The sequence below is a fragment of the Ictidomys tridecemlineatus genome, chromosome 6 (genome assembly GCF_052094955.1).
Source record: "Ictidomys tridecemlineatus isolate mIctTri1 chromosome 6, mIctTri1.hap1, whole genome shotgun sequence".
NCBI lineage: Eukaryota > Metazoa > Chordata > Mammalia > Rodentia > Sciuridae > Ictidomys > Ictidomys tridecemlineatus.
The window spans coordinates 9,355,748-9,413,406 of NC_135482.1; the positions used below are offsets into that span (position 1 = coordinate 9,355,748).

Here is a 57,659-nt window from a genome sequence, read left to right on the forward strand (position 1 = left end):
GGTGGTCCCGAGCCGGACTGAGGCGCGGTGGAGGGCAGTGAGGGCCGCCTGGGTAGGTGGCGGGATGGGGAGGGAGAGGAAGGGCTCAGGTCTGTCTCCACGTGGGGCTGCCAGCTGCAATCTCCTCTCTGAATGGTGGGGGATGCTCCTCGTCCCCTAAGAGGTCCTGAGGCAGGTTAGCCCTAAGCCTGGGAGACTTGGTGGCCTGGGGACCCTGACTACTCTCAGATTCCCAGCACAGGGATGAGACAAGAGGGCGGCAGCATGGACTTCACTCAATGCCGTTAGAGGCCCAGGGGGCTTTCTTTCCTGTACCCCCTCTAAGAAGCAGGGAACAGGGCTGGGGACGTGGCTCAAGTGTTCCTGAGTTCAATCCCTGGTACCCGCCCCCCCCCCAAAAAGAAGGGACACATACCACCCCACTCCTCCGTGCACCTCACAGGCTGGAGCTGCCTTCCTGCCATCTCTGAGCCAATCCCGGGTGCTCCGCGAGCGCACGCCTGTCCTCTCCTCCAGGGCACACTAGGGATATGCTCAGGATTGTTCCTGCGGCTCCTTCTGCTTAGAATCCCTCCTTGACTTTCCCATTTGGAAAGCTGCTTCCAAGAGCAACTGCCGGCCGAGCAGGGCTCTCGAGCTCCCACAGGCCTCTGGGATCCAACCCAACGTGTGTTTCTATGGCTCAGAAATGGGGCCTCTTCCCAGCCCAGTGTGACCATGGCCATGGCCAGCCGATGCCCACCTTGCTCAGAGCTTTCATGAGCTCTAGGCCAATCCTCCGTGCAGGAACGGGGAAAAGCAAAGTGAGGCTCCAAGAGGATGACCCGCCCGGGTCACGGCCAGCGGCAGCCTCAGCTCCTGCCCTCTGCCAGGCCTGGGTGCAGGGCCTTCCCCCAGAGCGTGCCAGACTTGGGTGCTGGTTCCCCAGGGACCGTGTTGGAGAGCAGACGGCTCCAGCAGGTCAGGGCGGGGCCTGCAGGACACTCAGATGTCACATCCTCCCCTCGTGGAAGAACTGGCTTCTCAACTCCACCCTGGAAGCCACACGCCACCACTCACACGAGGGTGGGGCGCTCTGGGGCGCCGGTGAAGAAGCCACTTGAAGAAACCCCACTCTCCATTCCCCCCGCCTGGCCACCCAGGGAACCGGAGTTGCTGGAACGTTTTATTAAGTTAAGGAGGTTCACAGAGCAGGAGAGAAGCGCCTCATGGGTGGCGCCAGCGTTTCCATGCCCAGCACCCCTTGGAGGAGGAGGTGGGCCGTGGGGCAGCTGCTGGCTTCCTCGGTCCCTCTGTCCAGAGTCCCGGGTGTGGGTCCACCCAGGGCAGGAAGTAGTTAGTGGGAGGTAGGCAGGAGGAGGGTGCTGGCTCGCGCCTCTCCTCACCAGGGCCACCTGCCTGGCTGCTGCCTGGGCCTCCTCTGTGACCCCGGGCAGGGCCACAGCCGACGCCCCAGCAGGGGACTAGACACAGGGGACTCAGTGCCGGGGCACACACCACCAGGAATTGCTTTTTAAAAAGTATAAAGTGTTCTGCAAGAAAAAAACTATATAAAAATCTCTTCACATATAAAATCCTGAAGAAGGTGCCAGGTAAGACCCAGTGCAGGGCGCGCTCAGATCCGCAGGGTGTGCACGTGTGTGTATGTGTGTGTGTGTGTGTGTGTGTATGTGTGTGTGTGTACACGTGCATGCGCGGCCGACAGGTGGCGAGAAAGCTTGGCTTCTGACTCCATCCATCAGGGAAAGAGGGCTATTGGTCCCTTGGGCTGGAGGGTCTGCAGCTGGACTGGACCAGGAGGACCTGGAGGGCAAGGGCGGGGTGCTGAGGACCAGAAGCCCCAGCCGCAGGCCCACCTGGGGTCGGTCCTTCCACCCCCTCCCTTCCTGACGGCTGCGCCAGACCCCGGCTTCCAGAACAGCCAGTGGCCCCTCCCGTGTGCCTTGGGAGGCCTGCGCGGCCTGGGAGGAAGAGGACATCAGGCAGGCGGGCCCTGGGAGGGGAGTGAGGAGAACCCCTGGTGTGCGGGGACCCCCGTGTGCACAATGCACCCCTGAGGTCTGGCCTGCGGCTCTGGGGAGGGGCAGAGCGCCTGAAAGTGGCACTCCTGCATCCCCACTAGCCCCGTGTGGCCCAATCAGGCACAGAGTGGCCCTGGAGAAACGTACGCACACAAGTTCAGTGCAGCCCGTGGCCTGATTCTGAGCTCCCAGGGACAACCCTGTGTGGCCAGGGGGTGACCGTTCACAGAGGGGGAAGGTGGCCCGGCAGCAGCAGGGGCGGGTGCAGCTCCCTCCCCCAGGCCTGGGCCCACGGCTGCCTGCCACAGAGCCCACCGCTCACTCTACTGCGCCAGGCTGTTGCGCGTGGACTCCTTCTCCTGCAGGGCGGCCATGGCCAGGCGCAGGTGCTCCTTCAGCTGCTCAATCTCCCGCTCTGACCGCGTCTTGATGTGGTTCAGCTCCACGTATACGTCCTGGTACTTTCCCGAGGTGAAGCGCTTGTCCTGGGGGAGCGGGTGGCTATGAGGGCCTGAAGTCCCCTGGGCCTGACCTGGGCACATGCCCACCTTGCTGCTGACCACAGCGCCAGGTGGCCAGGCCCTCTGCAGCTTGGTACTTTGGCCCCTTTAGGGCCCCTCCTGGGCCACCCCCTCCCAGCTCTACCTGAGACACAGGTTTACTGTCATCTCATCCCATTGGGGTGGGCACTGAGGCTTAAAGAGGTGACGTTCTGCCCAAGACCACAGGGCAGTGAGCGGAGGGACCAGGACCAGGTCAGCCTGGCCAGTGCCGGGGCCGGCTCTTCAAGTGTGGTGAGCCCCATGCTGCTCACACACGCCCAGAGCCACCAACACGTCCACTTCTGGTCCCAAACTGGCAGAGTGTGTTGGGGCAGGACATAGTAGCCAAGGGTGGGCCAGCCAGGCCACAGACGCAGACCTGGCGGGCACCCCAGCACCCCAGCACCTAGCCACATGGCCTGGGCCTCACTAGAGTGCACACTCCTCAGGGGTAGGATCTTGGTCTGCTTGTTTGATGTCAGGACCCAGCATGGTGCCTAGCACACAGCAGGCGCTGAATAAATGAAAGCAAGTGTGGGCCTCGTCCAGTCACTTCCCTTTCCTGGCCTCAGTCTCTCCGTCTGTAACTGGGATAATGACACCTTTGTGGGACACACAGAAGAGGAGGATCTAGAGGGTACCTGGCACCCAGTGTCTCCCAAGCACCCCTGTGCCCCCGCCCCAGGGGCCGGTGCCCACCTTCTGCATCCCCTGGAGCTCGTCCCGCAGACACTGCACCTCCTTCTTCAGGTACTGGAGCTCATTCTCCTTCACTCGCAGCAGCACCTGGGGACGGGGCAGCGGGGTGAGCCAGGGCCGGAGTCCAGAGCACCCAGGCCCACAGGGCACCCAGAGGGCCTCTCGCTGCCTCGGAGCCTGCTCCACATCCGGGGTGGACTCTCCTGAGTCCCTCCCGCCCGCCCGCCCTGTCCACAACAAGTGCAAGGGAATCTCATACCTGCAGCCCCAACCCCGCACCAGGCCTTCCTTGTTGGGGGCAAGGAGGTCAAAAGGAGGCTGTGTTGTGGACTTACGGTCAACCAGAGCTAGGTGACCATGGTGGGCTACCCCCAAGGCCCAGGGGCAGGGCTGCTAACTTGACCAGGGGGCTGCAATCCCAGCCGCCCAGGAGGCTTGAAAGCTGTTTTTTTTGTGTGTGTGTGTGCTGGGGGTTGAACCCAGGGCCTTGCGCCTGCGCAGCCAGCTCTCTACCAACCGAGCTCTAGCCCAGCCCAGCTTAAAGGCTCTGACTGAGTCGGCCTGCCTGGTTCAAGCCCTGCTCCTGCAGGGAGGAGTAGGGGACCCCAGGAAAGTGCCCTGCTGCGGGGGGCCTGGTGTATGTGAGTTACTATTACAAAACGGGGTGACCCTGGATCTCACGCAGTTTCCCACTCTACGTTGTCTAGTAAGGGAGGCGCTGGCCCATCCTACAGAGGAGCCATTGTGGCTCAGGAAAGCAGCGGGACAGGACTGGATGGGCGGCCCGACCCTGGAGGCTGGGTCCCCAGCTGCAGGTGACTCCCTCTGTCACAGGGAGCTCTCTGCACGGCCCTGGCGGGGGGCCACGTGCCTGGCGTCGGGGAGCCCCTCACCTCCAGCTCACAGGAGCTCCGCTCGGGGCGCCCGCAGCTGTTGCCGGTGCCCTGGGAGGCGATGAAGCTGCGCAGCCGGTCGATCTCCTCCGACAGGCGGGTGTGCAGCTCCTGGAGGGGGGCGCGGTCAGGCGGGTGCTGCCCCGCCCCGCCCCTGCAGCCCCGCCCCCTGCAGCCCCGCCCCCGGGCCAGGCCCACCTGGTTGTGGCGCAGCAGCTCCTGGCCCTCCTGCTGGCAGCGGCGCAGGGTGTCCTCGCGCTCCTCGGCCTGCCGCGTCAGCGCCCCGATCTCCAGGCACTTCTGCGAGTAGCGCTCCGACAGCACCTGCAGCTCCCGCTTCAGAGCCTCCACGTCCGACCTGCGGGGAGGGAGGGCGGCCAGCTGCAGGCGACCAGAACTCCTGGTCCCTCCCGCTTGCCCTCGGCCCACTGGGGCATGGGGGCCGGTGACAGCCTTTCTGGGCTGCAGGGTGGTGGCGAAAGCCTCTAGAGTCCCCCAATTCCAGAACTGTGCTCTGTGGCGGGGAGGTGACACTGCCCAGACCTGGGGACACTAAAGGGGCAAGGAGGAGGGAGGTGGTCAAGACCAGCTCAGACAAGCCAGAAGAGCTGTCACGGGCACTGGCCTGGGCTGGCTGTGGCCCTGCTGTCCCTGTTCCTGTGTGAGAGTGGGCAGGAGCCTCCACGGGGCACACTTGTGTCTTCTGCCAAGCGGGCAGTAGGGCCGTGGCTCCGAGGCAGACCCTGCCCACGGGCTCCAGGGCTGTTCCCTCTTACTGGTGCTGCTTCCGGAGGCCGTCTGGGCCCTGCTGCAGGCTGCGCGTCTTGCTCAGCTCGCGGCTCAGCTCCTCCTGGTAGGCCTTCTTCATGGCTTCGATGGCTAGGACAGGGCAGAGGGGAGGAGAGGTTGGAGAGGGGAGGCACCAACCCCAGCCTCCTCTCAGCCTCCACTGCGCCCTGAGTGGCTTTGGGCAAGTGCTCAACCTCTCTGAGCCTGTCACGGAAGACGAATCCTGTCTGATGGACTCTCGTAGGGAGACCACAACGTCTAACCACTGGTGCCTCCTGTTAGTAACTGTGGGGTTGGACCTGACATGGTGGACTATCCCTGCAGAGCCCCGAGGGCCCTCGAGCAAGACCCGTCTGCCTCGCCCAGGCTCAAGGAACAGAGCTGGAGCTGGACAGTCTGCACAAACCTGTGTGACTTTGTGCAGGTGACTTAACCTCTCTGTGCCTCATTTGGAAAGTAGGGAATCAGCTGCGACTCCACTCCAGGGTCCCTGGAGGATGTGCGTAGAGCGTTTAGAGCAAGGCCCTGCACAGAGCGGACGTTAGCTGGCTGTTTTTCTCAGACCATGAGCTCCCAAGGCCCGAGTACTTTTCCACACCACACAGGGTTGTTGTGAGGTTTAAACAAGTCGCCATCTGTAATTTTACCCACAATTCCCAAATCCAAAAGCTCTGAGCACAGAAATGAAAGTTTCCTATCATTCTTCTGATGGAGGTCCCCAATGGGAAGGGACGTGAGGCTGTTCATGGTCTTTGCTTTGTCACACAAATGCCACTCCATCCATCTCACTGCAGAGCTCTAGTGCTGGATCACAGGGGGCACCTGGATCCTGCTGGGTGAGGGTGGCAATGGCGCCCGCACAGGGTGACCTCCCCAAACACAAGCCCCCGAGCCCAAGGCCCAGCACGAGGGACCGTGGGCTGCACATGAAGCACCGTGTCCAGAGCTGGCGGCTGCAGCTCTGCATCATATGGCCTCTTTTATGGCTCCTACGTTCTGCCCTGGGTGCCAGGCCACAAGCCCATGGGGTGCCAGGCCACAAGCCCCCGGGTGCCAGCACACACCGCAGTGTGCAGTGGAGGGGGAGGAGGTGTCGCCACCTTGGGCAGTTGCTGCTTCTGGCTTGAAGGCCCGGGGGACTCAGAGCGTGACTGCAGCAGAGTGCTCGGGCTCAACCCTGGCTCTGCCGCCTCCAGCTCTGCCTTCTGGGACAAGTCGGCAGCCTCTCTGAGGCCCAGCTTCTTCACCTGGGAAACGGGCTGCTCTGGGGAGCAGTGAGGACTAAGGACATCTCCTGGCCAACACAGAGTGGGCACACCTATAAGGACAGGGCCTGTGACTTGAGGTGGACGCCAGGGGCTACAGGCCCTGAGGGAAAGCAGTCCCAATCCCCGGGCAGTTACTTCCCGTCTCAGTCTCGCCTTTCAAAGGAGGGCCAGAAACCAGTTCTGCCGCCGCCACCGCCGCCGCCTCCCAAGCCCGACACCGAAACCCTGCCTCTTAAGAGCCTCCCCAGTTCCTTCGGGAGGCTCAGTGCTGAGGCCGAGCCTGGCGCGTCCTCACCTGAGGCCGTGGCCGCCGTCTCCTCGGCCAGCAGCCACTCCTTCTCCTGCTGCAGCCGCTGCAGCTCGCGCTCATGGTGCCGCTGCAGCTGCTCCATCACCTGCTGGTGCGAGGACTCCATCTCCGCCAGGCTGCGCTCGCAGGCCTCCTGTGGGCCAGAGGCCAGGAGGTCACCGGTTGCGCCACTACCCAGGCCAGCAGCCCTTCCAGGCAAGAAGCCTCCAGCAGGCTCCTCGGCAGGACCTGGACCTGCCCACCAGCTGCACCTGCCACCCGGCCACCCTCCTCACCCAGAAGCCTCAATCGCCACTCTCTGGCCTCAAACCCTGCAGGCTCCAGTCCCTGTCCCGCAGCTGGCCTTGTGGCCCATCCCTCCCAGCAACCCGCTATGAGAACACAACCCTGGGCACGTCCATACTCTGAGCTTTAGCTCATGCTGTTCCCACTGCCCGGAATGCCCTGTCCTCTGTCCTCTCCCTAGGGAACGTGCCTGGCCTGCGGCCCAGTCAAGATGCCTCTCATAGCTCTGTCCCTGGGCAGCCTTTTCCCTGCCTCCAAAGGTTCTGCTTCTGCCAGAATGTAACACCCCCAAACAGGGACCTCTGAGCCCTGGGGTCCAGGCCAGGGCACAGCACACAGCGGATGCTCAGCAATCGAGCTGAAGTTCATGACGTAATACCAAACAGGGTTCTGTAGACGGGGGCAGGGGTTTTAAAGACTGGCGATGCCCACGGCTAGGAGTGCCCACCATGACGGACACGTGCGGGTGGATTTGCGCATCACTGCACAAATGTTTGTTTGGTTTTGTTTTTTGCGGTGCTGGGGATGGAGCCCAGGGCCTTGTGCATGCGAGGCCAGCCCTCTCCCAGCTGAGCCCCAGCCCCAGCCCCGAGTCACTGCATTTGAACAATTTATCCCTGACTAGCAGGGCAGCTCTGAAGTGGTCACACAGGGAGCCACACAGGAAGCCACACGTGTACAGACTCGGGGACAAGGGTATTCCTTGTGGAAGGTTGGCAACAGATGGAAACGAGAAACAATCTAAATGCCAGCGGGAGACCCTTAAATAAATGACGGCAGGGCACCTTCTGAAGGACTCCAGGCAGCTGCTAGGACACAGATGCCCCTCTAGCTGCTGCGGAGGGTGTCCCAGGAGCCAGGCCATGGAAGCTGGCCGTGACCATGCACACAAAGTGCTCCCGCTCACAGGCAAAGCACATCTGGCTCTGTGTCCAAGTCGCGTGTGTGAAAACAGAGACGGGCACAGACTGTGGGAGGGAGGAAAACAGCACCCCAAGATGTCCGTGCCCTACGCCCTGGGCCTGCGTCTCAGTCCATGGCAAGAGGAGTCAAGGCTGCGCGGGATGCAGGCCAGCTGACCACAAACTAGGAGATCAGGCTGGACTGTGGGGCCAAATGCAATCACAGGGGAGCAGCAAGAGCCGAGGGAGACGTGACCAGGAAAGAGTGGTCACTGGGGCATGAAGTGACAAGGACCAGACTTCCCCTCTGCAGTCTTTGAAGATGAAGGAAGGGACCAGGAGCCAAGAACAGGCCTGCCACCAGAAGTGGGACGTGGCAAGAGCCACGGAGGGGGAGGCCGTCCTGTGGCCCGGTCAGACCACGCCAGGCTCTAGCCTCCAACCAGCGGAGACCTGTGCTGTTCAAGCGCTGTCTGTGGTCACCTGCGCCAGAGGAGACAAATGGAGACGAGGTGCGATGGTCACTGGGGTGGGAGAGGCAGGGACACGCTCTTTTCTAACCTTTCCATTTGTTTCAGTCATTACTACTACTTTTGTGCTGTTGGAGGTCACAGCCAGGGCCTCACCCGGTCCGGGCAGGTGCTCTACGACCACCAAGCTCCATCCCCAGCCCCTGTGAGAACGTCTGGAAAAGGTGAACATGTCTCTTGTGTCATCTTTTGGGGGGCACCAGGGACTGAACTCAGGGGTGCTTGACCGCGGAGCCACATCCCCAGCCCTATTTTGTACTTTATTTAGAGACAGGCTCTCACGGGCTGCTGAGTGCCTCGCCATTGCTGAGGCTGGCTTTGAACTCGTGATCCTCCCACTTGAGCCTCGGAGCCGCTGGGATTACTGGCGTGCACCACCGCGTCCAGCTCTCGTATCATTTTGTGAAAATGTTTCCAGTAATTAAGAAAGGCAGGGAGGAGCCGGGCAGGACAGCACTGCTCGGAGCCAGGAGAGCTTCGCTGTACCCTGCAGCAGGCCTCTTGCAGGGAGGGAAAGGGCCTCCTGGATGCAGGTGTTCTGGTGGGAGAGGCACGTCTGCCCTCTGAGCCTCTCTGCTGTGTCCCAATGTCCCCTACTGAGGACCACAGAACATGGCTTCAGAGCCCCACAGAATGGATTCCTTAGGAAGTGGATCTGCAGAGCCCCACCCTCTGAGCTTAGCTTCAGCCTCTCTCAAACTCACAAGACCAACCCACGAGGCTCCCTGAGCAGAGGGGCCGCTGGGCACAGGAGGACAAGGTCAGCACTATTGGGGGAAGCCTGCATTCTTAAAGGGCCAGCGCAGGCAGGCAGGCAGGCAGGCAGGGCAGCTGAGGGTGTGGGGTAACCGCAGGAGTCCCGTGAAGAGGAATCCTAGAAGGGGAGGTGCTGCCCGACCTACCTTCCTGAGTGGCCCCAGGTCCCGGTACTGGCTGCACCTCTCCAAGAACACCAGGTGAGAGAAGAGGCTGCGGCACCACCGCCCGGGGCTGGAGGGGTCTCCTTTGCCAGCGGAGGGGCTGAAGTCCCAGCGCATGAAGCCAGGCCCCTCGAGGGTGCCGAGCCCCACAGGAAGGGCGCCCGCTCGGCCTGAGACACCAGGCTGGGGAAGCTTCCCCAGATGACACCTCTCCAGGGCCCGCTGACTATCTAGCCACCTCGTCCTGGGGGACACGTGACAACTTCCATCCCAGTCTTTACCGTTTCGACTACCTTCCTTCAGCTGAACCCAATCCGCCTGCTCCCCGCCCGTCCCATCCTGAGAGGACAGAGTGCCAGGCCTCCGGAGCACACACGGGTCTGTGACAGCCCAGGCCACGCCCCTCTATCTGTAAGTCAGAAGCCAGACGCTGCTGTTCAAGCTTCATTTTAGTGGCAGAAACACTTTCCAAATGGAGCAAAAGCTAGTTAATGGCAAAACAGTGAGGCGGAGTTGCTGGATTCCAGGGCCCACCCAGAGCACCTGGAGCTTCCTGGGGGGCGGGGGGGGGGTCTCTGAGGTCTTCCAGGCGCCCCAGGCTGTGGTGAGGGCCCAGCCTGCAGAGGGGCCCTGCCCAAGGCACTTTGACAATACCCGTTCCCCTGCACCCCCAGTCCTCCCTCCCCAAACCCAGGGACCCCAGGCTAGCCCTCCTCACCAGCCCCCACCCCACTCCCTCACTGAACTCGTCACCTTCAATTTGGCCTTGGGTGGCCCCAACTAGCACAGCAGCCAGCCTCGAGGGCTCCCCTTGGCCTGCCCAGGGCCCAGCCCTACAAGGCTCCCCTCTCGATGCCCGCCAGCCCACTGCCCTCCAGCTTGGCCCACTCCTTGCCTGGGCTCTGCCCTCTCCAGACCTGCCCTGTCCCTGGCAGACCTCCCCAGGCCAACTCCTCAGCTTGTCCTTGGAGGCCCTCAAGAGGCAGCGGCCGGCCTCCCCCACACACACACACACCACTCTCCCATCAGCGCCCGCCCCTCAGGAAGCCTTCCTGGATCCCCCTGGTGGTGACCTCCCCCTTCCCCTACTGGAAGCTTCCAGAAGGGTCCTGCTCCCAGGGTCTGGGACCCCAGGTTCTTTTCTCCTCAGGCAGTGACGTGCTGACCGCAGACAGCTGATGATGCAAGACCATTTCAAAAAATTAAATTTATATATTCACCATTAAATTAATTACATTATAAACAAAAACACTCAGGATGTATCACTCCCTAATTGTTTCCCGTGTTTATTAGCACGCGTACGTCCTGAGGGTGTGCCTGATGGTGCCAGAAGGGGCAAGCGCTACCTATCCTGCGGTGTTTCCTCCCAGACCCTGGCTCCAAGACGCCAGGGACTTGGGCTGGACTCGTGGCACTGGCCACATGGGAGTGTTACACCCCGGAAACCCGTACACATCACAAGTCAGGGCTCAGGTTGTTGCTTCCTGGATCAACTACAGACTTCAGCCAGTGACGAGGAAATGCGGAAAGGATGCAGGTTAGACTCTGAAATGTGTCATCGATAGCTTTGAATGCACACAGAACCAAAAATTGGAAAAACATTCTTAATAGAATATTCTCAGTAGAAACTATTATGTGATTCAGGAAAGAAGTCTGCTCACATTTACCAAGTTTCAATGTACGTCTTCTTATTCATTAGCATAAACCATATATCCATCAACACACACATTACAACTACACGTGGACACGGCAGGAGAAGTCACCGGAGCCCTGAGACAAGTCCATCTGCCATATGGAATTCATAAAAAGTATCACATCATTTTTATTTGTAAATTATATACTAAAAACATCCTTTATATGGGGAATATTTATAATAAATGTGTACACACACACACACACACACACACACACACACACTTTCTGGAGAGCTAGCCGTCCCAGTTGTGACAATCAAGAGTTTCCAGACACAGCCAACTCTTCCTGGGGGACAAAAATCCCTCCCAGTTGAGAGCCGCTGTCCTGGGAGGACAGTGTGCTCCCAGAGGGCCACTAAGGAGGCCCGTGTCCTGCAGACCTCCTTGGAAGGCACAGGCAGGCTTTCCCTGTGTTTAAGGAACAACTCCCAGGGCCACTGGCCCCCCACTTCCCCAGGGTGATGCAGGGGAGGGGTCCAAGTGCAGAGTGTCACACGGGGACTCACACACAGGCTCTGCAGTCAGCTGGACCCAGGCTCAAATCCCACCTCTGACACCTGCAGGTCGGCTGACCTCGGGCAAGTCACATAACCTCTCAGTGCTCAGTGGCCTTGTCTGTAAAATGGGCACAGTGATCATGCCCACCAGCTGTGGGGAGATTAAATGAGATGACGCATGTCAAATGCCTCACGGTTCCAACCGGCAGGAAGGGCTCCTAAAACATTAGCTGTTTTCTGGTAACACAGCAACCAGAAACCTGCCCCCAACCCCTCAAAACAACTCTGCGCCCTACCTGGGAGATGTAGCCTGGGGGGACGTGGCCATCCTCCTGGGACCTGCGTGCATTCTGAGGGGTCTCCCCTCGGAGGCGCCACGCCTCCAGCTGGGCTCGAAGAGACTGGACCTATGGGGGAGGAGACCAGGTCAGCAGGCGCAGAAGCAGGAGGGACCTGGTGGGAGGCAGGGAGGGGACCACAGGCCTCCAGCTTCCAGGTGCTTAGGAAGGGCTCAGGGGCTGAGAGGGACACGCAGCCCTCGTGTGGAGGTGCAGGCAAGGGGACGGTTGGGCTGTTTCCTGGATGGCCGAGTTCAGCCCAGAGAAGCCCAAGCAGGTTGGGAACAGCACACGGCAGGCACAGACCTTGCCCACACCGGGGAGGTAGCAGGGGCACCTTAAGTCTGTTTTGCCACCAGTGAAAGGCCCGCACTGTGGCACTGTGGGATCCCAGGTTGCCCGGCGACTGAGTAACCAGTGAAGCGGACCCAGGACCAAGGACAAGGCCCGGGGTGTACAAGATGCACAGTTGGTGAGCTCTCTCCACCTCCAGGCTTAAAATTCAGGGCAGAAGCGGAAAATACACACGCGACTACCGCGGCCCAGCCTGGGGAGGGCTCCCTTCCCGGGAAGCGGGGCATCAGATCGGGCGACCCCCCACCCCGGGAGCTAGGCCAGAGCAGCGCCAGGGCGTGAGTGCGTGGTGGGCGCGGCCGGGCAGGGGCCCACCTCCTTCTCCAGGGCCTCGTGGCTGTCACTCGGGCGGCGCTCGCCTCGGCTCTGGTTGAGCAGGGCGGTGAGCGGCACCCGCTTGTTGTCCCGCAGGGGCAGCTTCTCCAGCTCCTGCCACTTCTTCTCGATCTCCTCGCTGAGCCGGCTCTGCTGGTCCTCCGTCAGCGGGGCGCCCAGGCTCCTGCGCGGCCCCTCGCCGGCGGGCACCTCGGGGGCCCGGCTGTCCTCAAACCACTTGCGGCGCTCCTCCGAGCGCTGGGCCAGGTCCCGCTCCAGCTCCTCCTGCTTGGCCGGGCGGTCGGGAGCGCGGGCCCGCTGCGGGGAGCCCTGAGTCAACGGCGACAGCTCCACATAGTCCAGGGCCTGCCGAGGCCCATCCACCTTCCGGGGGCCGGCCCGCTGCTCCCCAGCCTTCAGGGAGCCCTTCTGGGAGCCATAGCCGTGCAGCGTGTTCTCTTTATTGCACTCCGAGAGCCTAGGCAGGGCACAGCAGGGCACTCTCAGGTGGGACTTGCCCACTCGGTCCCCCAGGAGCACTTTCAGAGGGCGGCTCAGGTGCCAGGAGCTGGACAAAGCCCAGGGGAGTAAGCAACCCAACCTGGAGGCCGAGGACCTGAGATTCACTGTTTAGAGACCCTGGGGGCATCCCAGCTCTGCACTCAGAGGAGCCTCCGTTATCCATTTGTAACACGGGACAGCACTGACGTGAGCACTTGGAGAAGAGTGGGACGCACCAGGAAGCCCCTGCAAATGCTGGCCAGTGCATTATTACCAAAAGCAAGAAACAAAAAAACATATAAGACAAGGCCCAGGGGCTGGGGCTGGGGCTTGGGTTTGATCCTCAGCACCATATACAAATAAACAAATAAAATCAAGGTATTCTGTCCAACTACAACTAAAAAATAATTATTTTTTTAATATTTATTTTTTAGTTTTATGTGGACACAATACCTTTGTTTTTATGTGGTGCTGAGAATCAAACCCAGTGCCTCACGTGGGCTAGGCAAGTGCTCTACCACTTGAGTCACATCCCCAGCCCAAAAAAATAAATATTAAAAAAAAAAAAAGACAAGGCCCAGGGTTTAAGGGGCTTGTGGTGGAGCAGAAGAGGGGTGCCTGTGGTCACTACAGATGGGGTGAAGACTTTGGGACTTTTAAGTGACTGGCAGTTCTTTTCTTCCACAGTGTACGGGGGTACACTGTGACCCAGCCAAAAACTACAATTCCCAGCAGCCCCTGCAGCAACCCCTGGCCACGAGACTGCATTCCACCAGCAGGTGCAAGAAGCTGCTCCCTCTACCGGGCTGGGGGATCCTGGCTCCTGGCAGGGCCTCTGAGCCACAGCCCAAGCTCTGCACAGAGGCTGCAGAGAGCCCACCAGGCTAGACTCCACACTTGGGGCTCATCTGGAGAATGGAGTGAACAGCTATCTGGCTTAAGCCACCGTGTCTTGAGTGGCTATGTCAAGGCCATGAGCCTGTATCCTGAATGACAACTCCGCTGCACTGGACCTGGGAGTCTACCAAGGCTCTGGGCACATCTGCACACGTGTGCAGACATAAAGCCCAACACGACAGATGACAAATCTGAAATTCAGATGGGAAGTCATTGGTCCAGGCTGAGCCGCCAGGGTGTGGCCAGGCTGGGGGACTCACCTCAGCCCTCTTCAATAGCAGGCTCTCTTCCTGCTGCCCAGCAGCTTCAAGACCTGGCCCCACAGAAGGCTCTGCCACCAGGTAACAAGAACCCCACCCTTCTACCCTGGCAGCCTGGAGCAGGGGCTCCCCACCTGGGAGGGGACTGCACAGACGCCAGAGGACCCAGTCTCTCCCCTACAAAGGCGCAGGTATGGCCCCCAAGGCAGAGAGGGAAGAGCTGCCTGGCAGGGACCTCTGACTCAAGGCATCTTCTCTCAAGAGCTGAATCCCCTTCCCACTCTTACAGGATGTGGGGGACATGAGGGAAGAAGTCAGACTTCAAATCCTCAATGTGTTTCTGGGCAAATGCCAAGAACCCCCGCTGTTCTTGCCTAGCTTATGTTTTGGTGCTGGGGGTTGAACCCAGAGATGCTCCACCACTGAGCCAATCCCCAGCTCTTTTTATTTTTTGAGGGTTTCTCGCTAAATTGCTTAGGGCTTTAGTAAACTGCTGAGGCTGGCTTTGAACTTGTGATCTTCCCGCCTCAGCCTTCCGAGTCGCTGGAATTACAGAGTGTGCCACAAGGCTCAGCTCCCTATTTTGTTCTAGAGGTACCGAGGCCCAGGAGGCTCAGTCTCAAGGCTGTCAGGTGAGTTCCCAGAATCCCACTCCTCAAGATGTGAGGGTAGAGACACCTGCCCAGCCCAGCCCAGCACTTACTTGGTGACATCTGGCGCTGAAGTTGGACGCACAGTCTTCCTCAGAGCCTCGATCCAGTTCCGCCGGATACCTGAGGTCATGGCCGACAAGGTATAGACAGCATCCTTGGTCTGCAATCCACACCACAGTAGGTTAACACGTGGTCAACCCCATAGTCTCCCTGCTGACCCAGGAAGGGTGGCCCTTCCTTCCCTGAAGGGGGTCTAAGGTGATAAGCAAAGGGTCTGCTGAGGGCGCAAACGTCCTCCACGAGCCTGGGCAGCCGCCCCTGGCACCAAGCTCTCCCCAGAACGCCCAGGTGTTGGCACCAAAGCTTCACTGGCTCTGCGGAGAGGGTCTCTGCATAAATGGGGGAGTCACGTCTGATACCAACACCTCCTCTGGGGCTGGCAACCACGCTGCCCACCTCCCCACCTCCCCCAGCCACACGCAGCCTCACGTGGATCTGGAAGCCATAGTTGCGCTGCACCGCGTACTCCGTGACGTCCGTGCAGGAGCGCAGGTCGATCTCGCCGTCCAGCTCATCTGCCTAGAGCAGAAGGCACGGCAGGGTCACATGCGCCCTGGGGAGTCCCAGTCTACCGAGCCCGGCTGGGGCCTGTGGGCACCCAGTTGCCTCACCTCTTCCGCTGTGGAGTCTCTGTAATACTTGAGGCTTGAATCTGTCAGCACGAACCAGTGCTTCCTCCACTGTCGGGGAGAGGGGAGGTGAGAAAGGGAGGGTGGACCGAGGGGGGTGTGCATGCCATCCTGCTGGCTGACCCGGGAAAGCAGCCGGGTCAGAGAGTCAGAGCCTCAAGCACCTCCCAGGTGCAGATGAGGGAGGGGTGTGTCCTGGGTAAGGCCACTTCCTGGCAGAGTCAGGGGCTAAGTGCAACCAGAACATCACCCAGGCTTTTTTCATACACCGTGATCAGGGACAAAGACTTCCCAGACAGGAGAAAGAGGCCCAGGGGAGGGGACAGAGAGCTGGGCACAGGCATCGTGTGAGCTCTGCCAACCTATATGTGATGACTTGGGCATCTTTCTGTGGTGCCCATCTCCTCTAGTCCAGGGTCAGGTGGCAAAACATGATAGTAAGGGGCAGGGGCACGAGATACACTCTGGGCTTCGGCCTTTCTACTGGAATGCCACGGGCAGTCCGTGTCCTGCCAGGGTCAGTGCGTGTCGCCCAGGCCCCAGCCCTCCTGGGGCTCCCCATCATCAAGCCCTACCTGTGCTGATTCAAGCACTTAGTTTCCTTTCCTCTGGGCCACAGTCAGTTTTCAGGGGTGTCAGGGATGACCTCCCCACTTATTCCCACTCAGTATCTCCTGGGAACTCGGGTGTCACATCCAAGGACCTGGGGTGTGCCTGTGCCCTTGTTGGCCGAGTGCCTTTGTGCAGCTGTCTGCACTTCTCTGAGCTTCAGTCTTCTGGGGCTACCAAGAAGTCCCCAAGCCTTTGGCAAGGCGAGAAGTACCTCCCCCTGTGTTTCTCACGGGCCTGGCCGAGGTTGTTGGGAGTGGTCCTAAGAGGCACTGGCTCAGCCACCCTGTCCTCCCTACGTGGGACTTCAGCTGCCTCTCTGAGAGCAGCAGGTGCTGTGGCAACGGGGCTCTGGTCCTTGCAGGTCTGCTCTGAGATGGAAGGGAGGAGCGCCATGGGCCTCAGTCCCGAGTTCTAGGCCGGGCCGCCCAAGGTGCTGCCAGGAGAGGAGGGGACCACCACCCTGGTGGGCCTTCTCCCGCCTGGGCACCTAGGGACCGGGCTGGCTGGGCTCCCAGGGCCCTGCCAGCTCGGACATTCCAAAACCCTGTGAAAGAGGATGAGTAACAGCCAGTTCTGGGCGGGCCCATAATCCTCCTGCCCTCGGGGACCCTGGGTGGGGAAGCCAGGAAGGGTCACTGGCAGGGCGCCAGGCCTTGTGTGAGTCTGGAAAGCAGCCACCGGAGGACAGCGGGCAGGCAGCAGGGACGGGAGGCTGTGGGCTGGAGGGAATAAAGCATGTGGGCAGGAAACACAATGAGGTCCCCCCTGGCCCGGAGCCCTGCCCGGCATGCGGGCTGCAGGCAGCCCCGAGCCGCAGGAGCATGCAGACTGGGGTAGGCTGTGTCCCTCGCCAGGCTGGGTGGCGGGGAGCCAGCTCTCACTCCCAGGCAGGCCTGGCAGCCGAAAGGGCAGAGCTGGTGAAATGGTCACTGTCCTCTCTGGTTCCAAAGACAGATATGACAGAAAAAGGCAGGGGTCATCAGCTGAGACCCCAGTAGGTGCCAGGGCTGTGGGGACTTGTCCACGCTTATCTCTGTGCCTCTGTGTCCACTCAGTTCCCATCACGGGTATATCCCAGACGGAGCTGCTGAGGCCTAGAGAAGGCTCTGGCTCCACCAGCGGGGCCCCAGGTGGGTGAGACTCCTGAGCTGTGCTGAGCCCCACCCTACGGCTGAGTCTTGGGGATCTGCATGTGTCAGGCCCCGCGATCTCTGTGGACCTTCCTGCCTGACCCCGCGGAGTCCCAGTCAGAGTTACTGTGAGGGTGGAGGACAAGCAGCCCCTGGTGAGACCAGAGGATGGGGCCTGGTGTGTGCACCAGGAGGCCTCTACTCCCTCCACTCCGGGTGACCCACATACTGCAGATCATCCAGGAGGACAGTGCCCACTCCTCCCATGGGCACGACCCAGGCCCTCTTCTCCACTGGACAGGAAATGTACCCTCAGGGTTTTCGCTCTGGGCCCCACTCCCACCCCCAGAGGCGGGGGCTCTAGAGGGCTGGGAAGACAGGGAGGCCCTGAAGAAGCCCAAGCCAGCCTCTCCCCCGCCCGGCCCCCCTACCTCTCCAGGCTCATCCAAGATCGACATCCATCCCTTCTTGAAGTTGAGCAGATCGGGCTGTGGGGGGTGAGGAGGCAGGGGGTCAGGCCCAACAAGAAGCCCCCGGGCTGGGGGGGACAGGGTACTACACCCACCGCCCCAACCCCGGTAAGGTTGAGGTCTTGAGCAACCAGGAGAGGGCTGAGGGCCCAGGCACCCACCCCACATGCAGGTGGGCTCCCCACCTCTGAGGCAGCCTGGCCCCTTCCCCAACACCTGGCACGAGAGCCCAGGGAGTGGCCAGTGGCCGATACACACCACCCATGTCCAAGCTCCCCTGCCACAGCCTTCCTAACCCAGGATGGGGAAAGAAGGGGCGAGGGGACTCTGCCTGTAGAGTCTCCCAGGGGCTCAGAGGACAACACAGAGCAACAATGGAGCCAGCTGTCCCTTCCTCTCTGACAAGGCTGAGGCAGCCCAGGTGTGCACCTTAAAGCTCTGCCCACCCCTTGCTCCGACCCTCTGGGGTCCCCCTAGTCCCACCCTCTACTCATCTATTGGAGCCCCTTAAAGACAGAGCAGTCCCAGGCTGGGGTCAGAAACCCTCTGGTCCCCAGGTCTCTTTGGGAAGGCCCAGCACCTCAGTCCTGGCAAGCCCTACCTGCCAGGTGCTGCCCAGTGGGGCACGACCCCGGGGCCGGGGGGCTCCCAGCTGCAGCATGCTCCCCGGGGAGCCTGCAGCTAGATACCCCACTCAGGCCTACAGGAAGAAGCTGCACATCCGGGCATATCCCTGACCATGTCCACGTGAAGGGTGCAGCCTCCAGCCCGTCCCTGCCTGTAGGGGTCCTCTCTTGTTTACGTCCTGGTCCCTCTGCAGTCTCAGTCCCACAGGCTGGGAGGCTGGCAGACAGGGAGGAGGCAGCCACCTGTTGCCATGGCTCTGAGCCCACCTATCAGCACCTGCATCGCAGCTTACCAGCCGAGGTATCTGGTTGCCTGGAGGGAGCCGGGTGGCATGGCTCTGTGGGGTGGGCGGCGACAGCTGGAAACCAGAGCCACCTGACCTGGCCACCTCTCCTGACCCGTCCTACTCCCCGGGAGCCCTGTTCTCCTCAGGTGGAGGAAGCTGGCTGAGAGGGGCTTGGGCCAGCAGCCTGGACATCCAGAATTATCCATGGCCATGGTCAGGGGCCTCAAAGGCTGGTGGCCTCACCCTGCTACCTGTCTAAGCAAGGAGACAGGCTCTGCTCTGAGCCAGGAAGCCCCAGGGCTGCTTTGTCCTGTCTGCTCTGTGTTCTGCCTGCCCCATCAGCCACCTGTCCCAACCAAGCCTGAAAACCAGTGACCACACTTCTACTTCCCTTCAGACCCTCCACGGCCCTGCTAGGGGCCTGCCACAGGGCCTGGCCACAGCAGGCCTCAGGAAAAGCTGCCAATCACACCTCTTCTGCCTCCCCGGCCTAAATTCCTGTGCTTCAGGGCGGGGCCCATGGAGCTGATCCAGGGGAAAGCCCCAGGGGAGAACCCCTGGGTGGGCTGAGCAGCCAATGGGACCCAAGGATCCCCCCCACTGCAATGACAGGCAGGGGCTCTGAGGGTTGCCTGGAAAGTGGAACAGCTGTGACCTTTCTAGGACACATCCCTCTTGGAGCCCCGGATGCCTGATATGGCAAGTGACCTAGGGTCCTGCCCTCCCCCAGCCTTCCAAGAGGCCGGAACCTGCCACAGACAGAGCAGCCTGGTGACCCTTGAGAGATCAGTACAGACCAGTACAGCCATGTCAGGCACGACCTAGCACGGCGACCTGCGAGAAAGGAGGCAGCCAAGGCAAGTTTTTTAAATCTCTGGCACAGAAACCTAGGGCCAGGTTCAAAAGGTACGGCCAACTCCATTTCTCCTGTTTTGCCCTGGCTCTGCGGCCAGTCACCCTTTGGCACTTGCAGGATGCCCAGTGCTCCCGTTGTTCTTTCGGAAGTAGCCACAGGCTCCTGTGGCTGTCCTCCCAGACCCCGGCCACCGGTCAGCCTTGCCTCCTGCCTGGACCAAGGCCACGGACCCCTCTAAGCACACTGCTCACTCACAGAGGCCTAGTGTCATAGGGCTGCTTAAGACCTGCAGGGTTGGTTCCAGGTGTCTCCAAAACGAAGTGTAACTGCCTCAGGATGTGACAAAAGCCTCCACCTGCTGTCCCAACCTGGCTCCCCCAGCCTCGGCGCCCACATCATGCCAGGCCACCAAGCCCTTCACACCTGCCCCTGTCCTCAGCCTGAAATACCAGGTGCCCCCGTCTGCCGGCCAAGCAAGTCCCCACTGGTGACTCAAGAGTTGTCCTAATTGTCACCTCTGAGGCCCCCTTCCCCATACTTACCACCCACCAGCCGCTCATCCACAGCCCCTTACAGAGGCCCCACTGTGTCAAGATTGTCTTAAGACCTTTACTTCTCCCCCTGGTGGGCTGCTCACCCAGACCCCACTGGAGCTCAAAGAGTCTTTGCAGGAAAAACAAAAAGCACCCTTTTTTTTTTTAAGCACCAGGTACTGTTCTAGGGCAGGAAGCCAGCTGGGAACAAGAGCTGTAGCCCCTGCCTTGGCGGGTTTGAGTGGCAGACCATAAACAAGAGAACAAGCATATAACTTGACGCCCAAAGATGGCTGGGGAGCCAGGCTCCTCGCAAAGCTGTGCTGGGACTAAGGCAAGAGTGGCAGACAAGGATTCCGACCCCAGGTCCAGCGCCAGACCACCAGCTCCTACAGCCTCTGAGCAGGTACCTGCCCTCAGTACTGTGCCTTCTTCTCGGTCAGGGGTGGGGGCCAGGGAGATGGGTCAGGCACAGGAGGGGCAGCTTGGAGCAGGCTCAGATCCAAATGGCAGCCAGGTGAGCACTTGAGCCCCAGATTGGTGACTAGGAGCCTGTCTCTGCTCCCAAACCTGTGATGGCTCCCCTTTCCCACGACCAGGCTTTCCTGAGCCTCCAGGTGCTCTTGCCAGCCCTCCTCTACGCTCTCAGCATCCCCAGCACCAGCCTTCACCCACATGCCCCTCCCCCATAACGCGGCCCTCCTCCCCAGTCCATCACCTGACAAAGTTCTAGAATCACAGGAATCTCCCTCCCGAGGCCCTCCTCCCACTAGCGGGGAGGAACTGTCAGCTACTCTTGCTCAGCGGGTGCAGCGCAGGAACTGCAACCACACACATCTCTTATCTCTCCCTAGGAAAAAAAAATGGGACAGAACTGGACACAAACTGTGGCCCAGCCATAGAGGGACCGCAGGCATGCTGCTTCACCTCTCCACAACTTAGCTCTCTTAGCTGTCTGATGGGGACCACACCGCAGACCTTAAAGGCTCCATCTGGTAGGGTGAAAGCACCCGGTGCAGGGGCTGGCAGGCACCCAGTGGGCAGTGTAAACACCTCCCCTTGGCCCCAGGACACTGACTCAGCTCCTCCCCCCACGTCCCCCTCTGCTCCCTGACAGGGAAGGGGAGGCTGCTGTCGACAGGAAGGGCCAGCAGGGAGGTGGCAGGATGTGCAGAGGCCGAGGAAGTCCAGGCAGCAGCGCCAGGTCATCCCGCTCACAGGGGCAGGGGCCACAATGGGCCCCGCCTCCATCAGCCCAGCCCACTCCTCACTAGGACTTCACTCACTTGAAGGTAGAATGCGCATGTGCTTTGTGTGCATATATATATATATATATATACACATACACATACACACACACCCTGCTCATCCTAACCCCAAGAGGGTCACCAAACTCTGGAGCCTCCCTAATGCACTAGCCAGAAATCAAAAGCAGCTCCACCCCTCCCTTCCAGCACATCATGTTCAGTTGGCCAGACTGATCTGGAAAGGGGCACTTCTTCCCTTACATTAGGGGCAACCCTCAGGCAACTCACCAAGGCCCTCCCAAGCCTCAGTTTATCTTGCTGTGAAATAGGAACAATGAATTCAGTTATGAGGCTCTACATGATCGTTAGGGCGCAGGTACTGACAGCGCCTGAGTAGACCTTATCCCCCAGAGAAATACAACCTCCTGCCATCATGCCCACCGCCCCACCTGCAGTGTCGCCCCACTCAAGGCCCCAGAGCCCAAGCGGGGGAAAGTATGTTATCCCGCAGCTTCAGAGCCACAGAATGGCTCCCAGGCCGTGGGGTGGGGCCGGCCGCCCTTCTCGCCCTCCTAATCTCGGGCCAGCGCGCACACGGGTGGCCAGCCTTTGCAGGCCAGGTCTGTGCGACCCAGTCAAGCAGCCTGGAGACAACCCAACCCAGGCCAGGCCCGTCTGCACTCCTCACGGGCCGGAGCCCCTGGCAACCCCAGGAAGTCGGGTCTTCTAGGGAGTCGCAGGGAAGGTGGGACAGGCTCGCTCGAGTGCGCCCGCCACTGGTCCCGTCAAGGCGAGCGGGGTGCCGGGGACGGGGAGCTCCCAGCTCCTTGGGGTCGCCTGGGCTCCTAGGGTAACGAGGGGATGGGGCGCGGAGGCAGGTCTGGCGGCGGACACCACCTCCCAACTCCGGGAAGTGAGGAGGGGGCTGCCCGGGTGGGGAGCGGAGGGGCTCCGCCTCGGCGGCGGCGCGCAGACAACGGGGCGCGGGGCACTCACCGTCATGGCGGCGCCCCGGGACGGCGGGACCAGGCGGCGGGACAGTGGAAGGGGCTCTCGGTCCGGGCTCCGCGGCGCGGGGACCCCGCCGCCGCCGCCCCTCTCGGCCGGCGCCCGCCGCTCCTCCAGCCCTGCCCTTCCCCAGCGCAGTCCCGGCCCCTTCCATCCGCCCATAAAACTTTTTTTTTTTCAAACTTCCTGGGAGGACCCGGGCGGGCCAATGGGCGGCGGGAACGCCGGGACAAACAGCGGCGGGGGCGCGAGCGGACCAATGGGGGCGCGAGACGGGTCCGGGGGCGGGGCCTGCCCGAAGGGACGGGCGCGCGGGGGCGGCAGGGCGGCAGACCCGGAGGGCGGATGGGGGCGGCGGCAGGGAGCCACGGAGGGCGGGTCCGGCTCCGCAGCCGGTTGCCTGGCGGAAGGAAGAGCCCGGTGTGCAGGTGACTGCGTCCAGCCACTGCTCGGGGCGGGAGCTGGGGGTGGCCTCCTCGCCGCCCTGGCTACCCCCAGCCCTAGCCCCCAGCTAGGGGCGTTGGGCCAACCAGGTCTCCGCGCCTTGATTGGATGGGGACATGGGCGAAGCATTTAGCCCTAACGACTCGAGGGGCACACCTGTTACCTTGTGAACGACTTTTGTCCTCACCGTAGACCTGAAGGGGAGTGCTCCTTGTCTCCATTTTACTAATGAGAAAACGGAAGCTTAAAGAGGTGGGCCAACTTGCCCAAGGTCACAAAGTAAGACACAGAATTGTTAGTAGGTAAGATGGCACGAGACTGAGTTCTGGAATGGTAAAGGCTTCCCCAAATGCTCCCTCCTGCCAAGCAGATCCTTCTCAGTTTTGGTTCTTGCGGGTGGGTGTACACCCCTCGATCATGTTCCCAGAGCTCTTGACAGTTAAAGGCTCTTTGGCTGCAGATCCCATCTGAGGCCTGCAGATGAGGAGTCCTTGGAGGAATTTCTTGGCTACTGGTAGCCTGTGTAGCATAGCCAAACTGTTACCTGAAGAAAGGCACTGGACTCTGCCTCAGTTTCACCCGTTGTAAATGGACTAATGCTATTACCTCATCTGGTTGAGATGAGGATTAAGCTTTAATCCAAGTAAAGCATGTGAAACAACCTCTTGATCCCTACTTAGCCCTCCATAGGTGGGAGGCATGGGAGGCAAGGGAGCCTGGATTACCCACCATTTGGATTCATCTGACGACTTGGGGTTAAAAATGATTGCCTTGTGGGGCTGAGGTTGTAGCTCAGTGGAAAAAGTGCTTGTCTAGCACATGTGAGGCACTGGGTTCAATCCTCAGTAACATATAAAAATAAATAAAATAAAGGTATTGTATCCACTTAAAATGAAATAAAAAAGATTTTAAAAGAAATTATCCCCATTTCACAGATAAAGAAATGGAGGTCCAGAGACCTGCTGTTCTTTCTCAGCATTTTCTGCTAGGAGTCTCCCCACCATGAAGAATAAGGCCGAGGATAAGTCCACCTCACTCTAGACACTGGCCTTCGGGCACCTGTGTGGCTTCCCACTCTCCTCTATACTTTACTCAGGCCTCAGGCCTCGAGAGAGTGAGGAACAAACAGACCAAAGACCCCACCTACCCCGAGGGGCCTGGCCCATGGCCTGGGGCACTAGCAGCACCAGCCCCACACTCTGGTTTTCTGGTGAGGGATTCACCTTCTAGTACCCTCAACCCAGTGACCAGAGCACTCCACTGCACAGTCTTTCCTCACTTAATGCACACTAACAGACCAGCTGTACCTTCTCACCTGGGGAGTCTTCACAGCCAGGCCCACCTACTGTCCCCCTCTTACGGGTACGTTCACATTCAGGGTCCATAATGGCGTACTGCTGGAAATTCCTGGGGTAAACCAGCTCCTTTGTACCTCCTGGCTGCCATGTCTGGAATACTTCCCACCCTGTCGTCCACACACATGCACGCGTGCACACACTCATTTCCTCTCTCCTCACCCCCTGAATGTCTGCCTGGACTATTCTCTTCACCCTTCATGCCTCAGGCCAAAGGGAGCCAGAGTGTCCAGTTAAACTTAGAAACTCCTTGCCACATGCTCCCTCCAGAGCGATCCCTGCCTCTGCCGCCCAGACCTGTGCCCCTGCCTGTGCACATCCCTCCACCAAGGTCATGGCCATGCTGTGTTCTAAACAGTTACCTTTCAGGGACCTCACCTTGCTGTTCTCCCCGTGGGCGGGGATGGAGTGTGCAGGCCTTGGCCCCCAGTGCCTCCTCAGGGAAGGCTGGTTAAATGGATAAACACCAAATAAAGAAGCCACGGCCCAGGCCAGCCAAACACAACTGGCAACGCCAGGAGTGAGTTTTTAAGATGGCAAAGACCACAGCCCCAAACTCAGGCATTCCGGCGGCCTCAACCCACTGCTCCATTGAGGGTCATAAGGTAAGGCTGAGAGAAGGGGGCCACGGGCCAGAGCGCACAGCAAGTGAGGACTCAGGGAAACCAGTAGGTGCCGGGCAGGTTTGCAGACATCCAGCTCTGAGATCAGCCAGAGCAGGGTTTGAATCCCAGCTCTGCCACTTGCCCTTTTGTGACCTGGAACACGTGACTTTCCTCTGTGCTTTATTTCCTCATCCGCAAAATGGACAACATGTGTCTAACTGCGACTGGTGGTGAGCATCAAGTGTGGTCAGGCGCACCGTGCACTGAGCATGGAGTTGGGCATACAGTAGGTACACAGTCATTGCTGGTGACCATCACCATCATCATTACCCCAGGGTGCTGTCCTCAACTTCTCTCCTCCTTCTCTCCACCGAGGACGAACGTGTCCCCTCCTGGCAGACCTGCTGTGTGTTGGTGACTTTAGCTAGTCTGATAAGGTAATTCCTGCCCCTGCCTCAAAGGTACCACCACCCTACCTGGATCACTATGTTTGCCCAATTGCCCTTGGTGCCCTGATCCCCTAAAGAGGAATAATGATGTGGATGAGAAATGGATGACCCTCCCCCACCTCTGTGCCTCTGGATCTCCCAGAGCCCTCCCTGAGCCCTGAGATTCTCGGCAGATTTTCTGGATGTGGCAACCGGGGCTCGGTAAATTTGGCCGCAATCCTTATCTCACATGGGAAGCGGAAAATCAGCTCCAGGACACCCAACTGTGTGACTTCAGGTCAATCAGCTCACGTCTCTAAGCCTCAGTCCCTTCATCTATAAAATGGGTACACTGTCTCTAAGGTACCTGGATTAGTGCTAGCGCCAGGGCCGACTATACAAAGTACAAGAGTTGGCCTGTCACCAATAAAGGAGATGCCATGGGTAAGCCTGCAGCCCCTAGAGATGCAGCAGAAGCCAAGGGGACAGGAGGGGACAGGTCCTAGATGCCTCCCTCGTTGCCCTTGAGGAAGCCCCAACCAGAGGCCAGACTGTTTACAGGCCTCTCTGGGCAGGGGATGGTTACGTAACGCCAGATGTTTGTGAAACTGGCTCAGACCCAGGCACACTTTGCAATCCCAGAGCCCCTTGCAGGCCTCCCCCGCCTTTCCCTCTCCCCAGCCGGGCTCCCCTGGCACAGGGCTGGGGGGAGCTACCAAGGAGAAGCTCTCAGTCACTGGGCTGTTTGGTTGTCCTCACCCCAAAAGCCAAAAAGAGCCCCCACCCTGCCCTGGAGGCAAGAGAGCCCACCTGGCAGAGCCTGTCAGGAGCTTAGGAGCTCTGTCTGTGTGGGGCCCCAATCCCTGCTTAGCCCCCACACTATTCTGGGACTGACATCAGTCTCCTCCCTGCCCTCCCTCCTCTGCCACCCTCACCCCTCCAGCCCCGTGGAACCAGCCTACCCTTTGCCACCTGAGGACCCCCAGAGACAGCAGGAACGGATTGAACAGCGTGGGTCGGTCCCCGGGCATCCGCCATGAGGTCACCAGTCGGCCCTTGAGTGGGCTCCCAGCCTTGCCCTCTGCTGGCCTCTTGTCTGCCTGTCAAACAGGGTCCAGTGTTGGCCACATGTCCCTTTGGCAGGATGGGGGCATCCCTGGCCACAGCCTCCCCTGCCCGTTCTGCCACCTCAAAAGCCCAGCGTTCCCGTCATTCTCCCCTCCCAGAACTGCCCGGGAGAGAAGCTTCCAGCTGGTTCACACCTCACTGTGTTTGACAGACAGGTCCCCTGGGGCTCAGCATCCTGGGGATGTGCACCCCACACCCTAGAGTCAAACCCCAGGTTGCCAAGGGGAGGGTTACGTGTCCCAGACGCACGCGTCCACCCAAGAGATGTGGGCAGACTGTTTCACATTAGGTTCTAGAGACGCAGAGACCGTTAAATCTGTGCCGAACTCTAGGCTCCTCTTCCTCAGAGCAACAATGTCTGGAGCCAAGGGGTCATACAAGTGTCCCCCAGCCCCTACTCCTGTCACCTGCCTAGCCATCTGGCAGTAGATTTGTGACCCAAGGTTACATGAAAGGAATGAGTCACAGAACAGACACCTGCAGACACCTCTGGCAGAGCCCCCAAATGTTCCCCTTTGAACTCTTCCCTGTTGGGGAAACAAACCCCAGGGAAGCAGAGGGACTGGCCCAAAGTCACATGGTTATGGGCAGGGGTGGGGCAGAGCTACGTGTACTGTGGTCAGGCGCACCGTGCACTGAGCATGGAGCTGGGCATACAGTAGGTACACAGTCTGGAATCCCAGATTTTCTGGGCTTTCCTTTGGCCTTTGGTTTGGTTGCAGGGCTGGGGATCGAGCCCAGGGCCCTGCACGTGCTAGGCCAGTGCTCGACCACTGAGCCACATCCCTGACGCTTTTTGGTTTTGAGTTTTGCTAAGTTGCCCCAGCTGACCTTGAATGTGCATACTCCCGTTTCCCCGACAGCCTGGTCCAGCCCCCCAGATCCCAGGAGTGGGGATCAGAGGCCGAGTGCCCCCGCCAGCTGGAGTCCACGCTCCCTGGAAGCAGAGCTGGAAGCCTCTGAGCAGAGGCCAGCAAGGCTTTGGAGGACAGAGTGCCCCACCTGGCTACCGTGCCCCCATCGCGGCCCTGAGCACCAGCTTGGAACGGCCTGCGGTGGCACTCCAGCTCCGGCTGACCCAGCCCTGCACACAGATGTGCGCGAGGGAGCGCCCAGATGAAGACCCAGTGAATTGGTCAGCACGTCTGTCTGCGCAGTCAGGGCTGCTGGGGGCTGGCTGGGAGGTTATCCACGTGGCTGGGAAACCAGAGGGTCCCCCACTATTACTATTTCCTCTTTGTTCACAAAGCTGTGGCTTCAGGAAGTATGAAGAAATTACTCCAAAAGAGGAAGAGCAGCGTTGTCAGAGCCCAGATAGTGATCAGAGTCCCCTGCCCCATCCCCATCTCACAGAGGGAAGACTGGCCCAGCAAGCTGCTAGCAAGGAGCACGCACATCAGGGAGAGCTGAGCGGGAGGGCAGGGGCAGAGGGAACACGGGGTGGGCTCTTGAGCCTGGGTTCTAGTTCAAGTCCAGCCATCGACTGGTTATGTGACCTGGGATGACCCCTGCCTGTTCCTCTTCTGCACAGGGAGGGGTGCACAGATCCCCCAGCTCCCAAGCAGCAGGGCCAGACTCGGGCTCCAGGCTGCCAGACAGATGCTCTCCTGTCACACCTGGCTTTTCAGGAGGCAGCCCAGGGAAGAGCAGGACCAGGAAAACAGCCCTGAACAGTGTGTCGCCTGCCCTCTGCCCCTCTGCTCTGATCTCAGCCCTCTGGAGGCTGAGGGTGATGAGAATCATCTGTTTGGCAGGTTGTGGGGAGGGGTGGGGCAGAGAAGGACGCTCCAGCTGCAGCCTGGCCCCAGAGCGGCCTCACAGGTCCCACCCCACCCCCCTGATCACATGTCCCTTCCCCCAGGACCTGGAGACCCTCCAGGCCCAGCTGACCCAGCCCTCCTCAACACTTCTTTGGCTCTTAAATGTCCCACCCTGCTCCTCAGCCTGGTCCAGCCCCCCAGAACCAGAAGGACCTTGCCCTCAGAGAACATCAGGGTCAAACCACGTTTGCCTGGGGAAAGGCAGCGACCATTGTAGGGTAGCCCAGCAAGTTAGAAACAGAGCCCTGGGCTTCCAACCCCGGGACCGGCCACTCCCAGGTCTCAAGCCAGAGTCACCCTGCTGTCCAGCTTTCCAAACCCCCACCATGTGCACAGATGACCTGGTTTCCCACCTGATTTCCTTCCCTTCCACTCCCCTGTGCCCATGCCCACACCCATCACCCAACTACCGGGTCTGCCTGCTTCTGGTCAGTCAGTAAATCTTGGCCTTTGCCTGGTTCTGACGCCTCACGCTCCTCTGGTTGGAACTGGAGATGAGAAAGAATACAGATTAACCCAGGTTCTTCCCCAGGGTCCATCTGTCTGTCCACTCTCATCTGTCCCACTCTCATCCATCCATCCAACTTGTATCTCGCACCCAGCGTCAGTGGGTCCGAGTGTCCATCCGACCATCCAACGTCATCCACCCTCTCATCCGTTCAGCATCCACCATCCGACCCACCCCTACTCCCAATCCAGCTTCTATTTATTCAACACCTCTCCATCCATCACGTGTGGATCCTCCTCCGCCTGCTCAACATCTGCTCATCCATCCACCATCACCCCAGCACTCCTTTCCCATTCACCACCCAGCGTTAACTCATCCCCGGGACATTCTCCATCCATAGCCCGCCAGCACACCCTGCAGCACCCTCTACTCTTCCAGCGTCCGTGTAGCCACCATCGGTCATCTGTCCGTCACCCATCATTCACCCATCATCTACCCGCTGTCCCACGGCCTCCCTGTGTTTCTCAGATGCTCCTCGTCGGAGCCATGACCAGCCATCCGCTGAGCTGAGCCCCTCCTTCGTGTCAGGCCTGGGCCAGGGCCAGAGGCACACAGATGAAGAAGGCTGGGCTCCTGCCCCTGTGGAGCTCATGTTTTGTAGGGGGAAATGACAGCCCAGCGTGACAGATGGAGGGAAGCAAAACTGCCAAGCTCAGAAGGGGAGCATCGCGAGCTGGGGGTGTGGTGTTTGGGGAGGTCTGAGGACAGGACACCCAAGCGAAGGCTTGAACAATGAGCGGGTGTTTGGTGGGTGAAGAGGCAAGGAAACAGCACCCAGGCAGGGAGCGGCATGAGCGGCATGTGCGAAGGCGGGAGGTGGGTGCAGTCCTGCAGCCCCCCAGAGAGGAGGCTTTGGACGCTGCACCAAGGACGTCTTAGAGAGGAGCTAGGCAGCCCCAGCCACCATTCCTGAGCCTCCCTGGGACCCCTGAGCTGAGGCTGGAGACTCTCTGACCCCCTACCTCCCTTTTGACAGTCCAGCCTGCAGCACCCCAGTGGCCCCTGGGATGCAGGACCATGTCTTCCTCCCTGAGCTGCCTGTGGTCTCCTGACCTCCCTGACTAGTCCAGGGGCAGCTAGAGGGCAAGGGCAGGAGCAAGCTGGCTCTCCCTGCATCTCTGATGTCATGTCCATGCACTGAGCTCATTAAAAGACCAATTAAGAAAAGTCTCAGGGTGGGGCGCCGTGATGCACGCCTATAATCCCAGAGGCTTGGGAGGCTGAGGCAGGAGGATCACAAGTTTAAAACCAGCGTCAGCAATTTAGTGAGGTTGTAAAAGCAACTTAGCGAGATTCTGTCTCAAAATAAAAAAATTAAAAAAGGTTGGGGATGTGGCTCAGTGGTTAAGTGCCCCTGGGTTCAATTCCTGGTACACACACACACACACACACACACACACACACACACACAAAGCCTCAGGGAAAGACCACCAGGGAGGCCTCCCCAGTCCCCCCCCCGGGCTCAGGGCTTCACACACCACGGTGAAAGCACGGGCTCTGGAGTGGAGGCTTTACTGTCATTTCTCCTAACGTTTGCATGTGAGGTCCCCAGCAATGCCTAGTGGATTTGGGTCTCAGTTTCCTCATCTGCAATGGGGCCGTCGCAGGTCCTTCCCATCCATCTGAGGCACAGATGGCACAGCACCCAAGATGTCACATGGCAGCAAACGCCAGTGCCGAGAAGCTCACCCTCCTTGGGGAGGGCTGTATGGGTGACAGAGCAGGAGCCTTCCTGTCACCCCAGTGGTGCCGAGTGCTAGGTCCCATTATGGCCAGGAATAGGCCGAGAGCAGCTGTGTCCGAAGCACAGCCATGTTCCTGGTGAGCTACAGCCAGGTGGCAGGTCTCTCCCCGCCCCCACCTTCAGATGGAGGCTCTGGGCTTGGAGGACGCACAAAGTACCACTGAGATGGGGGGGGACTTGGGGAGCACCTACTATGTGCCTGGTGCTGGGCCTACTCTGCACACAGCCCCCATTTAAGCAGTCTGTCTTGGCAGCCACCTGGACCCAGGGAGCACTCCCCAGCCTCTTCAGTGTCTGCAGAGTAGGGGCCTGAGGGAGAGGTGAGGCGCTCCTGGACTCAGCAACTTGGCAGGGGGCAGGGGGAGGGGACACAGCCACATGGCTGCAGTCCCAGGCATGGCCAGGTAGGGACCGCAGACACAACACCAACCCGGTGCTGTGTGGCCAGAAGCAGAGAGGCCCTGACCAGAGCGTCCAGCTCAGCGCATCAGGGTGACCCCCAGGGGGCAGACTTGGTTCTCCCGCCCCAGCCCTCGCTACCTGTGGACAAGGCGGGGCCTCGGAGTCCTTCTCCTCCAGACTCGCGCCTTCCTCATCGGGGTGCTGTGGAGACAAGGGAGAAAGGGCAGAAGAAGCATTCGGGCCAGGGCTGGGCTTGTAGTAAATGCTCAAAACAGGGCTGGGGTCCAGTGTTGGGAGCTGGGACCGTCTTAATCAGCAGGGAGGACAAGGACAGAACGGGGGGGGGGGGGGGCTGGGGTCGTGGATCAGTGGCAGAGCGCTTGCCTAGCATGTGTGAGGCACTGGGTTCGAATCTCAGCACCACATATCAATAAAAAAATAAACGTCCATTGACAACTAAAAAAATACTAAACAAACAAAAAGAACCGGGGTGAGGGGGTACGTGCACGAGCTGGGGTCATGCCACAGGGAAGCCTTTCTAAGAATTGTCCGCACTGGGGTGGACTTTCTGGCCGCCCTTCAGAGGAGGGACAGACTCACCTCCAGCACTGGGGGGCTGCTGCTCCCCAGGTGGCCTATCTGCTCCAGAGTTGAGGTCTCTAGGTCACTTGTCACTTTGGTCTTTGGCCACTGGGTGGAGGTGGAGGTGCAGGCAGGGCAAGGTGGCTGGGCCGGGCTCTGGGGCCGCTGCCCGGGGATATGTCCATTCACTCGAGTGGCCTCCATCCAGTCTTTGGGTTGGCTGTGTCGCTCTGGCTCTGGGGCATCTTTTGTGCCCGGGGGGACCAGCTCTGGTCCTGAAGTCCTGGCAGGGTCACCCCCGTGTCTGGCTGGGTCCTTGTGGGGCAGCCGGGCCTGCAAGAGCTCCAGGAGACCTTCCCAGTCCAGCCTTGGGAGTCGGGCCCAGGCCCCCTCCCCAGGTGCCCGGAGGAGGCCCAGCAAGTCCCTCCAGTCGAGGTCAGGCGGCTTCGCGGGGCCGGGAAGGTGTGGGCATGCTCCCTCTCCCCTCCAGCCCAGGGCAGTGGGTGTCCCTGGCTGCGGAGGGTGTGAGAAGTCTTCGGGGCCTGCCCAGGAACTCTCTGGGGGAGTCACAGGCTGCTGGGGACTGGACAGCTCCTGCAGGCTGCCCCAGCCCCCCTGGGCCGGCTCCTGGAAGGGGTCCTGAAGCCCATTACTGGGGGGCTCCTCCTTCCAGGCCTCTGACTGCCCCCAGCCGTCCCTGTACTCCCTGGGAAGGTCCCTCCATGTTCCCTCCAGGCTTCTGGCAGCCCCCGGGCTGGGCTCCCCAAGTCCTGGCCAGCCCTCAGGCCCTGGGCCTTTCTCGTGGTGGCTCCAACTTCTTTCCGAGTGTCTGTGAGAGCCCTGGGACCCCGTAAGCTCCTCCTGACTCTGCCACCCCCTCAGCGGCTGCTGGGAGACGGCTCGGCTTCCTTTAGCAGGTCTCTCAGTGCGCGGCTCCCTCTCAGGGGATCTGGCTGGTGTCCTGGAGGGCGGTGAGGGGGCCTGGAGTCGCCTCTCAAGACTCCTGGACCCAGGGGCCTCTGCTCTGCTCCGACGGGCAGCTGGTTCTGGCTGCTTGGCAGGGAGCTTGGTCACCTGAGGAACAGGTAGGAGGCGGGTGAGGCTCCCGGGCCCGGGACAGTGGGCTGCGTCCTCACAGTGGCTTGGATGGAGCAGACTGAAGGAGCCAAGGCCTCTGGGCTTCTTCCCCTCCAGGGGGTCACTCTGCTCTCCCACCGTGTCCCCAGTTCCAGAGGGAGGCGTGCAGAAGCTGCTCGCTCCCCGGCTCCCCCTTCCCCGAGACACCGATTCCACCCTGGGCTATGGGGTGCCCGAATTCCTACCACCAATCCCCAGTTCCTCTGGGGTGGGCTTCTTGGGAAACACAATCCCCACCCTGGAGAGGCGCCCTGGAGCTGGCGGTGCCGCCCAGCCTTCTCCAAACAGCAGGGAGCTAATGCAGAAAGGGCCAGCACCCAGGGCTGTTTGCAGAGGCTAATTTGGGTCCTTTACATTTTACTGAGAGCTTCTGGCCCCTGAGGAGGGAGGAGCCTGGACCCCCGTGACTGGGACCTGACCTTTCACAGAGGACTGCCCTGCCCAGGACCCTGCCTTGCAGGAGTGGGAGGAGGAGACTCCCCTGGGACTCCGCGGTGGCAGTGCTCACCTGCCTGCTGGGGATGGGGCTGGAATGTCTTCGGTGAAGCTGGCTTTGACCTTGGCTGGGCCTCTGCGACCATCCCTCATCCCGAGCCTGGAAGGGCCCTGGTGCCTCGGACTTCCTAGGAGCGAATGCAGTTGCTCCTGAGGCCTGCGGGACCGCTCCACCCTCAGTGCCCCAGCCCTCCCCTCCCACCCAGCAGGAGGAGATGGGGGGTCCAGAGACCTGCGACAGCCCTAAATGAGGGTTGACCTTCTCGGGCCTCAGTCTCCCCCTGAGAAATGGGGCTGGGCAGTGCCACCCTACTCTGCCAGGAGAGAAGCAGGGTCAGGCCTGGGCCACATCTCTCCTGTCTCGTGCTGCCCAACAGTCCACCAGCCACTCTAACAAAGGTAGACTGGCCCTTGTGGGAATTCAGGTTTACTGAGCACCTATTGTGTACCAGGCACTGTGCACACAATGTTTAAGCAAACAGTTCTTGAGCATTGAAAAGTAAGAACATCAAGCAGGCCCTGGGCACATCTGTCCCCTCCCTTAGTAAGGAGGTCACCTCCGTAGACCCAGCCACTCTATGAATATTTTCATGGGGTTTGAGAGTCTGACTTCATTTAAATTGGCAAGCAGAGAGGGAGTGGGTGGGGACGGGGTGGCTCAGTGGCAAAGCATGTATTTAGCATGTTTGAGGCCCTGGGTTCCCTCCCCAGCATCTCAAAAATAAACAATGAAAATAAATTGATGATTGGAGTCATGTCTCTGGAGAGTGAGCTGAACTGGGAGAGGCCTGAAGAGGATGAGCCTAGAGTGAAAAGGGAAGGCCGAGGAGGCGCCTCCCTGGGAGCCGCCCGCAGCCTGCTGAAGAAGCCTGGGAGCCAGCGCGGCAGGGGGTTTGCAGAGTCTAAAAAAGTGCAGTCGGGGTTTGCTGGTCTCGTGGCTTTTGCCAGTGTCATCAGAACCAGATCCACGGAGCAATTTGGGTTTGAATACACGCGCCCTCCCACCGAGCTGTGCCCAGGCTGGGGTGTGAGTTTTCTGCAGTTCTTAGCAGCTCACACCAGAAGAGCCCAGGGCCCCTGGAGAGCCTGTAAGCTGGGCGCGCCCCATCAGGTTCACTTTTTAATCTAATTGGAGGTGCACGGCTTTCCTTCCTCCTTGAGAGCCATAAAGGGGAGTTTCCTCTACAACTGAGGTCTGGTGGCTCCGGGAAGCAAAGCCCCAGGCGTGACTGGTGGATGGTCTCCCTCCTGGGAGGGAGGGGAGCCGGAGAGGAAGTGCCACACCAGGGAGCAGGGCAGAGCTGCCTTCTCTCCCCCGTGTGCATTTCCCAAACTTCACTTGCTACATGGGCACTCCTTCCGGGAATTCTCTCTTCCCCGTGAGACACTGAGAAGGACCCAGGGATTCTAGAACACTCTGAGGCCCCTACAGAGACCCAGCTTTCCTTATCAGAGGGGCCCCTGTTCCTGAGGGCTGGTGGGGCCAGAAGGAGGAGGACTAAAAAGTTTCCTTTGGAAGCATAAATGGGGGCTGGGGATGTGGCTCAAGTGGTCGCGCTCGCCTGGCATGCGTGCCGGCCCAGGTTCGATCCTCAGCACCATATACCAACAAAGATGTTGTGTCTGCCGAGAACTAAAAAATAAATATTAAAAAAAATTCTCTCTCTCTCTCTCTCTCTCTCTCTCTCTCTCTCTCTCTCTCTCTCCCTCTCCTCTCTCTTAAAAAAAATTTAAAAAAAAAAAAAGGAAGCATAAATGGGCTCATCGACTTCTAAGTCATCGAGTCTAGCACAGGAAGAAAGGCTCTGTTTTAAATTCAGGTGACAGCAAAACGCATACATGGTACTAAAATAAAAGATTCCAAAGGTATCTAAAGAAAAAAAGGTCAAGACATCAAACTAAAACTCCTGATGCTTTGATGTGATAGCCCTTCCAGAAAAAACGTTCCAGGCTCAGAACAATGCTTAGACAGAGTAGATGCTCAATAAATACGGCAGGATGGATGAATGGGAGACAATAAAAGTACTACTCTACCGCCACCCACCCACTCATCACTTCCAGTCTGTCCCTTACACAAATGCATAGTCTAAAAATTTGTCTTCAGGGGCTGGGGCTGAAGCTCAGTGGCAAAGTGCTTGCCTAACGTGTGTGAGGCACTAGGTTTGAGCCTTAGCACCAATAAAATAAAGCAATTCTATCCATCTACAACTACAAAAATTTTTTTAAAAATTTGTCTTCAGAAGACAATTGGCATTCCCTGTGGAAAAGTGCCACACAAGGGGACATTTTACCCAGAAGAGTTATAAAACTTTGACCAAAAGGTAAATAATCTACTTTGAAGAGGAGCAGAATAAAATATGTAAGATTGTACAAGAATAACTAAACTGCTAATAAAAGGGCAAACAAATCCCTGATTTCTGTTATAAACCCCTTTCTCTCTCCAAAAGTCATCCCGGGGGGAACAAATTAGAAAGTTAACTTGGTTTAAAGATTTCAGAGTCTCTGGGCGATGGATGTGGCTCAGTGGTAAAGCACTCGTCTTACAAGTGTGAGGCCCTGGGTTTGATCCTCAGGACCAAATAAATAAAAAATAAAGGCATTGTGTCCACCTACAACTAAAAAAATAGAAATAAAAATATTTCAGTGTCTCTCTGTTGAATCTTCAATAAAACAAAGAAATACAAATTGGCATCAGTTGGGCACAGTGGCGCATGTCTGTAATCCCAGCGAATTGGGAGACTGAGGCAGGAGGATTGCAGGTTCAAGACCAGCCTCGGCAAATTAGTGAGGCCCTAAGCAACTTATCAAGACCCTGCTTCAAAATTAAAAATTTAAAAGAGGTGAGGAGGTGGTAAAGTGCCCCTGGGTTCAGTTACAGTAACAAAAATAAATAAATAAACAAACAAATAAATAAATAAATGCCAAAGAAGGAATGACACCAATGCTGGAGTCCCCAAAGGTTGTCACTTGGATATCAAATGGATCAAGTGTACTGGAAAAGGAAATTTGAAGAATAAGAGATAAGGTTTCTCGTGCAGGTTTAGATCTCAGAGAAATGTCTCAGGGACAGCAAAGAGGAATTTTAAGCACCAAATATTACCTAAATAATAGGTATTTAGGGGTGGGAGTGTGGCTCAGTGGTAGATCGCTGGCCTAGCATGGGCGGGACCCGGGTTGGATCCTCAGCACCACATAAAAATAAAGGCATTGTGTTGTGTCCATTAAAAAAAAATAGGTATTTAGGGAGTGGGATATGTTTTAAACTAGGCTGTGGTAATGGCCCCACAACTTGGTAAATATGCTAAACTTCACTGGAAGCTCTGAGACTCCAGACCTGCTTTCCTCCCCCTAATCCCCTTGACCTCAACTAGCGGAATTCTAGCTCTGGGCCTTGAAAACTCCGCAGCCAGCACTGCTGGGAAAGAAATCTCAGCCACCTAATGAGGGGGACAGTTCCCCTTCTGGCACCAGTTGAAAGTTGAAAGTTAACTTGGTTTAAAGATTTCAGAGTCTCTGGGCTATGGCTGACCAAGGAGGTTCACACCTGGACTCCAGGCTTTAGCATCATGTCTCAGGAAAATCATATGTAACCTCTGACCCTGACCCTAACCCTGACCCTAACCCTGCCAGTCTGTGAGCTCACTTATTTAAAACACGGGGCTTCTGGTTGGGGGTGTGGCCCCAGGTTGCAACCCCAACACTGCCAAATAAATAAGATAAAAATACATGGCTCTGGCTGTACATTTGAAATGAACATCTCTGTTTTTGGAATTGCAAAAGGGCCTGTGATTTTTCTTTGCTCTGTCAGAAAAGAATCATGTTCTTCCCCATGCAAGAGAGATAAATAAATAAATAAATAAAACATCCCTGACTATGGATCAAACAAAAGTTCCGAGAATTTAATTTCATTAAATAAATGTGCTATTGCTCTCCCTCCTTTGACAGATGAGGAAACTGAGGCTCACATGGGTGAACTCATGTTACAGGTCACACAGGATGTGAGTGGCTTGGACCCTGGATTTGACCTAGCCTGCCTGACTCTAGTCTACATGCAAAAACAGAGATAAAGTGCCTTGCCCAAGGTCACTCAGCCAGTGGACAGCAAAGCAGAAGGATTGGGCCCCTTGCTTCTGGCAACATAACCCTGAGTCCACCTGCCCTGCCCTCCGCCTCCCGCAGGCCCCCTGGACGCCACTGCCCACCCAGGGCTCACCTGCGCTCCTGCCCGAAGAGGCGCTCCACCTCTGCGCGGCCAGGGCTGCGGGTGCGGCCCCCGTCGCTGCCCTGTACCTGGGGTCCTGGCTCCCTCTGGGCCAGCCTCCTGGCCGGGGGCAGGTCAGCCAGCACGGTGTACTCCTCCCTTTCCAAATTGTGCCTGATTTCCCAGGGGGCTGCCGAGCCTCGGGAGCCCCCTGAGCTGCCAGGGGGAGGTGAAGGCGCTAGGAGCGCCAGGTCGCTGGGCGGGTGTCGGGGAGGGGAGGACGCTCGGGGTGCATCTCGGTGGCCAATGCACACTTGTGGGGGCAGCAGGGGGGAGCCGCGCAGGGAGTCGGTGGAGGGGGCCAGACTCTCCATACTAGCCCCCGGGGGGTCCTGGAAGCACAGGGAGGGCTCGGGGGCCTGGCGCGGCGGCGAGGAGAAGGAGGGGGCATCCCGATGCCCGATGCACACGGGGGCGGGCCTGTGCGGGGGCTCGGGCAGAGAGTCCGTGGAAGGGACGAGGCTCTCGGTGCTGGCCCTGGGGTAATCCTGGAGCAGGAAGGAGGGCTCCGGGAAGTGGCGCGGCGGGGAGGAGGCCCGAGGCGCATCCCGGTGCCCAATGCACACGGGTGGGGGCAACTGAGGAGGGTCGTGGTGCGGGGGCTCGTTTTCGTTTTCGGTATCTGATGTGTCTGGGAGGAAGGGGAAGGGGTCGTACTGGGCGTGGCGAGGGGGCGAGGATGCCCAGGGGGCATCGCGGTGGCCAATGCACACAGCCGGTGGCAGGTGGGGCGGGTCATGGTGGGGCAACTCGATCTCAGAGGCTTGGGGGTCCGGGAAGAAGGGGAAGGGGTCATGCTGCAAATAGCGGGGTGGTGAAGAGGCTCGAGGGGCATCGCGGTGTCCTATGCACACGGCACACGTTGGCTGGAAGGGCCCGGAAGAGAACTGGGGTGCCCCACGGGCCCCAGGGTACAGAGGCGAGGACATGCGCCAGGCACTGAGGTGGCCAGGATTGTGGGTAGAAGAGGTGGCCCCCGAGGGCAAGGTGTGCTGGGAGGGGCCAGCAGAAGTCTGGGGTGGGTCCCGCTGGGCTGGTCTGGAGGGAGAGGAGGTCTGAGGCCTGTCACCTTGGGTTGGCCGGAGGGACACGGATGCCCAGGGCACCTCACTTTGCTTGGAGCGGGATGGAGAAGAGGATCGGGGGCCGTCACTCTGAGTTGGCCGGAGTGGGAAGGAAGCCCAGGGGATGTCTCTGTTGGTGCGGTGGGGAGAAGGATTCCTGGGGCTGTTTCTTTGGGTGGAGCGGCAGGGAGATGGTGGTCCAGGGTTGTCCTTTGGGATACTGGTCTGAAAGCCGGGAGTCCCAGGGCCGTCCCGCTGAACGAAGGAGGAATGTGGGGAGTCCCGCTGGGTGCAGGTGCTCCTGAGGTGCTCCCACCTGGTACAGGAGGCTTTAGGGTTGGCTTGTTGGGCAGGAGAGGTTCTGGGGGCGATTTGTTGGACAGAGGAGGTTCTGGGGGTGTCCCGCTGGGTAGTTCTGCTGGGGGAGGAGGTTCTGGGGTTGTCCCATTGGGCACAGAAGGTTCTAGAGCTTTCCTTCTGGGTGGTTCTGTTGGGAGAAGAAGCTCTGGGATTGTCCCGTTGGGCACAGGAAGTTCTGGAGTTGTCCCTCTGGGTGGCTTTGTTGGGAGAAGTTCTGGGGTTGTCCCGCTGAGCACAGGAGGCTCTGGGGTTGTCCCGCTGGATGGTTCTGTTGGGGGAGGATGCTCTGGGGGTGTCCCTCTGGGTGGCTCTGCTCGGGGAGGAAGTTCTGGGGTTGTTCCGCTGAGCACAGGAGGCTCTGGGGTTGTCCCGCTGGGTGGTTCTGTTGGGGGAGGATGCTCTGGGGGTGTCCTTCTGGGTGGTTCTGCTGGGAGAGGAGGTTCTGGGGTTGTCCCGCTGGGTGGTTCTGTTGGGGGAGGATGCTCTGGGGGTGTCCCTCTGGGTGGCTCTGCTCGGGGAGGAAGTTCTGGGGTTGTTCCGCTGAGCACAGGAGGTTCTGGGGGTGTCCCTCTGGGTGGTTCTGCTGGGGGAAGATGCTCTGGGGTTGTCCCGCTGGGTGGCTCTGCTCGGGGAGGAGGCTCTGGGGTTGTCCCGCTGGGCACAGGATGTCCTGGGGGTCTCCCGCTGAGAAGTGGGAACTGAGGACTGTGGGCTGTCCTGTTGAGCAGAGGTTCCGAGGTTGTCTTCCTGGGCAGCTCTGAGGGGAGAGGACGGTTGAGGACGGTGTCCTTGGGTGGATGAGGTTCCGGGGCTAGCCCGCGGGCTCACTCTGGCGGGCAATGACGTCGCCTGGGTATTCCGCTGGGTGAGGGAGGCCCTGGGGGCGTCCTGCTGGGTGGAAGTGGGCCTAGGGCTGTCCTTCTGAGCGACTCGGTGGGGGGAGGAGGCCCGGGGGGCTTCGCGCTGTGCTGAAGCAGCCTGAGCAGAGGCCTGGGTGGTGGCGCTGTGAGGTCTGTGCTGTGGTGTCGCAGAGGAAGCCTGGGCAGGGGCTGAGTGCTGTCGCTCCAAGGAGAAGTACCGGCCTTCTCCCCGGAGCTTGGCCCAGTGCTGTGCGGCACAGCGGCTCCCAGCGCCCGAATCTGGAGGGAGACGCAGAGGGTGAAGGTGAGGAGGGCGCCAGGCCAGTCCCCACGCCCTGTCTTTCTTTGTCCCCATGGACCCATGATGGGGGCAGACCCTGCTCCTCTCCATGAGGACTGCACCCCTGCCCGAGGCTGGCTGGACCTCCCTCTCCTCTGGGGCTGGGATTTGAGATCAAAGCCAGGTTCGCTCGCCAGCAGGGGGCGCCAGGCCTGAAGCCACCGCACAACTCCCCGTCCAGCTGTGCTTCCTGCAGAGGGGGTTCTGGCGAGTTGCTCTGATGTCTTCTAAGGAGCCTCTTGTGTGTGACACTCTAGAGGGCTCCTGTTCCCTGTGCCTGCCAGCTCTTCCAGCTCCGGAGGCCCCGCCCAGCACTGGCTGTCTACAGGGAATCACAACCTCAGGCCCTGCCCGTGTGCACCGCCAGCATTGACCAGATTCCAGACGACTTAGGCACCTCAGAGCTTCAGAAGCGCTGGTCTAGGGACCAATGAACTTCCCTCAACAGTTACCTCTCCCCGCCCCCCCCCCAGCCCATGATGGCATTGCCAGTGTCCCCGGGCTGGTGCTCAGGTGAGCAGCACTGTGGTCTTGTCTTGAAGGAACCACAACTGCCTTCCTGGACGTCCCCTCTCCTTTGCATTCAGCTCTGTCCCCTCCACCCTTGCTACGCGGGTGTCACCTAAATCTGGATCCCTAGCACTGCTGTTCCAGATGGGCTGATGCTCCAGGGCCATGCTGAGCGCGGTCCAGACCCACCAGCTTCTCTATCTCCAGCCTCCCCTCCACCCTGCCACTGCCGCTCCTCGCCTGGGTGGTTGAGTAGCATGGGCATGTGTCCTTTGGGTCCAATGTCACGGTTTTCCCCAGGGAGATCCTTTCCAAAGCAAAATGACCAGATCCCTCTGCTCACAGTTTTGCAGGGGAGGATGAAAGACCAGAAAGCTGTTCCAGAGAGGACACAGAGGAGACCTGGCAGCTGATGCCATGTGGGATGCTAGAGTGCACATAAAGGGCTACTAGAAGAGAAGCGAGAGGCTCCCAATGAAGTCTGTGGTTAATAGTGTCACACCCCAGCGTTCATTAATTAACTAATCAACATCTTTTGGTACCAGGGATTGAACCCAGAAGCACTTAACCACTGAGCCACATCTGCAGCCCTTTTTTATATGTTTTTAGAGACAGGGTCTCGCTGAGTTGCTGAGGCTGGCTTTGAACTCAGGATCTTCCTGCCTCAGCCTTCCAAGCTGCTGGGATTACAGGGAGGCACCACTGCACCTGGCTCAGTGGTTAAGTGCTGGGGATGGAACCCAGGGCCTTTTTTTGTGCTGGGGATGGAACCCAGGGCCTTGTACACGCTGGGTGAGTGCTCTACCTACCTCCCCAGCCCTCGCTGTGTTCATTTCTTAATTCAGATCACTGCACTGTGGCCATATTCAATGCCAACATCCGGGGAACCAGGGCAAAAGGCATAATACACCTCCCATACCATCTGGGTAACTCTCAAATAAATTTTACTTTTTGGGGGGTTGCTGGGGATTGGGAACCCAGGGTCTTGTGCATCAAGGCAAGCACTCTACCTACTGAGCTGTATCCCCAGCCAAAAATTGTTTTTATATTTTAAAATTTTATTTTTTAGTTTTAGGTGGGCACAATATATCTATTTTATTTTTATGTGGTGCTGAGGATCGAACCCAGTGCCCCATGAATGCCAGCTGAGTGCTCTACCACTGAGCCACAACCCCAGGCCCTCGAATAAGTTTAAGAGTATTTCAAAACAGGAAGAGAGAGAGAGAGAGAGAGAAGGGGGAGAGAGGGAGAGAAAGAGACAGAGAGAAGGGCTTCCTACTGCATTTGAAATAAAATCCCCAATTTCCGCCGCCAGGCTGGCTCTGCCCCCCCACGGCAGCTTCGCACCTGCCTACCTTTGGGATCCTGGAACACGCCACAGACACCTCACCACCCCAGCTCTTGCTGCTGCCTCTGCCTGAAGCGCGCCCCTCTTCACCTGGCTGGTTCCTTCAGGCGCCCCTGTCACCGGGAGCAGCCCTGGGTCACCTCCTCACATGGTCTCCTTCCCTTGGTCCCCTGCTCCCTCCCCAGCAAGCTCTCTTCAGGAAGGGCCTCGCCCTCGGGATGGGGCTTGGAAAAGCGCTCAGCACACAGTAGGTGCAGAGCACACAGTAGGTGCACAGTACACTCTGTGCTGCCACCTCCAGCTCTAGCTGTGCTTGGGCCTGGGGTCCCTGTCCTTTGAGAGTGGGCACTGGCCGAGCTGCCCCTGCAGGGGGCCCAGCTCCTTCCCACCATCTGAAGCAGCCCGGCGCCTGGCCCTTCCAGGGTCGCCCTCACTCCCAAGCCCCTTAGTGACCACAATGGGGTAGGAGCCTGCGAGTCCGTCCTCCGCCAGGTGGGCTCTGTGTCCCCTGCCTACCTGGTGAGCTCTGCAAACAGGCAAGAGCTCAGAGAGTGGAGGGCGGAGCCCTCAGCATCCCAGAGTTGGCCAAGTCCTGGGCCTTGGCCCCTGGCCTGCCATGCAGGAAGCTGCCACCAGGTGGACAGTGGCGTCCACTTGTGATGAAGCTGGGCACAGGGCGAGGCTGCCCACCCATGTTGTCAGGTGGGGTCTTTTCTTTGTTTTAGTGTCAGGGATCGAGCAGAGCGGCACTCAGCCGCTGGCCACATCCCCAGCCCTTTTTATTTTTATTTTGACACAGGGTCTTGCAGAGTTGCTTTGGGCCTTGCTAAATTGCTGAGGCTGGCCTTGAATTTGTGATCCTCCTGCCTCAGCCTTCCTAGCTCCTGGGATTACAGGTGTGCGCCACCACATCCGGCCCACAATATGTTCAGGAGCAAGAAACCAGGGGCTCAGTGAAAACCCCACCTGCCCTTCCAGACCCCTGGCCCCCCATGGGGCGAGGACTGCCCACTGGAGCTCAAATGCAGATGCTCTGGCTCCTAACCTCAAATCCTGCCCCTGCTGAGGACAGACACAAGGAGACACAGAGCAGTGGCGATCAAGCGAGGGCTCCCACTCTGGGATGCAGCATCCTGGGCACGTATCTGGTGAGCACGGCCCCTGTGGGCTTGGCCTGATGACAGCCTCTCCCCTCTCTGGTAACCGTCATCCTCATTTCTCTCCTTCCCCATATCGAAGGCCTGAGGTTCATCAGAAGCTGACCCTGGTCACCAGGTGGGCACATCCTCCATCCTGAGTCCCAGCGAGAACCCTTCCTGAGACTAGCCCCAGGTTAGAGAAGACTGGACCTCCTTCCAAGGAAGCTGATGAGCTGGTGGGACACACCTACACAGCGGTGGCCATCATGCCAGGGTCAGGGGAGGGTCTATCTAAGGATGGAACCACCTCAGAAGAAAGCCAAGCAGAGGCCAATTTCCTGATGCTGCTGAACACCTGGATCCAGCCATGCCTGAAGTCACACCCCTGAGGCTTTTTATTTATGTGAGTCATTCCATTCGTGTTCAACCAGTTTCTTTCCTTGCAACTTAAGGATCCCAACCTGGTTGTGAAATGATGTATTTAAATCAGGCAGCCTGCCCATCATGGTTGTCCCTAATTCCACGGAAACTTTACTATTATTAGGACTCAGGTCACCAAAGTAAGCCCTGCCCATGGTCCATTTGCCAGTGAGTGGCTATCTGGGGAACTCCAGGTCCTTACCATGTCCATGGTCACGGGGACTAGCCTGATAGAAGGACTCACCATCCTTTTTCTGGCCTGCAGTGTCTCCTCTTGTAGGGGACCTGGTGGCCCTTCGGGCACCTTCGGCTCTTTGCCCCTCCTGGGGCCTCTGCGGGATCATCGCGAGCAGGTCCCAGCTGGGGACTTCCGCCCACCTCTCCACAGTGTCGCAGTCCTACCAGGAAAAGGGAGGACAAAGCTGTGTTGGCTGGGGGGAGGCGGCCCCCGCCTGCAGTCCCAGCACAAGACACCAAAGGAACTGACCTTGAAGGTGCCCACTGAGTGCCCTCACCCACCCCCCTGCAACCCGGGCCAGCAGGCAGCCGGAGAGCCCAGAGTCTGTCCAAACCCGCAGCCAGGAGGTGGGGTTCAGATCCCAGCCCTGTCACTTCCCCTGTGTGGCTCTAGTGGCCATGACCAACCCAGGACAGAGGGAGGCGGAGCCCCCAGCCCTGCACACAGCCCGGCCACCTGCGGGGCACCGGCTGGGGTGTTGGGCTGAGCCTGTCACTCCCCGCCAGGTTCCTCTGAGGGAGGTCTCCTGACAGGCCAGCCTCCTCTGCCCCCCGCCGGCCCCTCCACGGGAGAGCTTGAGAGGACTCCAGGCCTGCTCCCGCACCGCTGGAGGGGCCCAGTCCCTGCCGGGAGGACCCTGTCCTGTCCTTGGAAACCGATGCCAAGAGTGGCCATGGGCTCAGCAGCTGTGACCAGGGCCCACATCCCAGCCCTCTGGGACCCGAGAGGCTTTGGCAGCCACCTCCGTCCCCACCGCCCCAGGCCCAGTTCCTGCTGTGAGGCTGGGCTCAGGGGTAGATCCTCTCTTGTCCCCTCCGTCTCCAGCCCCCAGCTCACCACAGAGGACGACCTGCCGGTGTCATGGGTGGAAGTGCCAGGGCTGCAGCTGGTGTCAGAGTTGGGGTCCTTGTAGCAGCTGCCACTCGGGGAGGGGGCCAGGCCCTCCAGATAGGGCACTGCCTCCAGCTCCTGGTGCCTGCTCCTGGGGGCAGCTGTGGGGTCCTCCTCAGGTAGCCCTGCTGTCAGGGACAGGCCCCTGGGACAGGAGACACTCGTGACTTCCCCCCCAAAAGTAATAGGGAATTAGGGAGCACTCCTCCGCCCAGATGCACACGGGAACACACTCTACAGGGGCCAGGGATCTGCTGTCACTGCACACAGGGAGCCACCCAGGGCCTCACGAGCTGTGTGACAGCCTCCCTTTGAAGTACAAGGATTTCCATTTTATAGATGAAGGAAATGTGACTCAGAGAGGTCAAGATATTGGCCACGGTCACACAGCCAGAAAAGGACAGCTGGATTGTGAACCAGGACAATTGCCTGGGCTCCAAACCCTTGTCACCAGAGCAGGAGTGGGGACTCCAGGCTCAGTAAGAATAAGAGGATACACTCACGCTGGACTAATGTGGGGAGGTGGGAGACTGTGGGGCAAGAGCTGCAGAGAAAAACCTTGCTTTAGAGAAGCCAGTCAGGGCAGCCATGACCCAAGGAGGCCTGTAGCTGACGTCTTTCAAGATGGGGACACACAGATTGACCTACAGGCTGGTAATGAGTGACGACCCCCAAAAGAGTTCTATAGTCAGGTTTGGGACAGAACAGTCTCTGCCTCCCCCACCCACCCCTATCGCCTGGCAGATGCATGCCTACAACTGAAAGTCCTGCTGGGAAAGCATCGACTTCCCCTCTCCCAGGGTTCCTGACGTGTATTTGAGAGCCGAGCTTTTCTTTAAAATATCGCCTTGGGGTGAGGGAAGTAACTCAGCAATAGAGCTCTTGCTCAGCCAGGGCCGAGGACCATAAAAAATGAATGAATAAGTAAAAGTAAAGCCTACTGTGAGGAGCACATGTTTCCAAGCAAGGCCATTTGATTCTGCACCGTGTGTGTGTGTGTGTGTGTGTGTGTGTGCGCGCGCGCGCGTGCGTGCACGCACACACACACAATGCTGGGATGGAACCAGAACTTCACATGTGCTGGGCCAGCACCCTACCACTGAGATGCGCCCAGCCCTGACCTGTCCCTCTTATTTTACAAAGAAAGTGAAGCCCAGAGAGATGGACCAACTTGCCGGAGGTCCCACAGCCTCTGAGGGACAGACCAGGAGCTGGGACCCAGGTTTCTGGATCCTGAAGTCATGGCCTCCCCAGGTTCCATGACCCCACACGGGGAGTCCGGGGGAGTCCAGGGGAGCGCAGGCCTGGGGTGGAGGGAATCGAGAGACTGGCGCAGTGCACAGCCAGGAGGGACGGTGACAGCTGGTGCCTGGCCGCCGCCCCCTGGAGAGAAGCTGAGCTAGGGAACTAGCGAGTGGGAAGGACCCTGAGGAAAGACAGCCAGGGCTGGGGACAGTAGGCCCAGAGACCCAGGACCCCAAAGGGACAGTCTGGTCCGAGTTCTCCTGTGGGGCTGAGGCATGCCTCCTGCCGGCCTGTGCCCAGAGCATGGACTCCCCACGTGACCCCTTCAGCAGCGTCAGGCAGAGGCTGTCCCGTGGAGCCTGCAGGAGGGGAGGTGAGGCCACCCTACCCCAGGGAGCCTTCCCTGGGTCCTTGGGCTCTACCCACCTCTTGGGCCCCTGGCAATCGGAGGTGGAGGCGCCGAGCGGGTCCTCAGGGGCTGGTGGGCAGCGGGGCAGGTCGCAGTAGGGCGCCTCAACACTGGAAGGGCTCCCCAGCTCCTGAGGCAGAGCAGGAGAGAGACGGCTCAGTGCCTCCCACACGGGGCACGGGGCCACGGGGCGGGGTGGGTTTCAGCCATGTCCTCAGGGAGCGCCTGCTGCTGCACGAGGCTGCCCCTAGGGACCCGCTGCGGCTGGCAGGGCCCGGGGTGTGCACAGCGGGCCTAGGCTCAGGTGTGTGTTCTTAAGGTGTGTGTGTGGCGTGCGCACGTGTGCATGGGACTCTTGAAGGTGTGTGCGCGCACAGAGCGTTAGGGGCGTGGGGCGTGTGCTTGTGTGAGCGCACGCGGTTCATTCAGGGGTGTTTCAGTGCGTGCGTGTCTGAGAAAGAGAAGTGACCCAAAAGGGCCTCTGGTGGCCAGAAGGCAGGTGCAGGAGGCCTGGCCTGGCGAACAGGGAGAGGTCTGTGGGGAGAAGAGCTGGTCTGGTGGCCGAGATGGGAAGCGAGATCTCAGAGGAGAGAAGAGATTTGCCCCGCTCAGGGCCAGGCAGAGGCTCAGGGCCAGGCAGGGGCTCAGGACAGGCGGCAGGGGCTCAGGACAGGAGGCAGGGGCTCAGGACAGGAGGCAGGGGCTCAGGACAGGAGGCAGGGGCTCAGGACAGGAGGCTGGGGCCCCAGGCGTGGTGAGGGCCATGGCCCTCGTACTCCTCTCCCCTCCTGGCCTCAGCACGGCCACACCTGGGCCCTGGAGCTGGGCTCACCCAGGGGGAACGACGGCGGATCGCCTCTACCAGGGCCCCCCCAGTCCTCCGGCTGCCTGGAGTGGCAGGGCCTCCCCTGGTTGGGACACCCGGCCATGGCACCCGTGCCCCGCCTCCTCTCGGGTTACCTGGGCAGCGGCTCCTGTGGTAGCAGCAGCGGCTGGCGGCTGTCAGCACCCTCGTCCCCGGGGGGCTCCAGCTCGGCCCCCGCACTGCCGCCCTCCCGGCCCGACTCTGGGCCGTGGCGGCAGCAGCAGAGGCAGCGGAAACCTTAGAGGGGCCGGCCGGGAGCAGGGGCCCCTCATTACTGTTTCATGAGCCAGGGCCCAGCCAAGAACAATGGGGCACATGAGACCCAGGAACCCGATCCCAGCGGCTCACCTGAGAGCCAGGGCGGGGGGAGCCTGGGCGGGGCTCCCTGGGGACCCTGGGACTGGAGTCCAGGGCCCAGGCTGCGGCCTGGTCAGTGCCCCAGGTGGGCACAGGCTTTCCTGGACCAGGAAAGTCACCCCTGGAGGGCCTGGGAGTGCTGAGGTGTCGGCTGCGACTCCAGCAGAGGAGGCCGAGGGGATCAGTTTCACCCCCTGCCCCGCAGCCAGATTCTGATCTGATCAGCGCTTGGCAGCAGGAGGTGTCAGATCCACAGCCCAGCCCGGCGCCTTGGCCACCCAGGGGACAGCGCAGCATGAAAAAGAGGGAGTGGCTTGCTGGACACTACCAAGGGTCCTGGCTCAGCAGCACCTCAGCCTGGCATGGCACCTGCTCCCACTGTCACCCCAACCCATCGCACCCACTGCCCACTCCCCAGGCCGCCAGGCAGTCCCCACTCTGCCTGCCTGTCTGGGGGGTCAGCGCGGGCTTCAGTCTGAGACCTGCGTCCTGTCTGGGCTCCTCCACTTCCCAGCCGGTGGCCTCACCAGGGCCTTGTCTCTGTAGTGCAGGCAGAGGGAGGCATGCCCAGGATCATGGCCATGAGTTGCCCTCTCTGTGCCTCAGTTATGTCATGCAGAACTGGCCTGAGCCACGTCCTAGGGGCCAGGAGAATTAAATGAGTCGATATCTGTAAAGGGCTCCACAGCATCTGCCCTGCCCATCGTAAGTATAATAACAACGAAAGAGCATTCAATAAACTGTAGACGCGGGCAATTGTCAGAGTAATGCTAAATGCAATCAAGACTCTGTGGAAGGGCAGGACCCGAGCACCCAGCCACCCACCTTCCACTGCCTGCCCCCGGCACCTGGCTGTGACCTGGTCAAGGTCATGTGACCCCTTCCCTGGCTCCCAGCCTCTGGGAGACTCAGCTGTGAATAGAGGGACAGGAATCCAGAGCCAGGGGCCTGTGGGAGCTGGAGTCCAAGGATTCCTTGTTGACCAGTTGGTCACAGTTGGTGATGATGGGGACACCCTGGGACATGGCCATTGACACCTATTCTAGAGTGGCTGAAGATGTCAAGTGGACCTGGCCCTGTGTCTCTGAGCCCACTGTGATTAGAAGTCTGGCAGGAAACTTCAGTCCCTCAGACTGGAGGTGCTTTCTAACAGGGGCTTTTCCATTGCACATGTTTGAAATCTCAGGGGCCAAGAGGTTAGTTTGTATTTTGTTTTGTTTGGTGCTGGGGATGGAATCCAGGGCCGTGCACATGCTAGGCAAGCGCTCTACCGCTGAGCTGCATCCCAGTTCTTTATATTTTTATTTCTTCATTTTGAAACAGGGTCTGGCTAACTTACCAAGACCGGCCTTGATCCTCCTGCCCGGGTCTCCGGGTAGCTGGGATCCCAGGCACAGTCACTTTAAGGTCAGTTTTTCCTATTACATCTGCTACACAAGAATTCCGTCCTCCATTGAGCTGGGTCCCACGGCCAGGCTCAGCCCTGGGAAGCTCAGGGGAGTTTCACACCTTGGGGTCTTGTCATTGGAGCAACTGGAAACTACAGGATTTGGTACCAGTACCCTTCTCTGGTCATGAAACCCACTCCATCTGAGGCTGCTGGGAGGAGGCCACACTCGGGTGTCTGCCTTCCATCATGGGCTGCGAGTCTCTGTCCTCCGGGATTCTCTGCCTCCTGTTACCTGGGGCTAAAAGCTGATTCAGTGGCCAGTGCTTGTCTAGAAACAGCTGTGTCCTGGCCCCGGGGGCCTCTCCTCTTCTCACCCCACACTCCGCCCAAGACTTTTGCTGGAGCCAAACCCCAACCATGGGCACAGCTCCATCTCCTGCTGCGGTCTGACACTAAGTGCAGCCCTGGTCCTCAGCAGCCTCCCGTCTGCACCGGGCCTGCAGGTGCCCCAGCAGCTCCACGTGGACCTCCACCCCAAGTAGCTGCCCACGGAAATAACGAGGGGTCAGCCAGGGCTTCCCCCTCCCCCACACCCAGATCATCAGCTGGTTCTCCAGGGCGTCCTCTGTCACCACCCCAAAGCCCCGTCCTCCCTGGCACAAATGGGTACTCGCACATTTTCCTCTCTGGTCCCTGATTCACTCCTGCCTCTCAGCACTTCATTCTCTGCCCAGAAATCACAGTGACTCTGAAAAATGCAAACCGAAAAACATTCATTATCACTTTTTTATTTAAATTCCTCAGTGAATCCCCATGACTGTCAGAACAAAATCCAAAAATCCTCAGCGTGTCCACAAAGCCACATGAGGCCCTGCCTGGAGAGACCCAGGCTCTGCCCCTTTTCCATCCAGCTTCATCCTGTAGCTTCAGTGTCCCTCCCTCTCGCTTACCACTCTCCAGCCACCAATGTGCCTCCTCCTTTCTGCCTCAGGGCCTTTGCACATACAGTAGTACTACTGCCTTCCTGGCACTTCCCCAACTTCAGTGGCTAATGCCTGCAAGCCTTTCCCTAGCAGCCAAGTGTCACCAGGGAAACCTTCCCCATGCGCCTACCCTCTGCCACTTGCTATTACTTATGGCACTTATCACAACCATGACTAAATAATCACGTGCAGAATCTCTGACTCTCCATTTCCCTGACTATCAGCCCCACAAAGCAGGAATATGTCTGTCTTATTTATCACTATGTCCCCAGGACCCAGCACCATGGCGGGCACATTTTGCACACCTATTCAATATGAATAAATACGTGAGTTGACTCAAGCTCTTGGCTGAGAATAGGTGAGATTGATGCTGGAACTCACACCTGTCTGAATCCACACTGGCGTCTCCCCACCCGCTGGGAGGAGGCCACTAGCATGGGAGACGGACTTACGACACTTTCATGCATCTGTTGTCCTCAGGGACAAGGTGGCAGCTGTAGCTGGAGGTATCAAGGCTGGTGTAAAGGAGCCTCCAAGCTTACCTCTCTGGTCAGGAAGGGGGTAAAGAAGAAACCGCATGAACTGAATGGGCCCCATGCGGCTTGGGATAAGTACTGGCAGCGATCCGGAGTGAGGAGCCTGCTGCCCCCACGGACCCAGGAGGACAGTAAAGCCAGAGAACGCAAAGGGCCCAAGGCCACACAGCCGTTAAATGGAAACCCCAGGACTGCGCCTGCAGCCTGCTGGCTCCCAAACCGAAGAGTCTAAACCCCTGCAAGAAGCTCGCTGCCAGGCTCAGGAGGAGCCTCAGACCCCACAGGGAATGACGAAGTCAGAGGGGGTCAAGGCTGGAAGGGCCCCTGGAGATCCAGGAGCCCCACGCCTCCCGGGGTGCGTGTGCCAGGCGCTCTGGGATCACCGTACAGGGGCTTGGCATCGGACACACCAACCGCAGAGTAAGAAAACCAAAACCCTTTCGCTCTCGCAGAAGCTTCAGGAAGAAAGTCTTTGGCAGGTTCTGGGGTAGTTTTACCACCCAATGTCTGCTAACCTGCCTTCTTTGTTGGGGGAGGGTACTGGGGATTGAGCTCAGGGGCACTCGACCACTGAGCCGCGTCCCCAGCCCTATGTTGTATTTTATTTAGAGACAGGGGCTCACTGAGTTGCTTAGTGCCTTGCCATTGCTGAGACTGGCTTGGAACCCACAATCCTCCTCCCAGCCTCCAGAGTCACTGGGATTACAGGTGTGTGCCACACATCGGGTGACGCCCTGGTCTTAATTTCTTATTTGTGGTGGTGTAAAGTTTTGTCTCATATAAGTGAAAAAAAGATGTTGATTTGGGGGTTGGGAGTGCAGCTCCGAGGTAGAGCTTGCACAGGGCCCTAGGTTTAATCCCCATTATTCCCCCACAAAAGATTTTAATCTAAGATAAGTAATAGATTAGATGAAGCTATGGTAAAAATCAAAAACTGGAGGAAAAGGACTAAAGATTTTAAAACATCAACATGGTTCAGCCACCTCTTGTATCGACAGGTAAACTGAGGTGCTGGCCAGAAGGAAGTATTTGGGTTCAACTTCAAGTTCATGGCCAGGCATTGTGATTCCCCCATCCCAAACCACCCCAGCCACCCAGGAAAGCCACTCACCTGGTGTCTTGCTCCATGGGCCTCCTCAGGGTGGAGGCAGTTTTGACAGCAGCTCTGGGTAAGCATATTGGCCTCAAAGGGTTCCCAGGAGACCTCCTCAGCCTCATGCTCCATGTTGGGTGAGCCAGGCCAGGGCAGCTCCTGTGAGCCACTGGCTGACCTTCTAGAAGGGGCCTGGGGAGAAAGGGGGAGTAGTTCCAGGACCAGATGACTGACGAGCCACTCACTCAGACCCTAGCCAGACGAGGACCAAGGATCCGTGGCTATCCATCGGCTCATGTTCGTTTATTCACTCAGTAAACACTCCTCAATACCGAAGCACCCAGGCACACTGCCAAGTATTTGACCTGTGAATTTTTAGCCCTTACTACAGTGCTGTTCAAAGTGTGTTCCAAGGACCCTTCGTTACACAATCCTGGTCTGCTCATGAAGAAATACAGATTTCCAGCTGCTAAAGAGGCCAAGGCGGGAGGCTTGCTTGAATCCAGGAGTTCAGGATCAGACTGGGCAACATAGAAAGACCCCTATCTCTTAAAAAAATGCAGATTCCCTATTCCTTCTCCTGATTCACTCAGTCAGAATCTCCAGGAGGTGAGGCCTGGGGGTATGTCTTTTAAACAATTCCCGTGGGAGATTCCAGCAAGCACCCCCCAATTTTAATACCTTTTTTTTTTTTAATAGCAATCCTGGCATTGCAGTTCAAATTCATGCTAATTTCAGATCGGACAACTGAGCTCAGAGAGGTTCCCTGACAGGCAAGGTGCTGTGGCTGAGCGGAATTCAAATCCAGGTCAGTATGCGCCCCACTCTCTTGGAGGTGCAATCGAGGGGCCCTAGGGTCACACTGACAGCTTACACAGTTCACTTGGGAAACACAAGGAGAGGCAAAAGGCTACCCAGGTATTTTTAGGGTTGAGGACTAAGTCTTAAACAAAAGTAAACAGCCTAAGATTACACTGCAAGTTTGTGACAGAGCTTATGGGAAAGAAACCCTGATGCTTTGACCTGAGCCCAGGGCTCCAATGTTCAGCCTCTGGAAACAAAGCTGGGTCAGGAGAGGGATTGGAAGAAGCCCTCCCCACCGGTAAGGAGACCAGGACGGCAGGGGCAACATCTGACTCCAAACACACAAACACCTTAAGGCTCCCCCTGCCACCCCATACTTACCGGACCTGGTGACTTTCCTCCAAAGCTCCCAAGGGATCAGGCCTTGGTTGTCAATCTCAGCTGAGAGCTGTGGAATTTCATGTCTCCACGGGGGCAGCAGGGGAAGGCTCCATCTCCTCCCCAGGAGAGAGGACCACAGAGGGGACAGGGTGGGGCACCCACTAGCCCGCCCGTGGCATAGGAGCCTCGGATCTTCACGGGGCAGTCATCTCCCCGCCTCGCTCCCTGTGGCCAACGGTGGACAGATGCTCCGCACCACCTGGGCGGTTCTTTCCCGGTTGGTCCACATAAAGGAGGGCCGCCTTGGACGGAGAACGCCATTCATTTCCCTGGGGGCGGGGTGGGGGGGGCTCTATTCCACGTGCCCCCAGCTGCTCCGTTCTCCCCTACCCTCAATCAGTTGGCAGAATCTTTCTCTAAGATGCACTTTATATTTAACAACGAAAACCGTAAGTGGCCACGCCTGCCCCACCCAGAGAATGGACCCCTGGACCTCTCTCCATCCATGCCGGCAGCCAGTTCCTCCCGCCTCTCTCAGCCCCCTTCCCCTCCCCAGCCGCCCTTTTTCCACCGCTCGCTGCTCGACGCTCACCTGGGCTCGGGTTTCCACGCACTGGGGCTGCGGGGTGCGAGTACCAGGGTCACGGCCTTTACATTTTAACAATGAATCAAAACGCTGCTGGGCGGTGGTAGGCTCGCTCTCAGAGCCTCATTTACATGAAGGCCGTGGGATTGGACCAGCCGAAGACGAGGGGCGGGGCGGAGGCGGGCGGTGCCCCGCTGCCTCGGAGCGCGGGACTCGGCACGTTCCGCCTGGGCAGCAGCATCCGCTCCCAGGCGCGGTTCCCAGGGGGCCCACGAAGCTGGCACGGTGGATCTTCTCTTTGGTTTATTCAGGCCACAGTGCCCTAAGCCGGCTTTAGCCGAGACTTCACCTCTGCGCCTGCTTTTGGAACAGGATATGTAATAGTACCTATGAGAATGAAAACAAACAGTTTGCACGTGGCTCGGGAGGCTGAGGCAGGAGGATCAAAGCCAGCTTCAGCATGAACTTCAGTGAGACCCTCCTGTCTCTAAATAAAATGCAAAATAGGGTTGGGAATGTGGCTCAGTGGTTGAGTGCCCCTGAGTTCAATCCCTGGTACCACCTCCTCCACCCCCCATCCCTCGTCTAACAAAACAAACAAACAAACAAACCAAAACACACACACACACACACCAAAAAAAAAAAAAAAACCACACACACACACACACACAAAAAAAAAAACCCTGAAGTGTATCAGAATAGGCACCCAGTAAATACCAAACAGATGCACAGAACTAACACAGCATTGCAGTTGTGGCCTCTGGGACCACCAAACATCCCTGCAGGAAGGCTTCAACCTCCACTCCCCACGTTTCCACCAACTGGAGCTCAGGCCCTCCCCACGTCGACGCTGACCTTTGACCTGTACTGTGGGCACACAGGCTCCTGCACCATGCCCTGACATTCACGAAGACAGTGTCACCTACCAAGGGAGTCCAAGGAGGTCCTGGAGAAGGGGACCTCAACGCAGGATGTTGTCCTTGACATAGTGACTGAAAAGAGTTGTCAAGTGTCAGATATGAAGGGACAGAAAGTTAGGAAAGCAAGGAATTCATGTTCAACAGAGAATTGGGGAATGTGTGGGGGGAGAGCAACGTGTGCTTTGGGGATCTTAGGCTCTTCTTTTAAAGGAAACCTGGCGAGGGGTGTGGTGGGAAGACTCATGGGGACATCAGCCTGGTGATGACAAGACTGTTGGTGGCAGCCTGGCACTTTCAGGACTCTTAGGTTGGCATCTTCTCCACTACTGATCAATAGATAACACTGGGAAAGTGCCCCAATAGCAAGTTTTGTTTCTCTTTTTTCTCAATCTATTCTAAAAATACCTATATGTGTGGATAATTAATAGTGCACAGGGAAATTTTCAAAAGTGAATAAATTCCCAGTGACTTCACACCTACAATCCCAGCCACTTATAGGTTCAAGGCCAGATTCAGCAACTTAGTGAGATCCTGTCTCAAAATTTAAAAATAAAGGGCTAGGAATGTAGTTCAGTGACAAAGCACCCCTGGTTCAATCCTCAGTACAGGAATAAATACACAAGTAAAAGACCATCGTGAAGATTTGTAGATTTTCCAGAAATGTGGGAGTGATGAGCCTGGGAGAGAGAACTAGCTTGGGGATAAAAGGTACGAACTTTGGCACAAGTCCTTCAGATTAGAGATATAATGTCCTTTTTCTTTCTTTTGTCTCCTTTCTACCTTTTAAAAATAATCTCTGGCTGGGTGTGGTGGTGTATGCTGGTAATCCTAGTGGCTTGGGAGGCTTAGGCAGGAGGATATTGAGGTCAAAGCCAGCCTCATCAATTTAGTGAGGACATAAGCAACTCAGGGAGACCTGGTCTCTAAATAAAATATTAAAAAATGGGTAGGGGGTCCTGGACTGTGGCTCAGCGCTAGAGCGCTTGCCTAGCATGCGTGAGGCACTGGGTTCAATCCTCGGCACTACATAAAAATGAAAACATAAAATAAAGATATTGTGTCCATCTACAACTAAAACAAATATTTAAAAAGGGGGTTTGGGGATGTGGCTTAGTGGATTTAATCCCACTATCCAAAATCAATTCTACCGAAATAGTTATTGCAGGGTGACCAGCACCCCTCCAGGGTAGGTTCCTGATGAGGAGGTGTGAGCCACCTGGGCATAAAAGTCGGAAATAATTAGTAAGAAATAGGGATGGAACTAGATATTAGATATAAGAAGAGGAGCATCTGGACAAGGTTTCAGTGGGAGGAAGGGTGGGGTTTGGTGCTTGCTTCTCCATGTGGCAGGGTCTTGCAGTAAAAAGGTTGATTGGCATTTTGGCAAGCCACACCCACCTCCAAGAGGCTGTGTGGCTCCATCGGGTCACCTCATCTCTGATGCTGTGCTGAACTTGCAGTGGAGCTAGGTAGGAAGCCACATGAATCGGGCGTTCTCAAAGTAGCGGGTTGCTACTGGGGGTTCCCAACACCAGGCTTTCCTCCTAAGGGCTTCCACATTGCTTTAGTCCATGCACATGGCTCAGTTCACATGTGGGTCATGGATGGCTTCCAGCCAATATTCACCTGAAGGACTAAGTGCTAAGGTCCCCATTCCACAGCCGCTGAAGATCAGAGAAGTTAACTAACTTGCCAGTATCACACGGTTAGTAAGTGGCAGAGCCAGGCCTAACACCCCTGGAGTCACCACAGATCATCTTCATTTGGTGATCCATCAGACCTTCGCCTGTGACTGGAACATGCTAGGCCACGGAGGGTACAGGGGAGAGGAGATAAGAATAAAATGTGACTCCTTCCAAGGTGAGGGGCCTCCTGATCAGTGAGAGAAACGGAATCCTGAACCGGTCATCCTGGCCCAGCATGGAACTGGGTAAAACACACCCACTTAACAAGGGCCACAGGCTTCCTGCCTGGTCCCTCTCACTCCAAGCAGCAGAGGCTAGAGAGACCCCCCGCAGGAAGTGCTCATCTCCCCCTCGCGCTTCCTGGCTGGTGATCTTGAAGAATGGGACTTGCCTCCTCTGAGCCTAGGGTGCTTGGGTTGAGTTTGAAGCACAGGGTGTGGCCGCGGCTCTCTGCCCCCACCTGCAAGCAAAACCTAGAGCCAACTCAAGGCGGCAACGAGGACAAGTCATTTATTAAATATTTACGGAGCCCCTTTGTCAGTTATGAGGACAGTCGGCAAACAAAGGCTCAACCTGCTTCTCTGGTGCAGAGAAGGGCTTTTAGCAATCCAGTGACAGCAGCCCTCCCCTGCAAAGCCTCTCTCTTGCTATACATGGGCATGCTGATGCTCATGCTGTCCAGGGCACAGGGAGAACAGCCTTGTTCCCATTTTATCATAGGGACGGGGAAGGCTTCTTGGAGGCGGTGGCCCAGAGGCAGGGAGGGTGAGCAGGGCTGGGACCAAGGCTGGGAGCAGCCTGTATCATCTGTATCATCTGAGGACTCCTAGGAAGTGGACCGCCGATCGGTCAGCCCTCTCCAAGCAGGCAGCAACCTGGGTGAGCCAGAGCACCCGCCTGACAGCCAAAGGAAGGTCAGCACCTTGAAGTTAGGAACCCTGGAGGGGACAGAGGCCGAGGCCACCCTGACACAGGGACACTCTCCTCCAGCTCCTGACCTCACCTTGCCCACAGGGTGCTCAGGCCACCTCAAAAGAACCTGCTAGAAGAGATTCCTTCCCTTAGTGGACTGAGCCAAACTCCCAGGAACCACGGCCATCGCTCCTCGCTGTCCCAGAGAGGGACCTGAGGGAGGGTAATGTCTGCAGATCCCCATCACAGCCTTGTACATTTGGCTTTGGGGGTAGAATCTTCTGGTTGCCAACCAACACCTCTTCTCCTATTAGTAGCATAATCCTCAATTTTATTTACTTTTGCACTGGGGACTGAACCCAAGGGTGCTCTTCTGCTCTACCACTGAGCTGCATCCCACTTCTATTTTTTGAGACAAGTTCTCACTAAATTGCCAAGGCTGGCCTTGAACTTGTGATTCTCCTTCTTCAGTCTCCCATATTGCTAGGATCACAGGCAGGTGCCACCCCCTGTAATCCCCAATTTTCTTTTTTTTTTACATGTACTTTTTTTGTATTACAATTCTTATTACCTATATACCACAAATTTTCATATTTCTGTTAGTATATGAAGTAGGTTGACACCCAATTGGAGTCCTCCTACATGTACTTTGGATGATGATGGCCATCACATTCCACCATCCTTGCTAAACCCCTGCCTCCTCCCTGCCCCCCTCCTCTGCCCTATCTAGAATTCATCTAATCCTCCCATGTTCCCCCTCCCTACCCCACTATGAGTCAGCCTCCTTATATCAGAGAAAACATTAGGCATTTGTTCTTTTGGGATTAGCTAATTTCACTTAGCATTATCCTCTCCAACGCCATCCATTTACCTGCAAATGCCATGGTTTTATTCTCTTTTATTGCTGAGTAATATTCCATTGTGGACATATGCCACATTTTTTTTTTTATCCATTCATCCACTGAAGGGCATCTAGGTTGGCTCTACAGTTTAGCTATGGTGACTTGTGCTGCCATAAATGTTGATGTGGCTGTGTCCCTGTAGTATGCTGTTTTTAAGACCTTTGGGTATAGTCCAAGGAGTGGGATAGCTGGGTCAAATGGTGATTCCATTCCCAGTCTTCCAAGGAATCTCTGCACTACTTTCCATATTGGCTGCACCAATTTGCAGTCCCACCAGCAATGTATGAGTGTACCTTTTCCCCCACATCCTCGCCAACACTTATTGTCTTCATAATAGCTGCCATTCTGACTGGAGTGAGATGATATCTTAGAGTAGTTTGGATTTG

The 57,659-nt window shown here is 58.2% G+C and overlaps 1 protein-coding gene across 8 annotated transcripts; it reads right to left on the reverse strand.

The window, feature by feature from the left end:
* Positions 1-1,152: 1,152 nt before the first annotated feature.
* Triobp (TRIO and F-actin binding protein) lies at positions 1,153-53,489 on the reverse strand. Of its 8 annotated transcripts, none has more exons than XM_078052762.1 (24): positions 52,861-52,990; positions 51,102-51,275; positions 45,877-45,989; positions 44,152-44,350; positions 43,321-43,474; positions 36,988-39,598; positions 32,788-32,902; positions 31,161-32,216; positions 30,699-30,761; positions 28,317-28,394; positions 25,921-26,058; positions 17,531-17,587; positions 15,340-15,408; positions 15,158-15,247; positions 14,719-14,828; positions 12,358-12,835; positions 11,647-11,757; positions 6,508-6,655; positions 4,932-5,034; positions 4,354-4,513; positions 4,156-4,266; positions 3,263-3,349; positions 2,344-2,506; positions 1,153-1,803 (listed from the first exon to the last, which is right to left on the reverse strand). In XM_078052762.1, the coding sequence occupies exons 2-23, from the start codon at positions 51,213-51,215 to the stop codon at positions 2,345-2,347; spliced, it is 6,327 nt and encodes a 2,108-aa protein (XP_077908888.1). In that variant the 5' UTR covers positions 51,216-51,275; positions 52,861-52,990; the 3' UTR covers positions 1,153-1,803; position 2,344. The 8 variants fall into 8 exon arrangements, with proteins under 8 accessions (XP_077908888.1, XP_077908887.1, XP_077908889.1 ...); XM_078052761.1 differs by lacking the exon at positions 52,861-52,990 and adding an exon at positions 52,269-52,585; XM_078052763.1 differs by lacking the exons at positions 25,921-26,058; positions 52,861-52,990 and adding an exon at positions 52,269-52,584.
* Positions 53,490-57,659: the final 4,170 nt, after the last annotated feature.

Excerpts from the sequence above, each read along its gene's own strand:
- Triobp (XM_078052762.1), bottom strand. The coding sequence starts at position 51,215 with ATGGAGCATGAGGCTGAGGAGGTCTCCTGGGAACCCTTTGAGGCCAAT. Across the intron at positions 32,903-36,987 it reads CTCTTCGGGCAGGAGCGCAG|GAAGTCCGAGGCACCAGGGC; the intron begins GTGAGCCCTGGG and ends ATTCGCTCCTAG. Across the intron at positions 32,217-32,787 it reads GCCCCATCCCCAGCAGGCAG|GTGACCAAGCTCCCTGCCAA; the intron begins GTGAGCACTGCC and ends CCTGTTCCTCAG.